Raw genomic sequence first — 72,089 nt, forward strand, 5'->3', positions numbered from 1 at the left:
GCAAATGGAAAAGATGAGCAGATGTTTTTATCCAAAGCAACCTAGGTCATTTTCATTTTACACTTTTAATCTGCTTTCATGGCTGTACATTTCCTTTGAAACAGTTCGTTTCTGAGGGCATCTGGAAGCTGAACTACATCATGAGCCACGATGCTCTCTGGTTCCGTGGCTACCTGGTATCTGTTTACTTGAGGATATATCTGCTTGCCGGGCAAGATTAGAAATAGGTTTTATGCCCTTGATTTTGAACCCACATTTTACTGGTAAATATTGCAAAGTAAGCCATTTCTAGATACATATTCAGATTTTTCATGCATGGCCATGGCTGGAAGAAGAATGACATTTCCAGAGTCTGTGTGTGAGTAATCAGCTTTCACCAATCCCATTAAAACCAGTGGTGTATAGCGATGACTCAAAACCAGGGCAAGGCAGAGCAGGAAAGAGAGCGTGTAGGACTGCACATTGACGTCTTTGTTTTAACTGACTTCACATGTGTTGGGCTGCAGGAACGCTCACATCCCCAAAGAGCTCATCATTCCCAGAGAAAGTTGGGCTTTGGACCAGACGTTACAAAACACCACTTCTCCCGCAGTATGCAATGCTGTCCTCACGCTCAGTTATACTCTCAGATTATCAGAATGTTTTTTTTTTTTTTTTCCTCTTTAACACCTCCTTGAAACACGTCACCTTCTCTGACAACCCCCAGTCCTGCAGTATTTCCACTCCATTACGTTCAAGGACTTTCTTATACTTGACGGTGAAGTGGGATTCATGGAGTAATGGAAACGACTGTTATAAATTTCGGTGCAAAATCCCCTTGTGCTTTGCCTTGGGAAGAACAATAGGTTAAAGTGCATCCTCATTTCATAGCCTCTCAAGTATAAGGCTGGTCTGCTGCATTCATTAGACAGCATCGAATTGGCCATGAATCGGATTCAATTAAGCTTAAAGAAATGCTTGGAGTCATGCAAAGAAATGGAAAACATGCTCATGTTTGACTTTCTACTCTTGCAACAAAGAATTTAGGGGAATTACATTTTAGTTTTCCCACATGACTGATGCCCTCGAGTGAAACAAGAGATATTAATGTGCTTGTATTCTACTAAAAGCTGAGTAGCACTTAATACAATTGTCGTTGTTCAACCAGTTTTGGGTAGACATCTGTTTCCTTATGGTGAGTTTGTAAATATTGGATGAGACAATAAAGATGCTTGTTGATATGATTTTTCCACACCATGTACGAAAAAATGGAGTAACAGCAGGTAAAATTGTAACTGAAGTTGAAGACTTCAAATTTTCCTGGAATCTCAAGTTTGCCAGTTCAAGTTGCAACAATGCCACTGCTGTAGGACATATGAGAAACCTGAACTGCCAGGGTAAAGTATTCAGCCTTGTAAATAATTAAAACTGTAAGTCTCTGGACAAACTGCAAAATAAAAGTAATAATAATTTCCAAAGGACAGCACACGCACTCTCTGAAACCACTTGTCCCAAGCGGGTTTGTGGAAAACTGGAGTCTAACCCGGCAACACAGGGTGCAAGACTGGAGGGGACACACCTAGGACAGGACGCCAGTCCGTTACAAGGCACCCTAAGCAGGGCTCGAACCCCAGACCCGACAGAGAGCAGGACCTGACCAAGCCCACTGCGCCACCGCACCCCCCTCAAAGGACAGCAGTTAATTCAAAATATACCTTTTCCGGGCCATCATCCAGGCCTGAATTTGCTGGGTTTATGGATTTTAACTCATTTCATTGCAATGTGTATAATGTCCTATTCTCTGTTCACCGAATGGATTGTGTCAATTAATAGTGATACCATTTAGCCTGAATGAAGCATCACAAGCTTTTTGATGACTAACAGATAAACATGCTTCAGTGCTAGGGTAAAAAGAATGTTCTTTCACTCTACAGTCCCACCTGGAAAGGGTCAAGTTGGTCACATTTGCCAGGATGTAAGGAAGGTGAGTATTCAATACTGGCAACTGATAAAATAGAGAAATGGATTAATCTGTGTACTCAATACTCAATAACTAGTCTTATAACTGTAACCATGTGCATTTAATAAACAACTGAATTAGCAAGGTATTCTAACCTTCCACATATTCTACCTTTTCTCTGAGCTCCTGTGTTTTGGCACAATAAGATACATTAAACATAAAATACTATTTAAACATTGATTGTTTTTTCCTCTAGATATAATCACTTTTAATTACTGGAGTTCATGTGACCCTTAGGCTGCTAAAATGATCTGGTGCCATTCCAAGAGTCATAAAATAAAAATAAGCACTTACAATTACAAATATCATATGTCTTAGGGGTCCTTATAAAAGTACAAATTATATATGTGGCTTGTGAACAGTATAAATAAAAAATTTTGCACAGATGATTGAGCTTTAACTTTTGTCTGATATTGCTTCACCTCTGGTCTCTTGGTTAGCAAACAAGCCAGTTTCAGTATTATTTGAGAATGAAATAAAAAGATCAGAATACAGCCGAACGGTTAACTTCCTTCCAGCAAGTAATTGAACTTGTGTAACAATAACGTATTTACTGCTTTGGCGGGTTAACTGTGTATAACTGAATACAATACCAATAAATCAAAGTCATTGTAAATGTCAAACTAAGCAAAACTAATAATATTCCACATAAAAATGATCTCATAAAAATGTGTGTACTGCATAGTTGTCACGAAAAAATATTAAGTGAAACTGTGGTCAATTTCACCACTGTCATCAGTTTCTTACATGCATCAAAAGCTATTATTGTCACACTTATCATAGATACTGTATTGCCTATGACCCCAAGACGTATGATTTGAAGTTAAACATTTTATGTAGTGTTTGTTATACCCTGAAGCTATGGACAGCTGGATCTGAAATTATTATGATTTTTTTTTTTTTCTCAAGCTTCACCCCTCGATATCCCTGCCCTCCGCCCCCCCCCTCCCTTGTCTTGCAGATGTTGGTTTGACTTTGTGGTTTGTCATCTCAGCACAAAGAACGCTGTGTTGATCAGCGAACATTGGGAGAGGCCTGGCACTGCCTTGGATGCTGGCCAGCATAATCTGTCCCAGACCACCACCCGGGAGCCCCGGGGGGGGGGGCGAAGGGGTAGGAGATGCTTAGCTTGGACTGCACCCCTCCTTATTGTCTGCCTCCTCTCTGAGCTTCGTGGGGAAACAGAACTTTGGTTGCTTTGCAAATTAATTACCGTCTTTGCAGATCCTTTTATCGGAGCTGACTCCAGCTTCTTTATAAAACAGACGCAATTCAGTCATTTAACAGCAGGGTCTCTTTTTCTGTTTTTACTGGCATCTTTTGGGTCACGAGGTCACGTCCTTGACCCTCATTGCCACCTGCTCTGCAGAGTCAATGCAAGAGCTCCACCATTTGCAGTGTGACACCACTGATGCTCGGGGTCATTGTTATTATAATCATTTCCCTGTATGTACATTGTGTGCTGCCTTGCACAGATTAATGATTTACCCCACTATTGTGCAGACATTCCTCCTCACCTGAAGCATCCTGCAATGATGTGACCTGTAATGTTTTTAGTTGCATTTTTTCCTGTATTTTTCCACCTGGCGACTGACTTCAGCCGAACTTTCTGAAGTTTTATGTCACAGGTTATTTGGGTACATAAGTAATATAAATATGAGTAGTTTACACAGCTACAGCGGAGGCCGCTCTCGCCAAGAAAGTTTTAATTGAAAAAATGTGCTTTAAAAATATTTCCCTCCGAGAGCTGTATCATTCAAGTCCAAGTTAGGTTAACATCACCAGGTGGCATTTTCAGGCCTCTTCCCTGATGGACTTGGGACTGAGCGCAGATGCAGTTTACAGGTTCGTCATGGAAACCGAACATTTGCTAACAGTGAAAACACGCAGAGCTGGAAGCAGAACTTAATAAGAGTGGAGCCTCAAAGAGCAGCATGGCGCACAATTTCTGAAGCAGTTAACATTTCCAGATTCTGTAAATATATTCGCATTTAGGTTGTGCTGCTCTTTCCCTACTAAATGTCAAATTATAATTTAGTGCTGACTGATACCTGGAAGCGTCACTCCACTGCTATGGTGTACACTTCTTTTTCCCTCTGAACGAGTCAAACCTGGCAGTAGGAGTTCAGCAGCTGGGATTGGGCTTTGCACGTTAGACAATAGCGTATTCTGAGATGTGCCTGTGCAAATCCAGAACCGTGAAAGATTTATGGATCCTTGAGACAGCAGCAATGAGATGTTGTCACCTCCCAGCCCCAAGCTGCCCACACTTTGATCCCAAAAGACAGACTTGAGCCCAAGGTGCAGCTGAGTCGTTGGCTCCGCCTTCCATTTCTCAGCTCCTCCCACTTTGTCTAAGCCACTCCCTTTTCAGTGCAAAGCAGAGGTGTTGTTTCTGGCTGACTGCAATGCTTTGTCAATATCTGTACGACAACAGGGCCCTATTAGACAGGCTTCAAAATGTAATTTTTGAACTTCCTGAACTGCGTACTTCGAGCCGAAAAATCATCAGGCTTTTCTTTACTGACCCTTATAATTGTTTGACCCGATGACCCTAAAAATCCCATGTCTGAATGTTCCTGTATTTTTGTGCTATTTTTTTGCATTACCTGGTAAAGTTAAAATGCAGCCAAGTAAACCTGACCATAATAACATGGAAATTGTGAGTGCTGAAAATTCAAATACCCTGGATATACTTCAGACAAGATGTACGGTACCACACAGTTCTCTTTTATCAGGTCTGTTGAGTCTTTTCTTTGCGCGCCAGTTGTGTTGACAGACCATGCAGTGACCTTCCGCCAATGAGTCCCAGGTGGCAGCCAGCAACGGACACGGATTGTGGTGTCCATAACCACGGAAACCATGTGCGAAGCCTGATTGGCGGCACCAAGCTACTGGCTCGCATTTCGTCTAGACACCCGTCCAGAGTGTCTGCGGCAGGGGGGAGTCGGGGGCCGTGCAGGTGTGTAGCGGCAATGGAACAGCACCTGAATTTGACCAGGTGGGTTCCTGTTACCAACCTCGAGTTGCTTCTGTGGAAAAAAAAGGCGGCACACTTGAAAATGTCTGCCGTGCAGTGGGTAATGAATAAGAGATGTGATCAGGGTCAGGTCATTGACGGTCTCCTAGGGAGAGCTAAGCTTTCCCCGGTGGTGTCTTGGTGAGATGTACTGTATGTCAAGGGAAAGTTACGGCCGATTGCTAATACATTAATTTATGGCTAAATAAATGATGATATTGTGTATTAGTGGATTCTGCACAGTGACTGCTAGGAAAAAATGAGCTCCAACTGTTTTCTGTGCAACCCTGCATGTCTTCAGTCCTCGCGGTGTCAACGTTCTGAAAGGCTGCTGACATTCCACCTACTGTGCCAGAGCAGAATAGGATCAGAGGGGGATGATTAATTATGTGACCAACTGAAGTTCCGTGAAAGAATATGCACCGCGGTGAGATGTGACACCTCAGTCATTCGGTAACAATAATCGTGTTATTATGGACCGAAGGAAGCCCTGCAAGCACTCCAAAAACCCTCGCGACATCCATCTGTCAACTCGACAAAGGCCGATACAAATAACAGTCGAGATGGATCGATGGAGACTCTGCAGACAGGCACCGCGGTGGACTTGTCATCAGCCATCGATTAGAGCTCAGGCTCTCACGATCGCCCGCAAGCAAGCGTAGACTTCACCTCTACCGCGAGGGCCCTTGTCTTGAAATGCAGGAGAAGGAAAGATCTGAGAGCAGCTTGTTGGGTTACGCCAGGCCGCCCTCGCGGATCGGAATCAATCGAACGCTCGGGAAGTTCGCCGATCCGACTCGCGAAACGCAGAAGCGTGACAGATGTCCTATTGATTGTCCTATTGGCCCGCCAGTTTCGTGGGCTTATCTCTGGGGCTGAAGCGAAGCCCCAGGGGGAATGGAGCCATAGTTCAAAGAGACTGCAGCACGGAGTTCAGCGGTTCAGCGCTAATCCAGATTCCCGTCACGCTTCGCCATTCTGAGGAATTTACAATTGCACGAGGCAGTGATGAGAGGTTGGAGACAATCCGGGGGTGTGGCGATGCGAGGCTTTGGCTGCCTTCCCAACGTTTCCGTCCAAGAAAACGTCGGCGTGTCTGTTGACATGTGGCTCGAGAGAGGCGATGCCGATTCCCCCGTATTTCTATTCGACTGACAGACCGTTCATTCACTGGTTGCCGAGATTACACATCGGTCCTGTCTAAGTTTCGGAGCTGCAAACTTCACGCTAGCGAGTTATTTATCATATCTGAGGACAACAGATGACAATAATGGAGACTCAACCAAAACTTGCTGTAATGTAAGTAGTGATTACAGTTATGATTGATAGTCGGAGTTTCTGGCTGGCACAGGATGTTTGGATTGCTTGTAACAACAGATTTTCAACATCGAAAAGTTTTAAAATCTATCAAACTTGTCAGCCAACTCAACAGACCTACAGTGAACACCTACATAAGGTTTACAAGTGAGTAAACATAAAGTAAACATAAAGCACAGGCATAAAACAAGTTTTTTTTGGGGGGGGGGCACACTGTAGAATACATTACTATCACAATTAGAGCTTCCTCCTATAGCAGTTCACTGTAGCCTTTTAATAATTTCTCGTTGTAATTCGCATTTTTGAAAATTTCAAGAAACATTTTGAAATTAATGAATTAATGACCTCGTTCAGTGCCATATTTAGAGCTCTCGTCGAGGTATTGCTGTGATTTACGGTAAGGAACCGGTACAGCTGGTAATGTAGCGGTAAGAGCTGCCAGTATTTTCTATATGAAAGGCCTGAGTTCAAATACCACATTCTGCTATAGTGCCCCTGAGAAAGGTACTTACCCTGAATTGCTGCAGGGAAAAAAATCTGCAGAAATGGATAAATCAGTATAAGTTCCTTTGAAGAAAAGCTAAACAAATGTGAATATTCTTATTAATGACATCTATTTTGATTTAAGAAAAATCAGTCAGTCTGACAAACAGCAAATTTGCACAATAACTATTTTTTTGTACTGCAAGTGAATAATGTGTTGAAAAGTGAGGCATACATTAAATTGGATGGGGGGAAAGTGCGCATTTAGCGTACTTATAATGCATAATCATGTACAACAGCAAACTCTGATGTCGGTTATTGTCATCTGTCTGAACGGCTGATGTAGTTGTTTCTCTGTAATTGAAAACCGTACACTATCTGGCCTCTATGCACAGAGTCTGTCGTTCTGCTTCCGTTAGATGGAAATTCTCTGCGTTACGGCGAGAAGCAGGGATGTGCGCGGAGAGGCCTGTCGCCGTCGGCACCGCTTCCTGTTCTGCGGTGCAGGGGCAGCTAATCTGCAGATGTCACGGCACTTGTGCCAGGGCGACCCCTCGCTGACCCTCCAGCTGGCCACTGGGTAGGGGTTGCCATAGCGCCAGGTGGGGGACACACCCCCGCCAAAGGTTCGTGCCCCGGTTGCGTTGACGACGATGCCAATCCATCACGCCCTTTTGGCCGGCCAACCGCAGACCCCGACCGTCTTTGGTCCTGAAGTTGTGGCTCACCCCGTGGTTCCCCGCTCCACGGGGGGCGCGGAGGAGGCACAGTGAATAATAAATAAATAATAAAGATACTACACAAAGCATCACTCGCATTTGCATAATGGCATTAATAAGCGGCCCCTCTGCTTTCGAGGGCTGTGAATGAAGTAACAGAATGCGGCGCTCCGGCACGGATCGCTGCCAGGACACCCCGGGGCCCCTTGGGGGTTCGCAACGCTGCAGGACGTGTGTCCTTCTCCATTTGTGGCCACATGGTTTCGGTCCCAGGTGCGCTGCTGCACTGACACCGCTTCGTAGAGTAGATCATCTGAGTTACCTCTTTAATGTGATGGACCGATGTCCATCTACGGTGCACCTTGGCTACCTTGGCACCCTGTGCTTCCAGGATGGGCTCCGAACCGCTGCAACCACACGTTAGAATAAGCTGCTAACAGTAGGTAAAAGAAGGTAAATGGGGAAAAATACTGTAAAGTGATCAGGTTTTTTTCGGACGAATTGGCCAGCCAGGTCAGTGACAGATGTAGTCTGGTGTATACCTGTCTCCTGGGTCGGCCGTATACAGGTACACATCAGAGTACATGTATGGATGAGTGACCCAGTGTAAGTAGTGTATCTAGCAGTGTAAGTCACCGCAGTGAGTAATGCGTGTGGGTTGATAACGCTACATAGAGTTTGTTGGAAGCAGCTTTGGAGAAAACCGTCTCCTAAATAAATAAGTGTAAATGTAAATGTAAGTGGGACGTTATACCGGCAGGCGGGGCAGCGTGGCGGTAAAAATCCGGTGCGAGCCGTGTTTCTTTTCCCGTCGAGGTGGAAACTGCAGCTTCGGCTGCCCGGCAAACGGGCGCGGGGGTATCGGGCGGAAACGCGTCGCCATTTTTGTGATTTGCGGCTTTCGTGTTTGTCAGTCACGTCCATCAGGATCCGTGACAGAAACAGCAGCTGCCAGGGAAAGGCACTATTTTTAGAAATCGGGAGTGCCCCGCTTTTGGCTGACATGCACAATATGACGGACAGAGCAGAACAAGCACATGTAACCGCCGGAGAAGGTCTTAGCCACGCGGTGAATAGTTGCGTCCACATTTTCGAAGGAGAGCTGTTGTTCTGAAATGAAGCCATGATATTTGTACTTTCCATTTCCCCATTAAACAGCCAACATCAGATATGTGTTATTCCACGCTGGCCTCTCGTGCTCTTTTCCCGATCTGAAGTAGAACGAACTCATCACACTTTTCTTTCAGCCTTTTAATTGCTTTTTGCTTTACTTTGACAGCTACATGGTGACATTCCACCGCAGACTGTCGACCCGCTCTCCGTCCATTCTCTGGCGATCTTCCTCCTTATGTCCTGCGGGCAACAGCTCTTAATTCCTTCGTCCATACCCACTTCTCTTCCATTTCCAAAAAAATCAATGGCTCTTAAAGGACGCTTTCCGTCGAAACACGTGCGCACAGCCAGCGTTACCTACAGCCGATGGCCCCACTGAAAAATCTCAGTGAATAGCCTCTTTTTTTTAAAATTACCAAACTTTTGTTCAGTCCACTTTATTAACAGTTTTAACACAGCAGAAATAAATATCTGGTTTACTGCAGCGGGATAAGGAATGCGGCACCCAGATGTGGCCACAATGCAGGCAGTCGCAGCCCTCCGTCGTTCCACGTTTGGCCACACGGGGGCGCATGCACGCCCAGCAGAGCACGTGGCGGCCTGATTAATAACTGCAATTTAACTGATGTTGTTAAACATATTTAATTTGGAACGTTGCGACTCCATCGGAGCACTTGACTCTCTTCACCGGTGGCCCTGCATAATTTCCCGTGCCGTGCGGCGGCCGCGTAAAACGCGCGATTTGCAACACAAAGAGCCCTGTGCGCTTTTTGTTTTCTCTGATCGTGAAAGATGTGACCCCCTGGCTGCGAGATCCGCGGCCCACGGCGCTCGCGAAAGACATCCTCCTTCAAATGCAGTTCAAAAAAAGACTGCTCTTAACTGCCTGCTGTTAAAGGGAGGATGGGGTGGGATCGGCCTGTCCTTTCTTTCTCTCTCCCCCCCCCATTCCTGTCTGGTTCTAGAATCGGCCGGGTTGAGATCCTGAACAGGACCCCTGATCCGAGTCGGTCGGCGCCGCTGTACGTTACAGAACATCGCCATGCCCCACGGCGAAACCCCCCCCCCCCCCGTTGGCCGTGACGCCAAAGGCCGCTGGATGCCAGAGCCACGCTGCAGCTGTCCGTCTCCCACAGATCTTAACCCTTTCCCTCCGTGGCCCATTGCCTAATTTGCATATATTTACATATATCCATTTATACTTTTCGCCAAAGTGACTAACAATGTTCGGCTTTAACTCCAAACTACATGTAGCTATTTATCCTTTCAAACAGCTGGGTAATTTTTACTGTATCAATTCAGGATAAGTACCCTGATCGAGGGTAGCGCAGAAGGGGTGGGATTTGAACCCAGATCCTTGACGCCAGTTGTTACTGGAAAATTTGTAAGCTGGGGGACCAAGTAGCTAACATAGTTAGAGAATTCACTTGTTTTTATGAGGAAATGCACTGACAAGCCGTGGTTAAAAGCGCTCAGTAAATGAGACACATGCGGGTTGTTGCACAGTTGGGGTTCGAGGCCCTGTCCTCAGTCCTGCTCATGTGGCTGACACCTTTCTTCAAAGTGACTTAAAATGTGAAAGTATTTGCAGCAGGTAGTAAAGTGGTATGTTGACCCAGTAAAAACTACCCTACTGTGTAAATGGGTAAATCACTGTAAGTACCTTAACACTATACATCATTTTCGAATAAATTGCCTGCAATATGTGTCAAATCTGAGTTTGAACACAAAGCTATTTACATATATACGGCTAGATAATTTTTACTGTATCAGTTCACTAAAGAACCTTGATCAAGGGCTCTACAGCAGGTGGTGGGGTTCGAACCTGGGACCTAAGTGACTTAATTAAGCTGCATGCACTGATTTGCCCATTTATACTGCAGGGTAATTTTTACTGTATCATTTCGGGGTTAGTACCTCAACCAAAAGCTCTGCTGGGGGTCCAAATCCACATTCTGTGCAGTGACTCCAACCACTGTGCCCCCTGCTGATTTATTTTATGGGTTTATTAACTGATTAGTTTTAAGAAACCCTATTTATTAATTAAGTTATTTGATTTTTTTAATATTCATTAGATATTCGTCTTCAGGGTAGCACAGTGAGGGATCCTTCTGGAAGCTGCACTAAGGCCGATTCTTTAACTGCTGCACCACCTGCTGCCCAAATGCAGGTATCGCCATGCAGCCGAAGCAGAGGTTGTGGGTCTGGCAGTTGCTGCCCCACATCTCTCCGTCGGTGGGCAGTTGACGCCCCACGTTGCAGATCGCGATCGGCCTCCCCCGATATTATCCCTGACGAAGGCGTGATGGGAACATCCCAGGCAGAAAAGGGAGCGCGACACACCAATTGCAAGTGGTCACTGCTCTAGAGAGGCTGAGTGTGTGTGAGTGTACCGTGTATCAATTATTAAATCACTCCAAAAATTGAACTACATAAAGGATTATCACGGAAGCGTCCATCGCATCCTACAGGGCTGCTGTACACCTGCCCTGGGCTGCACCTACAGTAAAAAATGCCTTCATTATTATTAGCTGTCATTTAATCATTCATCCTGCACTTTCCACCCAAGCTACTTAGTATGAGCTATTTATTATGGTCTACCTGTTTGTACCGCAGGAGAATCTTTGCCGTTTCTGACAGTTCAGGGAAAGCACCTTGATCAAGTGTTTGGCAGCAGGATGGATGTGGGATTCGAACCCTGGTCCTCCGAGTAGCTCGATCCAAAGCACCACTGGAACTTTGGATCTGATTTATCCAAAGCAATTTGCTTAACCTGCCTACTGCATTTATTCATTTTGCTGATGCTTTTCTCCAAAGCAACTTGGAGAAAATGTGAAGCTACTTACACTGTTTTATCTATTTATACAGCTGGGTAGTTTTCCTGGAGTAATTCAGGGCAAATACCTTGTTCAAGGGTACTACAGCTGGAGATGGGAATGAAATCTGCAACCTTTGGGTCCTAGGGTAGTATGTCTTACCACTCTGCTACCAGCTGTCCCTAACTAACTCTTTTACCCCGTTAATACAAAGGAGTACCTTTCTTACTGCAGCAGAGTGTTTGGTCACATAATCAGTTCCTTTGCCACCATGACACCTACTGGCCAGGGTTGGTATTGTTTGCTGTGTGCAGTTAGCATTGTAGTGTACATCCAAGCCCCCTCTATGCTGTTCCAGGGGTCTGGATGCAAGATGGTTGACCTGCGGTCCCCTCTTTTGACGACCCCCTCCCTCGCTGACGTTGAACATCCGCAGCCCTCCCCAGTCTCCTGTTCCCTAAAGTTACGTCATGCTGCTGTGTGTATTAGCTCATCCCCTGTTCGGCGCAGTCCAAACACAGCGAGTGCGTCGTTGCCACAACAGTGCGTCGCGAAGGCCGCCAGCCCCGGCGAGAAGCGCGCATTCCTCGATCCGCAGCGCGGTCGGTTACCCGAGTCACCCCCGAGGGACGGAGTTTCCGAACGCTCCCCTCACACGACCGAGCGCCTTTCTTTATTTGGAGGGAAAGTGTTACGGGCCGCGTGTGCCCGAATGGCGCATGAGGGGGGTGTGGGAAGGCCGTGTAAAACTGCCAGAAGGGACACGACCGCCACTAGTCTCCGCTTCCATGCGCTGGTGTGGGGCAGGATGGCAAATTTAAGAGCCTGTTTTTATTGCCAGTGTTGGATTTCCATAAACACGGCGACGAAAGGCCCCAATTATGAATTCTGCCACATCTATAACCATCCTAATTATGAAAAATGAAGACTTTGAAATTTTTTTCTGCATCAAAATCACATGAACTGCACTGAACATTGAATAAAATTTGCAAAAAAAAACACATTCTATATGAGGATGAAGGAGGCCTTGAATAAAATTGCGGTCCGAGGAGATACGAACAATCCCTCTTTTGAGGTCATTTTATACAGAAATATTGTGCGCTTTTATTTAAGTCACTGGTAATAAAATGAGGATGTCTCACATGTCAGAAGTCCTATTTCCCATTAACTGGATGTCATGTAATGAAATTTTTCAGTTTTCAGACCGTGTTTTCCTTGAAACCCAGGCTTCTATTGTTACAAATAGTCAAGTTGCAAACTTTCAAGGATTCAAACATCTTCCTGATGTTTAACTGCTTTCTTCCCCACTTGTCTGTTTTTCAAACTTTCTGCTTGTGAAAGTGACCTGCATTTCCACATCTGACCATTAGTTGGCAGTAAAGAGCAAATAAGCAGAATAGCCCTGTGGGGCCCTCTTAATTCAACTCACCCTACAGTGTTTACAGCTCGTGTCTGGTGTTCTTCAGTGTTGTTGATAAATAGCAATATGAGAAAAGTTGCACAGGTCTAGGGGATGACGATGACAAAGATGAAGCAGGAGTTTGTAGAGTAACATTTTTATTTTTCATCACAGATACTAAAAAAACTATAATAAAATAGACAAAATTACCACAAATAAAATAGTCCTACTTTATAGTTCACATGTTTACTAAAAAATAGCCTGCAGATAAATCAAGAGACATTTATATTATTAATTTTTCTACTGATGGTGACACAGAAGTAAAAGTGACTTTGGAGATATGAACAAAATGAGTTATGAACATACCTTTGTTCTCAACTGTGCTCATAAATTGAGGAGCCATAACAATTGACTTTGCAAATAAATCAAGTTTATTTCTTTCTTTTGAAAACAGGCACCGTTGTTATTGTTTTATAAAATGCTTTTCTTTATAGCAGCGTCCTGTACCGTCTCGCGTACACAAAATTAATTCTACGTGGCGCAGATGGCTTCCAATCATTGCTGCAATCTGATACGTGCGCTTGTAACTTGTTGCCTGGATTATTTGCTTAAACGGTCATCACCATCCTGCCAAATAAGGTTTATTCCCTGACCTGAACATTAGGCTTGCTGAGTGCTGACCCCATTCAACCCTAACTGCTGCTGACACAAACCCAGCACATTGCATTGTGGGTAAGTGTTTGCTCCCTTTCCAGTTTTCTCTTGTTTTATACAGCTTTTTGGTTTACTAACCACACATTTGTCAGTTCCAGCAGCCTGATACAGAAAACGTGACTCAAGTGCTATTTTTATGTCATTTCCGTGGTGTGGAAGATAATAAAATGTACAGACATTAGCCGGTTGCACCACGTTTAGCTGCAAAGACTGCAACTTAACCCTTCCTGTAACCATTGACCAGGGTCTCTCATCACTGGGGAGGAATTTTGAAAATGTTTGCAGGTGTTTGGGCATGAAAGGCTCCTTTCAGATTTTTCCACAACGTCTCAGTTGGATTCACCTCAGGACTTTGACTAGGCCATTCCATAACACTGATTTTCTTTCTTCTCAGCCACTCTGATGTTGACTTGCTTGTATGTTTGGCATCATTGTCTTGTTGTGACCCAGCTGCACTTCAGCTCCAGGTCATGGACTGATGAACTGACATTCTCTTTTCAGATTTTCTCATACAAACAGGAGATCTAGGTTCCTTCAGTGAATGCAAGGCACCCGGGTTTCACGGCAGGAAAACATCCCCAGACCATTACACTGTCATCACCATGCTTGACTGTCGGTTGAAGGTTCTTGCTCTGAACCGCCTTATTTGTTTTTATCAACCATAACTGAGAACATACAGAAGACAATTCGTGCAGAAAGTTCTACTTTTGATTGCTCGGAGAACATACAGAACATTCTTACCGAAGCCTCGAGGGAAATCCAGGTGCTCTTTGGCAAACTGTACAGGAGCTTTCATGTTATTTCCTTTACTGAGCGTTAGTTTCCGCCTTCCCACCCTCCTGTGTATCCCATTTTTGCACAGTCTTTTTTATTGTAGGGTAATGAACACAAAATTGAGCTAAGGAAGACAATCAGTGCCATACCGATCATACGGAGAAGATTTATAACAATGGTGAATATACAGTACCTATATGTATTAATCCCGCCCTGATCTCTCCGTTGGTGTAAAATCATTAAGAACCCAGAACAGTATTGAAGGAACTGCAGGTCTGAGGTTTGGAGCCCTGCAAATATTGGTGTGACCCTATCCAGACTGATGGGTTTCAGTAACTTTTGTCCAGAGGTCTTCAAAAATTTCCTTTGAGAGTAAGGGTTAAAGTAATTGAAAACGATATTGGACAGGGCTGGTTCACATCAGGTCTCACTCCATATACTCCAAATACTGTATTCAAGGGGTATTCAAATTCGCCTTTAAATAGGTTCATTCAAGTTAGGGGTTAGTTACTTTTTCCACACTTGTTATTGCTCATATCATTATCTTCCACATCATGGAAATGGCATAAAAATGGCAGCGGTGTCACTTTGTCCTCCTCAGGCTCCATTCGTACACCTTGAATGGACAAAAAGATCTGAGCAAATTTAATGTGAAAAAGTAGCAAAAATAAACAGGACTGGAAAGGTGCAAATAGTGTTTCACAACAACGTTTGTGCGTCATGCTGCGGAAAGAAGCCAAAGCTTCGGAAGACCTGAAACCCACACGTGTTCCAGAGGTGGTTCCTTCTGTGCCGCGGCTGGCGGCGACTCTAGGGACCTGACACGATCGCTCCGCTGGGGGTTCACGAGGGGGGTGCAAAATTATAGCTTGGAGGTGAAACTGCCTCAATCCTCATTTCACATGCGGCATGGGGGGCGGGGGGGTGTACCCTCACCTCTGCCTCTCCTTTGGGAGCCACAAATGAGTATTTTACCGCACCGCCTGCATTTCAGAGCCATATTTAGGCAGAGATCACTGGAGGGAGTTAATCAGGATGTGCTGCGTAGATTTTTTATTTCCTCAAAGTAAATATTTCCTCGTGGGTGAGGCACTGTGCGCGTGTTTGTATGTGTATGCGGGGTGGGGCGGCGAGGGGGTGGGGCGTGCTCCTGCACTTGACTCTGAGACAGAGGGCAAGTGCGTGGTCTTTTGACAGCTGGGCCCCGCAGCCGCGGGCATGTCATCGATAGCTCAGCACCCCGGCTGTCCCGCCCCCTCCTTGCCGACAGAGCCCCAGAGGTGTGTCTGGGGGAGGTGGGGGGGGGGGGGGCGCACTGATGTGATTGGAAGGGACAGAGGAGACTCCCTCGGAGGGTCCTGTCCTCCTGACGTGCTCTGACAGCTCAGCCCCACAGAAAGCCGTACCACTTCTGACACCCATCATATGTGCAAACGTCTTGGTTTCCTGGGGTGAGGGAACACACACACACACACACACACACACACACACACACACACACCGGTCTTGTTTGTTTGAGCCGTGATTTATTTGCTTACATTGAATCCATTCATTTTAATATGGCAAAACTGTAACAGGATCATTTTATGGGGTCACGGTTTGTTTTACTCGCAGGCGTACACACATCACACACACGACACCAAACACGGGGGGGGGGGGGGGGGGGTTTAAACAAAGGCTGTTGCAGATGTGCGGCGTTTCATAAACAGCGTTTAATACAAGGCGCCCTGTGTGGTTGTTGAACGTATTGCACAAACAGGCCGCGCACACACACTCTTTGCAGCGTGACTGATACGCGCCGTTGCGTACACAGTCTTAATTTTTCCTTTTTTTTTTTATTCAAGTTTCCACATAAAATTTCTCAGGACTCCGTACACACTGGGGGCCAAACGGAGCTGGGGGGGCCGCAGTGGGGTGGGGGTACTGGGAGCCCTCAGGATGCAGCCCGCTCTACTTCCCGTGTGAACTGCGTGGCCGCCAACGACCCCCCAACACACACCACACACACCTCCCTCCCTCAGCCAAGGTAACGATAAAAAGGGGGGTTAATCCTAGGCTGAAAACCACCCCCCCCCCGGCACCAACAGCCCTCCCTGTTTGCTCCCCTCAAGCCCCTAATTGCTTTTCTTTCTTTATCCTCATGCTGTGAGAAGTCTGACAATGTACACAAACGACATTCCAGAATAGCAGCGGGATATGGAAAAAAACACATGTGGAAGTGGTTTGCTGCCCCGTATTGGCTTGGGGTGGGGGGGTTCCCAGGCTCCCTCTCAGGTTCGCTTTCGCACCGGTCTCCTCTGGCGACTGCGGGGATCTTTCCGATGCCCAGCCAGTAGGTAGAGCACTGAGCAACCAGTTCAGACCGAAATCTCCGCCGCTCCACTTTCACGTCCTGCACATTTCGGGCGAATAACAAATGCTCCCACGGGTGGGTGGGGCCATGGGCAAGGGGGTGTGGCCTGAATCTGGGTTGACGCTATCTGTAGGCATCCTGCTGTTTTGGGGTTGTGCTGTATTTCAGATATCCACCTTTTCTTATGTACGTCAGTTTTTTTTTTTTTTTTAAATGCCCCTGTGAAAGACAGCAGTGCTTGTGAAGGTTGCAGGTTCAAATCCCAGGTGAGTGAATTGTTTGCAGGCCCTATTACGTTACCGTGTCTGGATGTTTACTGCCTCGGGAAATACTATGCAGAGAATATAAGGGCTGAAAAGGTAAGGTGTGTGATTCTGCTGGTGTAAAGATCTCATCCAGGGGTTAAGTGTCAAAGAGCGTAGACGGAGAAGACGGGAAGTCCTACAGTTTCCTTCACCTGCATGCAGGGTTTTGTCACTTCTTTAGGCTGTGACCCTTTCTCTTCATCACAGTTATATAAGCATTGCCTGTTTGAGACCCACTGGTGATGGCTTGTGCGACTGATTCATTTCCACCCATCCATTATCAATAAGTGGTTGTCCAGTTCAGGGTCATGGTGGTACAGAGCCTATCCCAGACAGGACACCAGTCCATCACAGGGCGATCACATACACAAAGAGGAATTTGGGGCCACAAATTCACCTGAATTACACCCAGGAACCACCCACTGTAGTTTAGTTTCTATGACTGGGCTCTAGAGATGGAGACGTGAGACTTTTTTTAATTTTTGTTAAAACAAAGCAGAAAAAACTTCTTACATCAGTGTCTCCCATGACTGAGGCCCCAGCCCCTTTCCATGAGACCATTTTTACCTGATGGTTTACCTTTATAACATAACTTCCTTCATTCCATCATGGCTCTTCATTCAGTTAGCAAGAGGTGACCGTGGTTTTGCCATCATTGTGCAATCGGGAGGTCACTGGTTCAAATCCCACTTCCTGCCATAGCTGAAGGCACTTAATCTGAATTGATACAGTAGGAATTACCGAGCTGTGTAAATGGGCAAATAGTTCTAAAACTGACTCTTTGGCATTACGTGTTGCCTTGAGAAACGTTGAAAGAGGCTAAATAACAGATAATATCCATTTATTCATATAGCTGATTCTTTTCTCCAAAGCAACTTACAATGTTAATGTACCTGCAGCTGTTTACACATTTATACCATACAGGTGAGTCATTTTTACCGGAGCAGTTTAGGGGAAGTACCTTGTTGTACTGCAGGTGTAGGTGGGATTTTAACCTGCAACCTGTTGAACCAAAGGCAACAGCTCTAACCATAATAATAGGGATAACTTTCATTTTTAATTACTTGCTTGCGTTATAATTATAGCAGTTTTTTAATTATCTCTTTCTTGCTCAGGTTTTTGTGATTTATTTTCTACTTATTTTGTTGGGCTGTTTTTCCAAAGGTGAATATGAGGACGTTGAGTTTATTACCCGCAGTACCTGGGTTTCAATGGCAGTTCCACTCTCATTTACAGTACGTTTCAACATGAGCTCGAATGCAAAGTGGACTCCTTACGAATTCAGACGGGGACATTTTCGGCATTCTTTGTACGTTTCTCGGCCTTGTCCCCACTGCGAGCTCTTCCTGCGCGGCTTTCTCCGAGGAGCCAAATCCAAAGCAGACCTCCGCGGCTTCACAACCCCCCCCCCCCCCCCCCCCCCCCCCGCCCCCAACCCCAAGGCTCCTTCTCAGAACGAGCAGAAGAGGAGCTCTGTTGGTCCGTGTTTTACAAGTGAGGAAAAACGGAGAGTGCACAGAATCCAGAAAACCGTGGGAGACCTGGAAGGCAAACCCAGTCCAGATGCGTCTCGGAAATCAGATGGCGGGGAATTGGACTTATCGCTAACATGTGTAAACCTTTATTGTGTACTGCGGTAAAGTGGCGCGGTGCGTTCACACGGCACCATTGCTGTCTTTAACCCTTACACGTGTCTGCCCGCTATTAAAGCGCATCCCAGTGCTGGATGCATTGCATAGTTGACCCCTGACTCCCCCCTCCCAACACCATACCCGGTTGCAAACTGGTTGCGATCACATTGCCCCCGTGTTGTCTTTTACCAAACCGCTGAAAAAAGGCCTCAACCAGGTGACTGAAACTTATAATTTAGCTTAATGAACCAGCCCAGAACCTTCAGTGTTGTTACTGGATCCGTTTCCAGTCCAAAGGGGTCGAGCCCTCGGTCAGTCATTAAATAAGCGATCGAGTTACTGGCAGTGATTATCTAGCCGGACATCGATACGACTCGCACGAGTCGCGTCCCTCTGAGGCCTGCCGGTTGTACGGTACCTGTCGTATCTAACCTTGAATCTTATCAATTTATCGTGAAATATTTATTGAGTATTTAGACACCAAACAGCCATCGTGGCGAGATACATATAAATTTTGCATGATTTTCACCTGATACTTGGATACATCCAAAAGGTTTTCAGGGATGTATGTGGGAAGGTTCCTAAAAGGGTGATGATCCATTCATTATCAGTCCAACATGTACTGTTCTGCATGTGCTAATACACTGTTTAATCAAGCTGTGTGTTAAAAAGTACAGAGCGGCACAGCGAGTAGTGCTCCTGTCTCCCAGCGCCTGGGTGGTGCGAGAGGATGTGAGCTCAACCCCCGCTCAGTCTGTGTGGAGTTTGTATGTTCTCCCCGTGTCTGCGTGGGATTCCTCCGGGTGCTCTGGTTTCCTCCCACACTCCAAAGTCGTGCAGTTCAGGTTCCCCCAGAGAGTGTGTGTGTTCCACTGATGTATGGATGAGTGACCCAGTGTAAGCAGTGTATCTAGCAGTGTAAGTCACCTTGGTGACTAAAGTGTGTGGACTGATAACACTACATAGAGTTCATTGCAAGTCGCTTTGGAGGAAAGTGTCTGCGAAATAATGTACTGGAGCTACCAGCATGATTGTCATGACTGAAATATTCCTTATATATGTGGAAAACATTCAAATGCTGTTACTGTTTATCCTGGTCAGGGTAACAGTGGTCCAGAGCCTGTGCCAGAGGGGATGCCAGTCTAACATGGAAAAAAAAAACACCCAGAATACAACATTTCACCAGAGTAAAAGGAAATATCCAAAGAGGTAAATGTTTAACTTTTTGTTTGTATTATACAGTTTTGGCATTGGTGTCTACAATGTGATGTGATCTTCACTTATATCATAATAACAGAGAAAGACTAAACAATCAGCGCAGAAGATGTTAAAATATTGTTTAATATTTAAGTTCAAGTATGGAAAAAGTATATTAATCTCTGGGAAAGATAATAACTGGAGTCAGAGGTGCCCGCTGAGGTGACATTCACTAACTTTTTCTCATAACTGTGAATTTCATGGCAAACTTGTGTCTGTCGTGATGAGTAACTTCCGAGGAGCACAGAGCACGTGGAGGCTCAGCTTTTCCCACTCTCTGGCCGGTCATTATATACTGTGTTACACCGCATTTCACCTGATGGATGTTCAGATGCATTTGACATTTCGTGCATACGGTAATTTAGTGCAAAAATCGGTCCTTCACTGACCATTGGCGCAACATTTGCGAGCCGCCCTGCTGAAGTAGTCGAACCGTGCTGAAGTGCTCGTGATGTAACGTTGAGTCACACCTTGTTAGAGTGTATAGGACTCTGTGTGTGTGTGTGTGTGTGTGTGTGTGTCTGTGTGTGTGTGTCTTTTTTCAATCTGGAGAAGAAGTGAAATGGCAGAGTTCTGAAACCCTTCCACATAAGTGGGAGGCACCAGCATCCGGCCAGTGTGTTGTGAGTGAGATGATAAAATTTAATTATTGTTTCCCAGAATGGGCTGGCTGATGCTAAAAAGGGTGTTTCTGAAAGGATGTTACATTTGCTATATTGAACTGTTACAATTACACCGGTGAAACGTCTCATTCCGGTGCTGTTTACACCCTTCCGTTATATAATCGTTAATGTGAACCCTTTCTCATACGATGGGCTTAATGTTCAGTACAACAGCAGTGTGGTAATTTTAGCAGGTGTTTTAGTCACTCTGCAAAGCAGGCATATGCTACGCTTATAAAACCAAAATTACTGCATATATTTCCCACTTCCTGCTTCCTACTTCCTGTCACATTGACAGTCTCAACCAATCGCAGCATTTCACAGTGATCATGGTAAACCTAATTCACAACCAAAACAGCAGATTCAATACAGGGTTTAAAATCATATAAGCAGCTTCTATAGCAAAGAATCAGTAAATAAAGAGCCGGACTCTTGACAGTAACACTGACGTTCAAAAAAATCATTTATTCTCCTGCTCAGTTCATGATACCAGTTTCAATATTTTGGACAATTAATGATAGAAATCAGTAATTTTTGCTATAAATATTAAAAATATGCTGGTATAACTGTCGTAAGACATAAAAAATAGTTTTTTTTTTATTAAAATTTAATTTTAGATGATGTGTATTTTGCGCTGGAATTTTTTTTTAAGAAATAATGGTAATTCAACACCCTATGGGATGATTTCATGGAATTAAATAACCCTGTTAGGGTTGGCGGGTGGTTATACATATTCCCACACTTCAGGGCAGTTTGACTTATAAAGCACAAACATCGGTCTCTTAACATCGGTCAATCAAAGTGTAATGCATTACGATGGAAGTGCTTTGGACAGGGCCAGAACGCAAAGAGCGCTTTGGATTAGTGATATCTACCATCTGGCTCGTAACCGCCGCCAGGTCAGCTCTGTGAAACGGCGACCCTAAGCAGGGATGAAGAGGGTCGGCGAGCGAATGCAGAAAGCCGGGGAGAGCATGTATCCCAGTGACTGCAGGGCACCCTGGGGGGACACGTGAGCCTGGCTGCGCACGCCCTCTCTCGCAGCAGGACCGTGTGTGTTAGCGGAGTGACAGGTGTCTCCCCTCTCCTGCCGCACTCCGTGGCCTCGGACATGTTGACCGAGGGAGGCGATGACGAACGATGCTGCGCGTTAGTGATGGGGGAATGCTCTCGGGCGCCTGCCAAAGGCCGACTCGTGCCAGAGAGTGCAGGGAACGGGGCTGCGCGGGGGGTAGGGATGCGGACCGGGTGGGGGTAAGGGGGCGGATTGTCTGGGGGGGGGCCAGCACTCCACACCCCTGGTTTTCATTTGATCGCAGACAGAACATAACAACGGTTGCCAAAAAAAATGTGGTTTCAATCTGCAGTTTGTTCATGCGGGACATTATAATCACTTTGGTTTTGGTTTGTTTTCCTTCGAATGGAATTGGTATTTGAGCTCCGCGGGGAGGGGTTTTTTTTGGGGGGGGGGGCAGGGTAAATGCTGGTAATTGCAACGTGCCACCTAGAGATCCAACATCACCAAGTGTGGAGAAAACCTTTAGCGCATTCAGTAATCACAAAGGGGGAAATTACATAATTCAGAATGAGCAGCGAAACCTATTTCATAATAGAACCAACAATCCCACATTTTATAATAATGTAAAATTTATGCAGGATGGCTTGGTCATACAATGTTAACTGCACCAATACTTAACTGTAAGTCACTTTGTAGAAAAATATCTTGGAAATTAATACACACACACACACATTTTCAGAACCGCTTGTCCCAAACGGGGTCACGGGGAACCGGAGCCTAACCCGGTAACACAGGGCGTAAGGCCTGAGGGGGAGGGGACACACCCAGGACGGGACGCCAGTCCATCACAAGGCACCCTAAGCGGGACTCGAACCCCAGACCCACTGGAGAGCAGGACTGTGGTCCAACCCACTGTGCCACTGTGCCACCATGCCCCCCCTGAAATTAATACACACACACACACACACACATTTTCAAAACCGCTTGTCCCATACGGGGTCACGGGGAACCGGAGCCTACCCGGGAACACAGGGGCGTAAGGCCGGAGGGGGAGGGGACACACCCAGGACGGGACGCCAGTCCGTCGCAAGGCACCCCAAGCGGGACTTGAACCCCAGACCCACTGGAGAGCAGGACTGTGGTCCAACCCACTGTGCCACTGTGCCACCATGCCCCCCCTGAAATTAATACATTAAAGTGTAATTTAGAGGTCGCTTAGGCCGCTGTGTTTATTCCTACTTCACCGAAGTCTTGTTCTGTCAATTGCTTTTTACCGAGAGATGAATGCAGACGTATACCATGTAATTATCCAATTAAATAAACTGTTTGTAAATTAAATATTGTAATTACAACATCTGTTGTTGTTTAATCACTTCAGGAATAAAAAGCAGGTAATTATTTATTACTTAGCCAATGGGAATAATGTTTGACAGTGTAAAGGGTATGTTTTTTTAATAGTAACAGTGCATGGCGACACTTGGATAGTGTGCTTCCTAATTTTTTTTTTTGAAGAATACTGCTTGCATTTTCGCTGATGTTTTCTCATGTGGTTATGGCAGTTGCACCACCCCACATGCTTTAATGTCTGTATCTGAACTTCTCTAGTCAAAGTGAGATGGGGGGTTCGGTATCTCAAGTGACCGCACCTCTTTACTGAGAAACGCACAGCTAAACTGTTGTTTTGAAATGCATTTTGTGAATTGGTTAAATATTAAGAAAAAAAAAGGTGACATGCCATTGTTCAAATATCAAGCTGTTATGTAACAATTTGAATATTTCTTTCAACAGCTGGGCATGGTGGCACTGTGGGTTCAGTTGGCACCCACTGTGTGGTGGGTCTGGGGTTCGAGTCCTGCTTGTGGTGGACTGGTGTCCCATGCTAGGTGTGTCCTCTCAACCTTAGGACTTGTGTTGCTGGGTTAGGCTCTGGCTCACAGCGACCCCCTTCTCTCAGTGCAAGCAGTTGTTGATGACAGATATCAACACCTGTCCACCAGGTGTAACTATTTGCTTCGAGCAAGACAGTGCCACGTAATAATAAATTAATATGAATTACAACATTTCCGGGTTGTGTCATGTGAGTGCTGAATGGTGCCAACGCAGTCGTGGATGTGGATGCGAGGCCTTCCAAAAATCTTGTTTCGAAACTGCGATGCTGGATTCCAGTGAGGTGGAACTGAGCCACCCCCTCGAACCTTGCCAAGCTCCTCATGGAGAGGTACCTATTGAGGTGGGCAGAGCTTCTCCACCATGCTTGGCCCAAGGGCTGGGTCCATATGGGGTTCAGCTTCCCAGCACCAGGTTTGTTTAACCAGCTAGTTATTTAGTAAAGCAGATCAATGAGTCATTGTGGTCTTCAAAGGTAGAAGAGCAAGGCCTCTGTCTGGAATATTATAGACAATGGAAATATTGCACTGTGATTGTGCATTTTGGGTGAATTCTTGGTGTATTGTCCATGTTGGCTTTGAGTCCCCTGGAGGGGTCGCACCTGCTGCTGTGTGAGGTTGTCGAGCCCCCACCATTAGGACACCATTAGGCAATACCCCACACCCCTGGAGATAAAGGAAGTGCTCAGTGTAAGTTCCAGGGTCAAGGGTACTACAGCAGGAGATAGGATTCAAACTCAGGTGCTTTGACTAGGTTTCCTTTGAAGGGTTCTAACCACTGCACTACCTGTTGGCCTCTGGATGCTATCAACAATAGCAGATACAGTTTCGGCAGTGTCCCATCGAACACAAATGGTCACAATATGCGTTTCTTGCCATACTCCTCTATCTGTGAGATAATGAGCAGCACAAAACCCCATGACCACCCGGGCCCACATCTGCTCTGTGGTGTGAATTCAAAGAAATCATAAATTAGTTCACAATCTGTTGGTCTATGCTCATGCATCTGTGTCGATTTTGCTCATCGCGATGCCGCCGTGACAGGGGCCGGCCTCTGGCGCATGTGCGGGTTCTGACCCGGCGCCAGCGCGCCACCGTGGCTGCGGGCGTCTAGCCCGCCATTGCCGGAGGGGGGGCAGGCAGGCAGCGTGAGTGGCCGCTGGGCTGACCATCTGTTAGCTGTACCTCCGCGGCGGTCAAACGTCTGCTGTGGCGGTGGGCAGTCAGTGACGTGACCCAACTGTGACCACACTGAAACCAATAAGTGACCCAGTTGTGACCAAACCAGAAATGAGTTATAAACAAATTCCTTTTTTCCTATACATTTCATCCCAGAGCTCTAAAGCACTGGTCGCTAGTCTAGAGATTAACTCAGCAGGCCTGGTTTGGTTTAATCTAGTTAATGAACCTTCCAGTAGGGGACGCAGTCATAACCATCAGGAAGGTATGTAAAAGAGACTTCTTGAGTGAAATAAAAGCTGGATGGCATAAGTGGACAACAAAAGGCAGTAGGTCGGGCACTAGCATTTTTTTTTTAAAAGCAATCTGGGAACCAGATCCCCTTGAAGGCTAAACTGTGTGGGTTAGATGTGGAATCACGCATTTATATTTACATTTTTTCATTTAGCAGACGCTGTTCTCCCAAGCGACGTACGTCTTATAGAAAATACAATGTGTTCATAACATTAACAGAAAGAGACACTTAGATACAGACGTGTGATTCTAAAGTACAGTTTGTTTCTTTCCACCATATGAACCAACGTTCATCACACGAGTAGCTGCACAAAACTTTTTCAGAATATCAACGATTCCTGATCACCTTCCTAGTAATATTTTTTTGAGATACATATAAACATTTACGTCACATTACAGAAGTAGCTGCATGAAGGTTTATCCGGGCATCATCTTAAAGGAGAATGAGTGAAAAAAATGTTAAAAAAAAAAAAAAAAAAAAGACCCAATCAATGCTCACTGAATGGATAATATTAAGGGAATATTAACGGGACTTCAAGGTGGCCGAAGAACACGCCGATGTGGATCCACAACCGCCATATTGACGTCCAAACATCTCGGCATGTTGTCATTCCAGGGAACGTAGCTAAAAAAAAAAAAAAAAAGGGCTATTTCTCACTCCGGGACGTAAGCTTATCTGCTGCTCAAACAGTTTACATTACAACATCCTCCAGTCTAGACTAAACTAGCGGAGCGCTTGCTCCCTGCTGTGGCGTGTCGGCCGTTTTTGTGTGTCTTTCTGCTTCATTTCAGCTGCCCGCCTAAATTTGCCACCATCTTACGAGACAGCAGAAAAGGGAGAGCGGGTTCCACACGGTTTCCACGGCTCTGATCCGATAGATAGATAGATAGATAGATAGATAGATAGATAGATAGATAGATAGATAGAACTTTAAGTCGATAAATATCCACAATAATATGCTTCTGATCATTATAACTGATACTTTTTAACTTACCCTGTTAATAATTGTTCACCATTATTATATCTATTATATATTAGAAATCGGTATTATTTTAACATGAATAATATGTGAAATCTCACACACACTCTGAACCACTTGTCCCATTCAGGGTTATGGGGAGCCGGAGCCTAACCCGACAACAGAGGGCATAAGGCTGGAGGGGGAGGGGACACACCCAGGACGGGACACCAGTCCATTGCAAGGCACCCCCAGCGAGACTCAAACCCCAAACCCAGCGGAGACCAGGACCCGGTCCAACCCACTGTACCACTGAGCCCCCCATGTGAAATCAGTGAAAAACTAATACATTTACATTCATTCATTTAGCTGACACTTTGTACTGATATTTTTTTTTTTTATTTATTGAACTAAAGAGACCTTACAAAGTAACACCACACGGTGTTTCCATTTCCATACCTGTGAATAATACAGCACTTAGATTGCCAGCGTGGCGTCCGGAAGCTCACGGAGCCTGAAGAACCTTGAGAAACTATGTACGAATATGAGAGAAACACATTCTTGGTCATACTTGTTTAAATGCTTGGTTTTTGTTTGGTAGCGAAGGTTTTAATTCGATTCGGAACGCCGCTTTCGTCTGCAGTGCGTGTGTGTTTTTTTTTGCGACTTTGCGCAGTGCAGAGTGGAGAGTCTGGGCCGTAATTTAGCATTTGTTTGGTCTCTGCTGACAGGGGCAATGATAGGTCGGTCTCACCTTCTGCTGCACCCAGAACGTTCTGCACAGATTTGCTTGGCCGAAGCCCCACGGGGCGAAACCCACAGTCTCGACCTCCAAGGAGGTGGGCGGGGCCGCCGGGGCCGTCGTGCCGCAGGTCATTGTTGTGGGCGCGTACCAGCCCGTCTGATCCCGCCCGACCTTCCACTTTCATCTGCAGCTGTGAACTTGAACTCCCATGTGCGAGGGGCCCGCGGTGCCGGGACGGACGCGCCCTCCCCCCTCGGCGGGCCGCTACACGCTTCCTTAAATCTTCCCCGAAAATGGTGCAAAACCATTAGGGCCCATTCATTCGAACCCTCCTGCCGCCTGCGCAGATTTAATAACGTTTGTCTCAAACATTTCGAGCGCCCTCGTAATTCGTCCTCGCTTGCTCCCCGTCAGTAAATGCCGGTCCCAGGCAGAGCCGCGGTGGTCTAGAGTCTATCCCGTAAGCGGGGGACATGAGCCCACGTCCAACTCTCCTTCATTTTGAAAATTCGCCTTTTGTGCAATGTGCAGCTTCGCACGGAAATGACGGCTTTCGCGATTCGAACTGTAACGTCGATGAGGTCGCTCTGTTCTGCGGCACCGAGGACTTCTCGAAAAGCCGGAGCCGGGCCGGGAAAACAAGCAGCAAAAAGGCCGTCCGACGGAACCTGTACTTTTCACTTGTGGGCACATATGGAACTGCACAAGTCGCTTGGGAGGGAGGGGGAAACAAAAGAAATACCTGCTGATGCGCTGTGTGTGTATTTAGGTGCATTTCAGTGGCTAACCATGTCGGTAATCCAAACGCGAGCACACACTTCCATTGCCGCCGCGGGAAAACCCAATGGCATGTGGCTCTGGCGTCTAGACCTGCCGTCTGTTTGCCGTTATCGTCGTGCCGTCCGCGGAGATCCAGCCGTATCCCCACCAACGCGTGCGTGGTACCGCCGATCCTCCGCCCGCGGGCCCCCTCCGCCCTCCCCGGGCGGGCCCCGTTGGGCCCCTCGCTCCGAGGCCGCCGGGAAGGGGTTAATCGGGCGGCTGGTGGCGTTCCCAACAGGAAGGCCCCGTCGTGCTCGTCTCCAAACAGATGTTCGATTGTTTCAGAGCTGCGGTTAAATTGTTGGACGCCGTTCCAGCACACAAGGGAGGGGGCGGGATTAAAACTCGGAGGATCGCAGCTGCAGACGCGGAAAGGAGAAGGAGAACTAGAAAGATGGGGGGTTGGGGGGTGGGAGATGGAGGTTTTTTTTTTTTCCTGTAACAAAAAAGGAGTGTTCCAAAAAAACATCGCCTCTGGGGAGGCGAGGAGGACAGGAAAATTCAACCAGTTTCTGCATAAATAGCACTTTGAAGTCGCGGCGAGAAGAAATGAAGGCGCGCATATGAAAGCAGCTCAGTGTCAAACTTTTGTTGGAGCTAAAGCTAAAATATGTTCTCCCCCCCGGGGGCAAAACTGAACCCTGAGCTTCATTTTTCACCCCGCTTTTCATCCCGTTTACCTTCCTGTTTTACTTGCGAGAGCCCAGCCCCCGTCCCACATGTCGCAAAGCGAACCTTTCTTGGGCTCCGCCCTTCGCTCTCGTGTACGTCTCACGTTATTCAGTCACACTGCAGATGCTTTTTCCCCAAGTAACTTGTGTGTACGCTGGTTATATAACCGAAACGGAACTGCATCAACTCAGGTTAAATACGTAAACTGAGCAGCACTCCTGATGTCTGAATAGAGAGCTTTTCAAATACAAGTTCACTCTGTAAAATGCTGGATCCATGATAGATACATACATAGCATTACCACTTTGATAGTCAATCGGTCCTCGACTTACAACGTATCCGACTCATGAACATCCGGACTTACAGCAGCAATCCTGTGAACCTGTTTATAATATTTTTAATTCCATCAAAGTCCGTCCATCCATCATCAATAACCGCTTGTCCCGAGCGGGGTCTCGGCGAGCCGGAGCCCTATACGGCAGCACAGGTGGTCTCGGCGGTCCGACGCACAAAAGGTAAAGCACGGAGGTTCTCGGTTCTGGCTCCGTTGTGGTGGAACGACCTCCCCTTCTCGCTCGGAACTGCTGAATCTTTGTCCACATTTAAAAACGGTCTTAAAACTCATCTCTTCTGAGCTCACCTCGCCCATCTTCTCTTAAAAGTTCAGATCAGTCCTTTGCAGAGCCGCTCCTGCGACATATCGTAAATGTTTATGTGTATCTCCAGAAAAAAAAAAACTACAGGGAAGGTGATTAGGAATTGGCGATATTCTGGTAAAGTTTTACGCAGCTACTGGTGTGATGAACGCTGGAGCATATGGGGAAGGAAACAAACTAACTGTACTTAAGAATCACTTGTCTGCATCCTTGTCTCTTTCTCCTAATGTAACGAACACATTGTTTTTTCTATGAGATGTACGTCGCTTTGGAGAAAAGCTTATGCTAAATGAATAAATGTAAATGTGAACACACGGTGCAAGGCCGAAGGCGGAGGGGACATACCCAGGGTGGGACACCAGCCTGTTGCAAGGCACCCCAAGTAGGGCTCGAACCCCAGACCCCCAACCCCACCCATCGAAGTCATGCTTTTTTTTTTTTTTTTTTTTTAAATGTCTTACAAGTGAAAAAGGGACTGCTCTGGTGGTGCAGAAAAGAAGAAGTGAAAGAAAACAGATTTCAAGATGAAAGTGAGAATAATAGTGCAGCATGGAAAAAATAATTAATGCTGCACATAAGAATTATTATTCTGACCACCGTTATTTTGACATGAGCAATGTTTGAAATTAGTGGAAAAAAATATAGCGGAACACTATTACACAGCAGAGCATTCTTTCGGCTGCTGTTGTTCTCAGGGCTTCCACACAAAATTTCACTGTATTGCATACGATGATAGTAAAGTATCTCATCTCAAATGTTAATTGTTTATATACTGTATCCTATAATTGCTTACATATCCTTATGGTTCATACAGTACAGTATAAAACAGAGGATTTGCAATATGCAATGACATTGACTTATGATGAGGTAGAACAGAACCCAAGGACTCAAGGACTTCCTGCAGATAGATAGATAGATAGATAGATAGATAGAACTCTATTGTTTCATTCTTTTACTTTGTCAGCATGGGGTCAGGAAGCTCAGAGAACCCAAACGAGTGTGATAAACTATGTAAAAAAGGGACTATGCTAATTATAACAACATTATTTGTTTAAATCCTTGTTTGGTATCAGAGGTTTCAACGTGACTCTGAACATGGCAACAGTTCCAAAAGCCCAGGGAAGACTAAACAGACCCCAAACCAGCAGTGAAGTTCTTCGAAATGATAAACAACACTTAAGGGGGAGTGTGTTCTGTGCTGATTGTGACAAGGAGCCCCAGGAAGGAGGGCAAACTGGAGCGAGTTTGCAGAAGGAGGAGCAACTCATGAGTCGGGGTGTTTATGGAGCTGCGGGGGCTTAGGAGGTGCTGGTCGAATGGCTCACCCCAGTAAGACGTAATGTTGGGTCCAGCACTGGTCCTCAGGAAAGAAAAACAACAATGCCTGAATATTACATATTTACAAAAAACTAAAAATAAAAATAAAGGGGGTGCGGTGGCGCAGTAGGTTGGACCACAGTCCTGCTCTCCGCTGGGTCTGGGTTTCGAGTCCCGCTTGGGGTGTCTTCTGACGAACTGGCGTCCCGTCCTGGGTGTGTCCCCTCCCCTCCAGCCTTACGCCCTGCGTTGCTGGGTTAGGCTCCGGTTCCCCGGGACCCTGTATGGGACAAGCGGTTCTGACAATGTGTGTGTGTAAAAATAAAAATATAAACAAATTAAAAATATGAAAAGGACTAACGCTGTTATTAAAAAAGAGAAATATATAAAAGAACAACAGTTTTTTATTATCTATAAAAAAATACAATATAAGAATATAAAAAGGAGTAACACTATCACAGGTGGTCCCCGACTTACGATGGGGTCGCGTTCCGCGAAACCCAACGTAAGTCGAAAATATCGTAAGTCGAAAATGCATTTAATACACACACACACACATTTTCAGAACCGCTTGTCCCATACGGGGTCGCGGGGAACCAGAGCCTAACCCGGCAACACAGGGCGTAAGGCCGGAGGGGGAGGGGACACACCCAGGACGGGACGCCAGTCCGTCGCAAGGCACCCCAAGCGGGACTCAAACCCCAGACCTACCCGAGAGCAGGACTGTGGCCCAACCCACTGCGCCACCGCACCCCCTACGCATTTAATACACCTAACCTACCAAACATCGTAGCCTAGAATACGTGCGGTGGCCATTACGGGCTTGTCGCCTTCATGCTGGGCAATTATCTTGAGTTTCTCCTCAAGAGTAATCGCCCTCCTCTTCTTCTTCCCATCAGTAGCAAGAAACACAGATGGGCGTTTCTGTGACATTATGGATGCACAAAACACAACCGCGTGACAGACTGGGAGATGCGGACCGCTGCCGCTGCCCAGCATCAGGAGAGAGTATCGCACCGCATGTCGCTTGCCCAGGAAAAAAATCAAAATTCGAAGTACGGTTTCTATTGAATGTCTATCGCCAGCTCACCATCGTACAGTCGAAAAATTGTAAGTCGAATCATCGTAAGTCGAGGAGCATCTCTATTTTTAAGTAAAATATATATTTAAACTAAATTATGAAAACAATGGCACTTACTTAAATACATGTATAATATACACACATTTTCAGAACCGCTTGTCCCATACGGGGTCACGGGGAACCGGAGCCTAACCCGGTAACACAGGGCATAAGGCCGGAGGGGGAGGGGACACACCCAGGACGGGACGCCAGTCCGTCGCAAGGCACCCCAAGCGGGACTCGAACCCCAGACCCACCGGAAAGCAGGACCGTGATCCAACCCACTGCGCCACCGCACCCCCCCCCATGTATAATATATATATATATATATACTGTATATATAAAGACAAAAACAAAGAACATTTTATTATCTATAAAAAATGTAAATGTGAATGAGCAGGGTCAATAAAACCCGTGTGCTGCATTGCCACACTACTTTGGATCCAAAGGTCACGGGTTCGATCCCCACCTCTGACTGCAGTGCCGTTGAGCAACGTACTCACTCTAAATTGCTCGAATAAAAATGACCCAGCTGCACAAATGGGTAAATAAGTGTAAGTCGCTTTGGAAAAAAGCATCTGTTAAATGAGTAAAATAATATGTCAAAGTGTTAGTACAAGTTCTCCGGCTTGTTTTTCGGAAAGCGCCTAGGAAGGTTATCGAAATGTTCTCTGCTGGAAGGCGGACCGCGATTGGTCCATGGAGCTCAGCATCCCCACGAGACAAACCCGTACCATAAATCTCCCTGAATGTAATCCGGAGGCATGCTGGGAGCTGGCAGGGGTCAGCAGAGAGGCGGTGGGGGTCCTGAGTGTGCAGGTCTTTGCGGAGGACGGAGAGGGGGCTCACTGGGGACCCATTCGTGAGGAAAGGTGGAAAGTGAGGCTGAGAAGGTGTGAAGAGCAGCTCTGGGGTGGGGGGGGGGGGTGTGAGGATCGCGGGGGCCTGACAGCCTGCAGACGGTGCCCGGCTCGCGGCTCAAAGCATCGATTCACACACATTTCCTCCGCTTGAGTACGAAGCCCAATGTACACCAGCGCTTAGTGCCCGCGTGTGTGTGTGTGAGGCTAAAATAAATAAGCCAGGCCCGTCTTTGTGAATGACACGCTTTCAGCGCAGAACGTGTTTGTGCAAGGTGGGTCATGTCAGCACCTCTCCGCTGCAGGGATAGGGGTTCAAATACCCCCCCTTGTTGGCAGCGGTGTCCTCCTGGTACTTCACGGTCCTTCAACAATCCAGCAACGTGACACCCTGCTCTACTGGCAACTTAGAATGTGAATATACATCATGTATTTGTGTGTGTGTGTGTGTGTGTGTGTGTGTGTGTGTGTGTGTGTGTGTTCGTATGTAGTACTGTATGTATTGGCATCATGTCCCTTCTGAGAAAATTGTCTGCTAAATGAATATGGTAATAATACGATTCTTTACCAGTTTGTAGAAGCACGTAATTCTTATTTTCATTTTACTGAACAACATAACTAGGAAAAATATTAGTATGGTGAGCGGTGCACAATATAATTTAATTTCTTTCGTTGTTGTGAAGGGTCTGGGGGTTTCAGTGTTTCAGAGGGGTGGAGAAATGCACAGCAAAACTGCATAATAGTTCGGCATTTAAATTCAAACATAATCCGCACAAGGTATCTTTTCATTCTTTCACTGAATGGATTAATATTTACATTTATGTATTTTGTCTCCAAGGCCACTTGTTTAGGTTCACACACTTGGGTACTTACAGTGATTTACCAATTTGTACAGCTGGGTCATTTTTATCGCACCAGTTCAGGGTAAGTACCGTGATCAAGGGCACTACTGCAAGGGGTGAAGTGGTTAGAGTCAATCCACTTGGACGCGGGTTCAGATCCCACCTCCTTTTTTAGTACTCTTGGTCAAGGTACTTTACGGTGAATTGCATAAATGGGTAAATCATTGGAAGTAGCTTAACACTACACATTGATTTGGAAGAAAGAGTCCATAAAATGAAGAAATGTAAATTTCCTGTATGAGCAGGGGGTCGAACCTTGGCATTTATCTTGCAAGACAAAGGCTCAAATGACTGCGCTTCCCGGCATCCCAATATTTATTAATTTTCAAAGGCTGTCATCAAGGTCTACCGAGAAACTGAGCGCCGTGACGCCCGTCAGCAAAGCGGCCAGTTGAGGTGCACTGACCAAACAATAAGGTACGAGAGCAATTCCTGAGCGCGGCCACACAGGATGTTTTCTGAGCGCGCTGCTAAGCAGATGAGTCAGGATGCAGAGATTCCAGGAAGGGCCCGATTGCGTGAGCCTCCAGCTTTCACCGGAACCCGCTGCCGGCTACCGGCTGCCGCATCTGCCCCATGGCTCCCTGAGGCTTTCTCAGAAAGGTTGTATTTTAAACGCAAATTTAGCGCCGCTCCACTCTCGAGGAATATAAATGCCCTCGTTTCCAAAGTAGTGAATGGGGAATGGGGAAAAAAGAGTCAGTGCTTCGAACCAGGGACCAGGTGAGCGACAGGTACAGCACAACGTTGCTCATGTAATTATATATACATATATATTAGCAACGCTGTGCTGTGCCTGGGGGGGTGCGGTGGCGCAGTGAGTTGGCCCGTGTCCTGCTCTCCGGTGGGTCTGGGATTCGAGTCCCGCTTGGGGTGCCTTGTGATGGACTGGCGTCCCGTCCTGGGTGTGTCCCCTCTCCCACTACCTTTTGCCCTGTGTTACCGGGTTAGGCTCCGGCTCCCCGCAACCCCAGATGAGATAAGCGGTTTCAGATGATGTGTGTGTATATATATATATATTTTAAGAGCGTACATATATATACGTATATATATATATACACACATATATAAATGTACGCTCTTAAAATCAGTAGAAGGACACAAATTAGGGCAGGTCTTCTGAGCTGATGCTCCAAAACATTAAACAAATTTTTTTCAGTTATCACATCCTCATATATTATTAATTAGTTTTTAGCTGATGGGCAAGGCAAATTAAAATGTTTGGTTTACAGACTAAGCTGTTTTTTTTTTTTTACCCATTTATGCAGCTCAGTCATTTTTACTGGAGTAGTTTAGGGTAAGTACCTTACTCAAGGGTACTACTGCAGGAGCAGGAATTCAAACCTTGGTTTGTTTGTTTTTTGTTTGTTTGTCTGTCTGTTTATTTATTCGTATGCATGTCTGTTTTGTTTGTTTGTTCGAGGCAACTCACGGAGATCATCAGGGAAGGGCTATGTTTCCGTTCACGCTCATATTGGTTGTCCGTTCTGATACCTGCTTTCTGAGGATTAATAACATTAGGGACAGCGAAGGAGGCCTGCGCTCCGAAACACACCCGTGGAAACCTCTTAACAAGGCTTTATTAAGTCTTTATCTATTTATTAAAGGCTTTATTAACAATCATGGTGTTTTCTACATGCGTATAGAAAGCATTTCATGTCTATAAAGGCTCTTTCTGCCGCAAAAATAATCATGTGTTTTTCTTTAGGGCAAATCTCAGCAACGGAGATAAATATCTGCACAATTAGGTCAAAGGATGACACAGAAAACACGGTAATTATGCAGCGTGTCGCCTTTACAGGTGTCCATTTTAAAAGCATGAGCCAGTGTGCTTCAAGTGCCCTGTTTTCGTCCACCTGTTACACTCAGAGTTCTGCTCTTCCGCAGCACTGACACCATAGGTGGGTGTAGCAACACGTATGATGGGCAATTCAGTTCAGTTCCTCTCTGTATAGCATGGCTTCCAACACATGGTGCCAGCATGATTAACAAAGAATGCAAAATGGTATGCAAAATAGGTGGGGTCTTAAGGCTAAATCAGAATTTGTGTTTGCAGAAGGAGCATCTGGGAGATGCAAACATTGACCCGTGAAGGAGGCGTGAAAGAAGGGTTCCAATGAGAATGAATGAAAGCATGAATGACTCGATCAATCAATCAATCAGAAGTTTATTAACCTCAGAGGGACACTGCATTATTGAACTGGAACCAAAAAGCATTAAACCTAATAACAATTGTGAAAACACTGGTTGTGTTTTTATTATTATTATTATTATTATAACACAGACACACATTGAGTTAAGCCGCTTGTCCCGAGTGGGGTCGCGGTGAGCAGGAGCCCAAACCAGCAACACAAGGTGCAAGGATGGAGGGGGAGGGAACACGCCCAGGATGCGACGCCATTCCGTCATGAGGCACCCCAAGCGGGACTCGAACCCCAGCCTCACCAGAGAGCAGGCACAGGCCAAACCCACTTCGCCACCGCACCCCCATAATAATAATAATCGTAGTAATAATTTATAATTAATGTGTTATTATTGTATTGTTTCAAATGGTTTAGACCACATTGGTGTGACCACTAGGAACACATCTTTGCTTGGGCATCCAGAGAAAGGGTCCCCCAGTAGGACATCCTGGACGGGATTACAGGTGGACGTGAGTCAGTGGTGATGGTGCGGACAGCTCACATGGGAGCAGTTTGTCTCTGAAACACAACAGTTTCGCTTCCGCTGCAGACTGAAGCCATGCCAAGTAACCTGTCGAGCACTTGCTACGGAAGAGTGCTCTCAGCGTGGTGGAACGTTCTGGAATCTGTGTCCTCCTCATAATAAAACGGGCCTACTAAGAGCATCGCCGAGCTCCTTCGCCGGTCTTTTACTCCAGGAAAAACTGCCGTGCGCGGCACCTTGTAGGTGTTGTACTTTGTGAACCGCAGGCATCCGGAGCAGGAAACGGCGTCCTGGCGGGTGATTAGTCAGAAAAGGTGCCGCCTGGTTGCGGAATAAAAATGGAAGAGTCGCATCTCCAGTCAGTTACTCACCGTCAGTGAGGCGTTCGAACGGTTCCTACGAGCGGCGTCGTCATGAATGCGGTTCTTCACGTGTTATCAGGGTGAGGTAGGAATGTTAATGAAGTGCCCTAACCCTCCGCTCTTCATTGGAAATGTTGGTGGTTCACTCTACCTGTAAATGTCTTTTTTGGGGTGGGGTGGGGTGGGGGGGTGAGGAGGAGGAGTCACCCCCCAGGGACAGAGCAGTCACAACCACCTGGTCATGTGAGGTTATACCGTGTTGCTGGGAAGTATGTGAACCCTACTGGGATGGTTAATAAACATTTAAAATCTGAAACCTTAAACTTATAAGATGAATGAATGGTTATGATTTACAGACCTGATTCTACTTACCTACCTTGCTTAACCAACGCAACATCACTTATTTTTGGACTAAGGTACATGGGGGGAGGGGTCCCCTTTTTTTTGCCTCTTTCCGAAAACCATTCTCCCGCAAACGCGATGGCGGGATCCACTCTGGTTTTTAGGGCATTTGCCATACCCGACATGCATAAAATATGTTGTCATGACTGCACACTAGATATTACTGCATATTAATTCCCGACCTCAGCACTTTTCATCCAGCTGAATTCCTCGGCTGAAGAACTTGCAGACAATATGTCATCCTTTGACCTAATAGCGTAGATATTTAATTCCATTGCTGAGATTTACCCTGAAGACATATTTAAATTTTGTCTGGTCAAGTAGTCGCCCCCCACCCCACCCCACCCCACCCCGCACCAAGCCTCCCACCCCCCGAATGCATTTGCCTGCATAATAATCACTTAGCAGAACTAAGGAGGGTGGTGCTGGGATGAATCATGTCTGCGGTCTTTCGCTTTGGGGTTGTGCGTGGAAAGGAGCGCCGTTTGAGCGCGTCTCGTCCGCCGGGGCTCTGGTTACACAAAAGGAGCATTTCGAAAGAGCCGAAACCCCCTCGCACACCAGCACGGGGCCAAAACAATACTTGGAACGAAGGGGGATAATTAACCACACGGGCAGGCCTGAACCGCTGGGACGACCGCTTCCCCCCAGCTGTGCTGCTGCTCATTTGCCACAGGCCTGGGGGTGGCGTGGGAGGGTTGCGGGGGTGGGAGGATAGGTGGGGGAGAACCGGTACGAGCATAGCCGTGCACCACAGCCCCAGCTGATGAACCTCCCTCCAGCTCAAGGCTGGAACTGGCAGAGATTTCTTAGAAATACAGATCTGGAAGTTTCCTGCTGTGGATCTAAATCGAACTGAATAAAGTTTATTTCTGTTACAGCTGTTAGCCCTTAATAGAAATAAACGTCGGTTCTATGGGCGCTCTGCAGTTAAAGCTTTCCTGGCTGGATGCTTTACCTCACTAAAGCACATCATCTTCTTCCATAAAAGCCTGTGATCCAGCAAGAAAAAAAAATGTTTTTTGGATTTTTCTCTATGAATTATATGAAGTTATCAAAGCCCCACCCCAGCCTCAAACATGTGGAATCATTTAGAAGCTCTGAATGTCCTCTGTAAGGTACATTAGAACTCACCATTGCAGCATTCAGTCAAGAAACGTATGTCCTATACAGAGGATATAAGTGAACGGCTCACTCTCAGAAGTTTATAGACGAAAATCAACAGTTCCTCTGTTTTTACCGCAGTAACTTGACTGGGATAAACAGTGGCCATTCCCAGAATCTACCCAAAGGTTCAGAGGGGTTTTGCTGAAATGTTTCCCGCACAGTCAGACAATAGCGCTGTCAAAGTACACCGCTGGATTCACCATGTCAGCACCATGGTAAAGACTCCACTGTGATGTCATTTCCTAACATGTCACCCAGCCACAAAATATATAAAGTCTTCCATGATAGATCCCAACTGTGAAATATGTCACATCTTTAATTATATAGACCTTCATTCTTAACGGCGTAATTTTTATGCTCTGCGGAGAAGTTGAGCAAACGCAGAGCCTCGCTTATTAAACATAATTACAGTCAGGTGATGCAGTTCATCTGCCGTTGATGGGCTGCAGGTTTCCCGGACTTGGAAATGAGCCGTCTGCTGATTAAAATCCAGAGGTGGGTTTGCGGAAGCGCAGCATGGCTGTGAAACATAAAGGCACACTCTAAATAAGCTGCTTTGGGTATTAAAAAAAATTGTAAAAAAAAATTCTATCTAGAAAAATAATTGAAAATAAGAAGAAATTTACTACTATTATTATTATTATTATTATTATTATTATTGCAACATCTGCTGAATTAACTTTCCTACCTAGAAGTGTGGTGTAAAGGTGGATGCGTGTCTCCGACAGGTGATGCCCGTGTTAAACAGGTGTTGCACGCAGCAGCGTTGAGCAGCAGACAGAACCTCACGGTGAGTCACTGCCGAGGACTTTGAGGTGCAGGAAGTGAGCCCGCATCGACGGAGCACAATGGAGGCTGTAACTCTGGAAAGTGCTGCCAGTGAAGTGCTCGTGAGTCATCAAAAGAAAGCCAAATTAATTTACTGCAGAACCTGCACACGCACAATCCACCGAGCACTTGTTCATGAGGCAGGGAGGTGCTCGGCGAAAAACTCTGAAAATAAAAATGCCTAAAAGGCTCTAATTATTGTCTCCCTTTGGTAATCCAAACAAGTATGAGAAAAGCATGACGCTGTATGCTTTACTTTGTCGGGGGTGCAGTCATTACTGGGGGCAGTTCTTTAAAGTCACAGGCACTGTTCGAGTGCACAGGCATCTTACATTTATTTATTTAGCAGATGCATTTATCCAAAGCGACTTTCAGTGAGCTCTGTGTAGTGTTATCAGCCGACACACCTTATTCACCATGGTGACTTACACTGCTAGATACACTACTTACACCGGGTCACTCATCCATACATCAGTGGAACACACACACACACTCTCTCTTTGTCACTCACACACTATGAGGGAACCTGCACAGCATGTCTTTGGACTGTGGGAGGAAACCAGAGCACCCGGAGGAAGCCCACACAGACATGGGGAGAACATGCACACTCCACGCAGACTGAGCAGGGATCAAACCCATATCCTTTTGTACCACATAGGGGCTAAGACAGCACCACTACTCCCTGTGCCACCCCAACAGTTAGACTTACAAGCTTACAATTATTTATCCATTTTTACATCTGTCTAATTTTACTGGAGAAATCTAAGGTAATTTGCTCAAGGGTACTATAGCTTGAGGGGGACACAGCCAGCTGCTGCTATGTGGTGTGTCTGAGGTTCAAGTCCAGCGTGGGGTGCCTTAAAGCAGACTGACATCCCCTCTGGGATGTGCCCCCCCCACCTTGGCTTTGCACACTGTGTTAGATTCCAGTTCAACATAACCCTGCTTGGGACAAGTGGTTTCAGACAGTGTGTGTGTGTGTGTGTGTGTGTGTGTGTGTGTGTGTCTGTACTACAGCCAAAGGTGGGATTCAAACCCACAACCTGTGGGTCCAAAGGCAGCAGCTCTAACCAGTATGCTAGCATTGTCTGGTGTTTATTAAAAGGCAACAACTTGTAAAATTAAAAATTTTATGCTGATCTCAGCCATTATGGTTCCCCTGTTTATCTCTTTCCATGGGCTTCCTGTAGACAAAAGACACTACAAGACATCAACGGCTCAACGCTTTGATACCTACAGGACCTGATCACTCTTGGAGGCCCAAAAACAAAATTCCATTGGTTCTCTGTTTTGGCAGAATGAGATTCCTCTGTCACTCAGAACTGCTGAATCCCTCCCAGCATTCCAGAAGTGTCTCAAATCGCAATTCTTTCACACCCATTTCTTTCCCTATCTGATGTACTCTTTACATACTCTGTATGTGACAATTTTAAAATGCCTAATCTGCATGGATTAACAAGAAGTCTTTACATCGGGGGATTTTATTTGCTGTAACGTCTTCTCTAAATTCTCAAAAGTGTATTTCTGGAGTTTCAGCAAAACCTGCCGCAATCTCACCTTCCTCAAATCCGCCTTTGACTTAATAACCATTGTGAGCATTTGAAGAGTTTATTTTTTTTTTTTTGTTTTTAGTTTAAAATAAAAGTTTAGCAGAAAGGAACAGCTTCGTTGTCTGATTTATGAAGTCTGCTGTGGACAAGCTGTTGACAACGAACAACTGGAACACACACTTACACCTTAAAAGCTTGCCTTCGGACTATAATTAGTTAATAATTCATAAAGGAATTAATGCATCAGTTGAGGTATTAAAAGTACTGTTTACTGTCTGTGCACTTATTTGTAGCGAATTCATATCCTGTTTATACACTTCTAATAAATGTTTAGTTTAGCCTTAGTCATAGCTGCAGTAATTTACTGTGATTTATTAAAAAAAGCATCCACTTGGTGTCTTCTTGAGAATAAGAATTTTTCAGAAAGATCACAAATGTATGAACTGTTACTCTTGCCTAGCATGAATTGCTTAAAGTGCTGTAAAGTGTTACAAATAATTCTTTGACATGCTGGGCATATTCCAAACATTTATTTATTAATACTGAACATGAAGCACGTTGAGGTATAAAATTAATCTACATAGACAGAGTAGCTATTAAGGTCCCTGGGATTTTTTTTTTTTCTTTTTTCTCTCGCAAGAATGTTTTTTTAAGCACATTTATTTGGAGGAAAGGAAATTCAACTTGAGCTTTGGAATAGATGCCTTATACATACGTTCAAGGTTGAGTTATGGCAACAAGATGTTGAAGATGACCTTTAAACCCAAAGTACAGCATAAGAATCAAGGAGACCAGGATTAAACTCTTCCAAATGTTGGCCCAAAAGAATGATCCATCCCACAGTTTAGCCTTAGAGGTTAGCGCTGTAGATCACACATGTGTTTCAGGGCAACGGTTTTGCTCGGTGATGTCGTCGTCCGTGGCGGCGAGAAGGAGCCCGGCCCTGTGATATCAGCACTGGGGCACGGCGTTCACTGGAAGCTCAGATGGATGGAATTCATGCAGGCCGATGACAAGTTTTATGTCACCTATGAGCCTGTCGGCCTGGAATGCCTCTGCTGTGGGGTTCTGAAGAATGCCGAAGACACTCCCAGTCTGCACATCCAGCGAGATCTTCACGGAGAGAAACCGAACCACCATCATCACCTTCCTGGTAACATTTTTATGTTTCACCCTCGCTTTCTTATCGAGCTCACGTGGTCTTCAGGAAGCTGCAGACGGGCTGGAAAGTGGACGCTGGTGGACCGGGTGACCTCCTTGCTCAATACACCAGAGCAAGGAAATGCCTACAAATCCTGCTCCTGGCACATGGCTTTTTCCGCAGTCTCCGTCTGGCACGAAGGAGACTGAGAAAGAGAGAGGGAGAGAGAACGAGAGCCTTCTCTTGGTGGGCGAACCTGGCAGCATCTTGGTACCCACGCCACTGACGTTGAACCCTGGCTTGGCAGGGTCCCCGAGAGCGCAGTCCATTGCTATCATGACAGCCAGGGCGAACCTCAGCAAAGTGTGATCGTGCTGTTTGACACACTGCTTGTTTTCTTTTCTCTTGCCCGGACTAGAGGCCTGTTTTAGCCCGGACGTCGCTAAAGCACTAGCTAGCAACGCCCACCAGCCAACGGGAGAGCGAACCTTCACGTCGGACGCTGCAACGAAAGGGCGAGATGAGCCGTGTCCGCTCGCTAGACAGTATCGGTGTCTCTAAACCCCGGGTGCAATTTCTTTCCCCAGGAATCTGCATTTTATTGGTGGAGTTCATTCGTATTTATGCATCTCATCTGGACGCGCTGCCCCCGCATGTGGTTAAACCAAAACGTCTATAAGGGGCAAAAACTCGGGATTTATCGCCCGTCTCGTAACTCGGCACAAAACATGTTGTAGTCACAGCACGACGTAAAGATGCGCGCCGCGGAAGGAGAATCGCGGATCGGTGTTTGGTTTAAGACGGGCGGCCGCCGTGCTCTGGGTCCTTCCGCAGTCGCGCTCATTCACAGCACAGTCCGAAAAGCACTAAAAATATGCAGGGAAAGGCAGGATTGCAGAGGGTAGGGAGAGCAGCGTGTTGCGTGGAGAGAACAGCGTGCCGAGCCGGTGGCTCAAGGCGTGATGTGATGCATTCAGTGTGAGGTGGGTGGGTGTGCTCGGGGGCGAAGCATTCCCGCCGCGCAGGGCCCCTGCCGCCCCCCCCGTCCACCCAAGGCTGACTCAGACAATCCCACACAAGCGCGGCCCGGTCCTGGGGCTGTGACTCATCCATCCACACGGCCAGGAACAGATGACCAGGCCCGGCTGTCCACCGTGCAGAGGAAGCGCCACGGGGAGCAGAGCAGAGCGCCAGACCCATGGGGTTCTGTCCTCTGTCCCCACCATGTCAACGGACTGAAGGTGATGCATCGTTCTCCAACCTTCTGCGGCCTGCTCCTTCTCGACATGCAAACCTCTTCTCCTGCCTCAATTCAACAACCAAACGGTGTTACGAAATATTCATTTACATACTGGACATCGTCCAAACGCTCGTGTTAATATTGCCGTTATCTCAGAAACGTGGAGCACGTGGAGGCATTAAATAAATCTGCATAGGTGCAGTGACCATTAACATGGTCGCGGGATAGATTGGTTTCGAAGAGAGGAGGTGTTTTTTAAGAGTACAATTTTTTTTCAGTTCCTTTTTTCTATGATCTGTTTTCGGAAATTTTTGCTTCTTGCAGAGGAAAAGCGACCTGTGTTTACGTGGGCAGCCTGTAGGTGTCACTAAAATGCATGTCAAACAAAACAGCAGAGTGGCCTTGCCTGGTTCAGCTCACCTTACATCTCGTGTCTGGTGTTCCCAAATGTCTACGATCAATAACATGACGACAGTCACTGGGTACACTTACGGGATTAATTTTATTTTTATTTTCAGGCATTTTAAAGCCTGGGGGGCACAGTGGGTTGGACCGGGTCCTGATCTCCGGTGGGTCTGGGGTTAGAGTCCCGCTTGGGGTGCCTTGCGACGGACTGGTGTCCCGTTCTGGGTGTGTCCCCTCACCCTCCGGCCTTTCGCCCTGTGTTGCCGGGTTAGGCTCCGGCTCCCTGTATGGGACAAGTGGTGTCAGATGATGATGATCATGATGATGTGCGTGTATTTTAAAGTCTTAATTTTTAGTCTTAATATTAATGTGGATCTACGTTAAAGAAAAAAATTAAGTAGCTAATGGTGTTTCATTCAGTTTGGCTGCAGCCGTGATGTTTGCAGAATCTAAAGCGTAAATCGAGAGACAGCTGTGCTATTAAGACTTTATTGATTGTGACTTGGTAGTAAAAGTTTGAGTTTGGAAGCTGAGGAGGAGGTGTATTATTTGCTCTCGCAACAATTTTTCTCAGCACAGTTGTTTGACGGAAAGGAAATTCAAGTGGAGTTTGGGAGCAGATGCATTATGCATACGTTCAAGGTTGGGCTATGGTAATGAGACCTTAGGGATGACCTTTGAACCTGAACTGCAGCAAGAGTTTAGCTGCAGCTGAGTCTTCTTACAGAGGTTCGCCGCTCTACCCAGCATCCACTGCAGGAAGGAAATGACGGCGCCCGGCAAAGAGGTTGAGTAATGGTTTGTAAATGGACCCTAAGTGACAGACGCGTTTCTTACGCCACAAAAAATCTTTGAGTTGTTTTTCTTTTTTTCCCGCTACGTATTAGCAACAGGCCGGGTTATGAAAGCAAGCCTGGACGGGCAGACATAACACGGTTATCACCGAGGGGAGGACGGGGAGTGTTTACATTCCTGCTGCGCAGCCGGACGCGGTCTGGAGTCTTGAGCCCAATCTCTGGCATCTGCGCAGGGGAGGAGACTCCAGAGGAAGGCTGGGCAGGTCCCAACAGGCCTCGCTGGACCGCTAGCAGATTCCAGCCTCCAATTCCAGTCGGACGAGCCCCGCGGCCCTTGGTGAATCATAAATCAACAAATTTCCATAATTTCCATGGGAGTTTTTTTTTTCTCCTTGTAGATCATGGCTCTAGCTTTGTTTTCTTTTAACCCTATGACTGTGACAGACATTAGAGGCTTACAAGATGTACGGTCATTAAAAAATATTGAATTCGGTCGTGTGCAGCTGGAAAACATGGCATGTTTCCTACATACGTTCTGCAATGCAGTGCCGCTTTTCGAGACACCGAAGCGTTGCATTCATCCTGAAAAATAAGAGAATTATTCAGCTTGTACATAGGACTTTCTTACCAATCTCTTTAAGTAGTTACGGCAAAGAGCAGTAGTGAGTTACAAATGTAAGGTGGTGTAGGGAAACAGGAAAGAATTATTTAATTCAGTCCCAAAAGGCACAAAACATGGTACGGTCAGTACCACTTCAGTCCCAAGCAGGTGAAACACATGGCAAGTATCCTGTATATAGGTATTTTGCCAAAAAGCAGTGCTGTAAATCAGGTGCCATATACGTATATATATATATATATATATATATATATATATAAAAATCAGGTTTTTGTGCGAGTGTATGTGTCTGCATATATACATACAGTACGTGCATGGAAACATACATATATATGTAAAACCTGATGTACAGAAATCTATATAGGAAAGTCATATATAAATATACATACACAGAAGGACAGGTGAAAACGTATCCCCGAATGATGTTTTAACTTTTTTAGACATGCTATTGCGGATACTTTTTGATTTACCATTGTATATATTTGCAATCCTTTGCGTTTCCTGCATTGCGACCCGAGAAGCTAACCCCACCCCCCAGCCCAGTGTTCCAGAGCAGCCCGGCGGCACGCTAAATTGATCCATGGTGACAGCCCCCCATCAGCAGGCCTCCAGATGCCTTCAAACTTGCTGCTCTGAGTCCGCATCCCGGCCCCCACGGACCCTCCCATGCAAATCGTTTCCCTCTGTGGGTCGGCGCGTATCCGGCCGCAGGACTCAAATAACTCGATGCAGCTCCTTCTAATGACATGCAGGGGACAAATGAGCAGGAATCATGGGTGGGGGGTATCGCTGCTTCCATGGGCTGACGCGCTTGAGGGAGACCCATTCGGAACATGTGAAGTACTCCAGTGGAACAGTTTGAGCAAGTACCCAGAATGCTTTGAGAGCTCGCTGGGAGGTGTTCTCGTAAAACCACAGTTGGGGATATGTTGGCGTGGCCCTTTCTTCATGTCAACAATTCGGAGAAACCAGAGAGCCAAAAACATGATTGAGAACGTACCCATGCGGTATTTACACATGACATCATTGCTTTTGTTTTCAGGCTACATGCATTGATTATAGGACCTGGAAAAATAGATAGTACAGTGTTCTGTGATTGCAACCGTAGGTTAAGCAAGAATGTTGCTTTGACAGATGGCTTAAATGTGTATAAACAGCAAATACTTCATCAACTGCACTGTAGACAAATAGTCCTAATTTGCAAAGGATTTTTTTTAAAATGATCTTTTGAATGATTTTTTTTTTTTTTTTGTCTCAAATTAGGCTAACAGCAGGGAGGAAAAAGAATCATCAAAGAATAAACTGTAATTAAACGTATCTGAAATTACATGGTTTTACAAATAAAGGCATAATTAGTTACCTACACGGTAGCGTTTCCGTTCAGTTGGTAATTTGGAGCCGCACATTCTCACGGCCGCGTTGCATAAATAATATTATTTGATGCTGTCTTCAGATGTTTTTGACAGGAAAATATTGTGTTAATGTGAAAATAAAAGAAATAATGCACACATTTAAATCACACGCTTCCCCTCTTGACTCCTTTAACGAAGGCAACTTATACATGTTATGAATGTTTACACTTTAAGTTCAATGGCAAATTTTAGTAGATGTATTGATGCAAAGGACCCAGGTCAAGGGCTTCTACTGAGATTGTTCTTCTTCTTATTATTATTATTATTATTATTATTATTATTATTTACATGAATTATGCTGGATTCCAACAGAAAGATACATACAGTGATTTATCCATTTATACAGCAGGGTAGTTCTTACTGTATCAGGTCAGGCTAAGAGCTTTGGCCAAGGTTACTGCAGAAAGATGTGGGATTCAAATCGAGTTCCCAAGTCAACTCGGCTTGCCTTCAGTTTACAACAGAGACCATGACAGATTGTAGCTAGAAAGCCAGATAACATGCTATTTTTACAATATTATACATGCCATAAATGTATGTATACAGTATACATTCCAGGGGGAACGTGGCACATCAACGAATGGATGGAGACGAGCCGATGTCTCGGCAGGGATCTCTCGACGTTGGGCTCATTCCTCATTTTCACATAACATCACGGAACAAACAGCGAGTGAGACATGCGCCCTGACCCACACACTACCACACTTCTTGCAAGTGACAGCAACAGTCAAAATAACACTTCTGATTCATCCTGAGCAGTACCACACCAGAGCACTAGTTGCAGCCCCCGAAAACAATAAGAAGTGCAGCAAAACTGTCACAGAAGAGTGGCAAAAATCCAAGTGAGTACCTTCAGTCTACCTTTATGCACCCTTTTTAATAAATTATATTTATTTACTTATAGTGTAAAGTTGTCCAGTTCCTGCAACTGTAACTAAGCTGTTTTTGTAACTGACTCATGCAATTTTCCTTGAAGTTGATCATTTCCATTCATTCATTCATTCATTCATTCATTCAAAGGCAGTAATGCATTGAGTAAAGAGTACTAGTGGCAACAGCTACAAGTCAGTTGGGCAGCAGGTGTTAGGGATGTAGTACTGTGATCAAAGGTGCTGGGTTTGAGTCCCGCTTCCTGCTGTAGTGTCCTTGATTAAGGTATTTACCCTGAACTGATGCAGTAAAAACTGCCAACTGTGTAAATGAGTACATCGTTTTAAGTAGCTTGGCGTACAAACATAACATTGTAGGTCACCCTGGAGAAAGGTGTCAGATAAATAGCGGTTAATAATGTTGCTTAGTCGTGGGGAAAGGTGCTCCTTGCAGCCTCATGGGATCCTGACCCTTGGGGGTCTAAAGCGCCGCGAACGATGGTTCCAAAATTGCGCTCCGTTCCACACGCTAACTTATGCAACGTGCAAAGTGAGGCACTTTGCCCCCAGGCCGCACCCCATCCGAGGTTTCTCCTCTTCAGACGAGGATGTCTGGGCAGCGTTCGCAGTCCACCCACACTGGGACCTGGGAGCGATTATGGGTCTCAGGTGTGGTTTTTGCACGGTCGTGTCATGTGCAGGAAGCCTGCCGCTGCGGGTTTCGGGCGGGCCTCCTCTGAGCAGAAAGGACGGCTCTGTCTTGGCCGTGTCTGGAGAAAATCAAATGAGGGCCAGGCGGACAGGCGCTGGGGGAGGGGGCCTCTGTCTTCAGGCAGTCGGCACTCTTCACACTGCCAGGTAAAGGAGAGTTCAACAGGAAATCAAATTAAAGGCCAGAAATGGATCTCCAGCGTCTGGCTGTTCAGCTATATTTTGTCTGATGGAATAATTGCACATAAGAGGGTCACTGTTTATGGGATTTGGGGTTAAAGTACAGTAGTTTCGACTGTCGTCGGGGTGCCTTTTCCTCCTCTGGCTCCAAACACGGTTCTCTTGTAGCTTCCGAGTGATGACCTCAAAAGGAAAACAAACAAATAAAAAAAGGACATCTTTGCCTGTCTCACCAGCAGTAGAATAAACCCAAGTATAATTTTAATGGATATCAATGACATTCCTGTCAAGTCTGCATTTCCTTTCCCGAAGCTGGATATTACTTTTTCTCAGGAAAACCAGGAAAATTAATATGAAAGCAGGTTATTATTTCCTCTCTGTTTGCGATTATCTATTTTAATTATGAAACTTATTAAGAAATATTGGCAGGAAACTATCCTCTTGCTGTAACTAAGTGAGGGACAAGGATTTTTCACAGAGATAAATAAAATATGTAGCGCAATACACCGGGAAAAGGCCCAACATTGTATATTGTAACAAAATACAGGAGAGGAAAGAACTTCGTAAGCAGGAGACCAAAGGAAAAACAACGCGTCCTCCATTACCTTCCCCGCCGCTTGACCAGTTGCTATGGAAACGCTCGCTCACAATGGGCTTCATTCATGAAAGGCTGCGTTCGGAGACAGTCTCCTCCTGCCGTGAAGTCTGTTTCCTGTAAACTATTAATGAACACACGTTTGTGTTTGTGTTAAACAATGCGCCGCTAGCACTCTGCCCGTCACCCTTGGAGACGTTTTGCAGAGTTCCCATAGACCAGGTGTGTCCGCGAGCAGAGCCGGCTCCGAGAACAGACCTTACCGGGGCGTTTGAACATTGAGCCGTGCGTAGTGCCGCACGAAAAGTTCAACAAAACAGTCAACATTTTTGACTCAAAAGCGGAAAGGTGTTGTTGGGACCGGTAGCTAGACGTGCGCTACGTCCCCACCCTGCGCATTCTCATTTCCACACGTTATTTTTGCTTTTCTCAGGTATGGGCACAGCACACATAGTTTATACTTCCGCTCTTTTGCCGTTAATGAAAGGAACGAGATACGGGAGAGAAAGATTTTGCCGTAGTTGTTTTATCGCAGCCGGCTGAGGAGCGCAACACGGCGCGTGTCGATAGGCTCGTGAGCATGGAAATGCGTCAGCGCTGTGCAAAAGTCCTTGGGCGACGAGGTGCAAACGTCTCTTTGCCAGAGGACACCATTGTTTAAATAAATAAATAAATGGAAGCCACTCGGTAGGTTTGTTTGCTTCGCCTCGCTGTGCGGCACATGGAGGGAATGTTAAAATCCAGAAGGCCTGCGCTCACACTGGTTAGCCGCTACCGCTAAAAAGGCCCGTCTGGCGTCGCGAAGGGCTGAGGCGCGGTTCCGATGGGTCCCTGAGCGTTTGAGCACGGGGAAAGGAAGAGGGCCAAACCTGGGCCAAAACTGGTGAACACACACACACACACACACACACACACACACACACACACACACACACACACACACACACACACATATAGAGACAGCGTCTGGGCCCAGGGCTGTGATCAACAACCACATGAGGCACAGGAAGGACTGGCTTTCAGAACCCAGCACACAGCCGCCACATGGCCTGGATTGCGCCGCTTCTGCAACAGCCCGTGTGTTTTGTGCTATTATTTATTTATTATTGGATTATAAATTAATCTGGACCTGAGAAGAGGGGAGAGCAAAATGCATCTGAGTCCTGCTCGAAAAGACACATCCTTCAGAGCCGGCGTAATGCTGCACTTATCTCTCCGGTAAATGGTTATGCACCTTAAAAGCACCGTCTCCTGCAGTAATGGCTGTGTGTTCATTCTGTGATCGGCAGCCAGGCATTTCATCCATGTGTGTGTCACCGCAACCCCTGTACAACTGGCATCTCCACAACGTGCTCCTCAAACCGGCGTGTTTCCTCTCTGTTCTGCACCAGGACTCACAAAGTCACAAATATATACATGCACACTGGCTCCACTCTTTAACTGAATTCTACCACAAAATCGCATTTCATGAAAGTATAATAATGCCAGCGTCTCTTGATTTATTCACTGGTCAGGTTCCACACACACTCTGAACTGCTTGTCCCGTAGAGGGTCACGGGGAGCCGGAGCCTAACCCAGCAACTCAGGGTATAAGGCTGGAGGGGGAGGGGGCACACCCAGGATGGGACGCCAGTCCATCGCAAGGCACCCCAAGCAGGGCTTGAACCCCAGACCCACCCGAGAACAGGATCTAGACCAACCCACTGCACCACCATGACCCTCCCATTGGTTAGGTTCCTTAAAAGTCTGAAAAAAAAAAAAAAAGATAAAGCTGCATTAAATAAAAATGCTTTATAAAAATTAAAATACCACATCTCTTCAAACTCCTGTTCAATATAAATGGTTGAGAAATTATCCCATAAATATGTTATTAAACACTGATGCTCAGGAACACCAGACACAAGCTGTAAACACTGTGGAAGTGAGTTGAATTAATTAATTTACTGCCATCTGTGCGCTGGGCAGCTAAACATACGTTGCGTTCCCTCTACAGCAAACAGAAAAGTTAGAAAAAGATCAGAATATGGTGTGAAACATATATACAGGTAGTCCCTGATTTACGATGGTTCGACTTACAATTTTTTCGACATTACCATGGTGAGCCTACAATAGGCATTCAGGTACTTCGAATTTTGAATTTTGATTTTTTTTCCCGGGCAAGCGATATGTGGTGCGAAGCATCTCCCGCTTTATCTCGCAGAGGTGTGTATTAGGTGTATTAAAGGCATTTTCGACTTACGATGGCTTTCGCAGAACGCAACTCCGTCGTAAACCGGGGACCAGCTGTAAATAATCTGTTGCAAAAATTTGTAACATGACTGTTTGCAGCAATTAAAAATGCGGATTACTGCTCAATCTCCATCACATTTTAGTGACATCTGTCAACCGGCTGAGGAAAAAAAATGTTGCAACTGCTCGGCAATGAGCATTTTCGAAAATAGGTAAGTGGAAAAGCCTTCTATCTCTGAAAACTCATTAAAACAGTCTGAACCAGTGTGTGTATATATATATATATATATATATGTACAGATTGCTCAGTCCAGTCACACTGTGTACCTTTACATGACAACATTAAGGGTAGAATACCGTTATATAACAGAGTATAGCTATATATGCAGAGTTTAACGGAAAAAAACGAAATTGTATGTAATCTTTTAGGTTGCACTGCAGCAGATCCACTGTGCACTACTTTGGTATAAAGACAGTATTCGACTGTCCTTCGTGTTTGATTCCCCCGTTTAATTAAAGCCTTTCTAATGCCAATGATCTCTTAGACCTCCTTCCACCGCTCGGCGTTCCGGGGATTTTCGCCTTTTCCTTTTCCGCCTTATTCCCATTTTATGCCTTACATCATATCATTTGACAACTCAGGGCCATACTCCGATGTAAGACGCGTTAATTCCCTCAGCACCTTGGGATTTGAAGTCATCTGTGCCGTGTCTTTAACCAAGCAACACATCTCCCAGGGCTACCTCTCTAACTTGATATGGATACCAAGGAGCAGATGATGTGAAGACTCCCTGGACTCATTAGCCTCCCACGTAACACATACCAATGGTCAATATTGCGTTAGTTACCTGACCCTGAGCCTCCTGAACTGTTCACCATGAGACTCTCACCAACTGCTCAGCTGCTTATCATGGACTGCAGATAAATACATTTAAATATAACAGCATACAGTAAATTCATGCTGTTCTCCTTAGTAATTGTGCCTCTTCAATGTTCGTTACATGCACAATTAAATTTTAGAATATTTCGCTTGCTTTTCAAATATTTTTATTGCTTCCAATGTTTTTTGTCTGGTCAGCCATAACCGTAGAATGTGCTGTTGGGTACATGACACATTATATTATGGCTCTTTTATAAACAGGTGATGTTATGTGTTTGGTGTAAATTACACATTATGACTCTACTGTAACTCGCTGATATGTTGTGTGGGTGTGGTGTGTATTATACAATATGACTGTACTGTAAACTGGTACTATGAAGTATATTTAGTGTATATTATGCATTACAGCTCTACTGTAAACTGCTACTATGCTGTGTATTTGGAGTATATCATGCATTACAGTTCTACTGTAAACTAGTAATATCTTGTATATTTACTGTTTATTATGCATTACTGCTCTACTGTAAACTGCTCTCTAGTGGAAAACAATGTGTATTTGGGGCTTTATGGCTTTATAAACATACAGTGCATGCCTCTATTGCAACTTCCTTCTCTTTTTGGTGCTTTTTGTACTTTCTGTTCTATAAACGGATTTATCTGTGTCCATTTGTGTCATCACATCGCCTAGGCAATAATCATAAGGAGTTGAGATGAGAACCTGTGGTCTAATTTCCATAATCAGTCAGCTGCAGTACAGCACCGTGACTGATTCTCTGTTAGTATTCTGACTTATGTTAAAACATAAATATGGTTTTCCAATTTTTTTTTTTAAGATAATTAGAACCGCAAGTCCACAGGGGCCTTACGTGCAAATAGATTTGTGGTTCCAGGAAGAGCACAAGCTCTGCGTCGCCTGGTGGCCATTACATGGCAAGAGACAGGGAAGTGTTGGGGTCCCCCAGGGTCTTATTATCCAAACCCCAACTTAGGGGCATGGGGGGGGGGGTGTTGTAGTAATGGTGCTGGTGGAGTGGGAGGGACGGCAAGTGGAGGAAACAGCAGGCAAATTAATTACACATTGGCTGGTGGGAATACTCTACCTAAATGGCAGGCAGGTCCCCGTGAGGAGATGCAGTTAACAGCTTGTCCGCGATGCGCAAGAAAACAACGGGCTGAAATCCCTGCTCTCCACGCAAACCGAAAAGGGTGAGATGTCCAGAATGCGAGCGCTTCAGGGGGATTCTCCTTTCCTTTCATCTCAGACATGTTTTTCTTTCTGTGTTAAGGAAATGTGGCCTCACTGGCTTACCGGATGTCTTGCTCACTCAGCAACCCCCCCCCACCCGACGCGGCTGAACTTGACCTTCCCGTGGTTGGAGCCCCGCGGTGGCAGTGACGTGTGTGTCCAGCACTGAGTGGGACCAAAGTGAGCCATCCCGTCCCTTCCTCGGGGAACAACTGGTGAGTGTTTGTTCTGAGGCTGGCTGATGTCATTTATTTTGCAGACCAACCCCACCCCCACCCTGCTCATGGCGATGGGCCACTAGCTCTGACTGTCTGAGTACGGGTCTTCTGTCTGGTCTGCTGCCATGCTCCTCGCGGGCTGTTCTCCATGGGTCACACACAGGGCCTGGGCCCTTTGTTTGGCCCTTCCACACCGATGGGCATCTAGCCTAACTTTAATTTGTACCTGCAAAGACGAGGGGTTGCGTGACTTTTGGACAGCACATACTTAAGGGCGATACCCTATGTTGGAATTCTTTGGCCCTCCAGTCAGCATATTATCCATTCAATCTTTAATAAGTTGTTGTTGTTGTGGGACAGTTGGTAGCATAGTGGGTAGTGCTGCTTCCTTTAGACCCAAAGGTTGCAGGTTTGATCCCCATCTCTGGCTGTAGTACTCTTGAGCAAGGTGCTTACCCTAAATTGCTCCAGTGAAATTACCCTGCTGTATAAATGGGTGAATGATTGTAAGTATGTAGTAATTGTGACCTTAACATTCTAAGTTGCTCTGGAGAAAAAGTGTCAGCTAAATTAATAAATGTAAATATTAAAATCACTCTTTATTCATGTTCTCTGAAAGCGCTTGAATTGAGAAGTTAAGCGCTGGAAAAGCCCGGACTGAAAGTTTTGATCATTTGCACGATGTGAGCATTGAGTGGCTGGAAAAATATATTTTTTAATGTTATCAGATCATAGATGTTCCTCAAGACAAGTTGGTTGCTGCTCTGCGTAGCCACCCAACTTATGTCAGCCAGTTTATATCAAAATATTCTTACTTTATTTACACCTCTTTATTTACGGGGTGTGTATGTATGTACATAGTAGGCACATTTACATATACCCCCCAGTCATAATGCTGGATATTCTTACTGTAGCAGTGCAGGTCAAGCACGGTGCTGAAAGGTACAACAGCTTCTGTTTTTCTTTAGGATCAGGACTTGAATCAGCAGCCTTTACATATTAATTTGGCTTCATTAGGCCAGCCACTGAATTAATTTCTTCGGTTGGAATATAGGTGGGCGGGCTGTGCCCTGCATAAGCCGTAGGGTCAGCAGAGTTTTGCCGTTTGCCAGCGCTAAACTCGTTAATTAAAGTCATTGTTTGGATAGAAAATAACGTCACCTGGTTTTCGCAGGTGCGAATAATTTACTTACTGGGCCAACTTCCAGGGAGCAGGAAATGTTTTTCGTCGGGTGACGCCATTCTCTTTCCGAACCATCACTTCTCTAACGTCTTTAATGCAGAGCTGAGTGCTGAGACACAACAGAAAACCTGCAGACTCTCAAGGGTGAGATGAGCCACAGCAGAATTTGACTGTATTTTGTTGTGCGTACAGTGCTGCTGTTGAGAAGTGGGGGAATGAATGAATGAATGAATGAATGAATGAATGAATGAAATAAAATTTAAAAAAAAAAAGAAAATAAGCTAATTTTCTGCATATTATTCAACACTCTGCTTTGGCGAACTGGCACTGAAATCACTGGATGTTCTGCCTCATTAATTGTGAAAATAGGGCTTTCCCATTTTCTGGGAAGGCAGCGCTCGTGCAGCTGGGACTTGCGCTTCCCTTCGCTCGCTTTGGCTCTGCTTTGCAGCAGTCGTGCGCTGCGGCGCTAGATAGTGCTGCTCTTCATCCTCTGGGACGCTTTGAAGTGCGCTGCCGCTTCCCCGAGCCAGACGATAACAAGACTCAGCGCTAACCACCTACAGGAAGTCCTCTTTACGATGTTTAGAGTCCTTCCATAATTACCGCCGATCCGTCACGAAGGCCGGGCGTTCGCGACTCGTCAACACCACCCGATCGTCATGGCATGAGGATGGTGCCGTGGCGGCTCGCTGTCGAAACGGGGGACTCCTTGGATGAGGACCAAATTAAGAGTAAGCAGGCAAATGTGGCGGGAGCGAATTACTGCAGCTTTTCCTTTTTTCCCTTTCGGCCCTTTAGAGCCGTGTTCGAGGTGCACTTTGACGAGCGCCAGATCAGAAAGATTTGTTCCCGCTTTGATCAGATGCGGGTTCAAATGCAGCTCCCATGTGTGAGCAGACGGGGCGGAGAGCCGGCGGATTCGTCCTCCAAGCTGACCGACGGGGCCCCAGGAACGTCTGGCTGGGCCCCTTTCCCACATCAAGTGACCTCCAGCTCCCGCTTTGGTCCAGACCTCCGCAGCACCTTCCAGACTTCATCTTTTATAGACAGGGCTGTCCTTTCCCTCTCTGTCAGGGGATGGGGAGGAGTCGGTGGCCCACTCTTTCTAGCAGCGTCAACGGAAGGAATTATTCTCTTTGAAGAGCGCGGACTCCAATGCGGGGCTGCCAAAAGGGTGGCCGGGTCTCATTAGACAGCTTGTAAATATTTCACTAACAAGCCTGGGGCTTTGACTGGCCGGCCAAAGCAGCCCTTGTAAACCAACATCCATCTCTCTGAAATTTAAATCAAGGGTCTCAGGTCCTCGTTTCTCCTGTTTCTTCGCTCCCTTCCGCAATCCAGGCGTTTGCCGTTGCCAGAACGGCTGACCTCCAGCCCGTCCCGCATGACAGCGAGTTGACAGGAGGAGCCGCCGACTCTGAAAGTACCTTCCTGTCCTTTAATCACTTCATCTTGAGCAGCAGATTTCACATGTGACACATTTGGAGCTGCTTAGCGGAAAGGCGTGCCAGTGCTAATGACGTTCAATTCGGATTCAATCTGCTGGAGGGTGAGGAGACAGGGGGCTGTTGCGAAGCCACGCCAGTGGCGACCCTTGATCGATACCGCCATCTGTCACACTGATCCGTAAATGCTACTTTCGGCACGGTGCGAGACGCCGACGAGCAGTCAGACCCACAAACCCACACAGAGCGCCCCGGAGACAAATACCCCAGAGTGCCCCCACAGTGTGGGCTAATCAGTCGTTGCTATGATGCCATGACCTAGTAAAATATATTGACGTGAGCCCCCGCTGTGTTCGCCGCCGCTCATCGGCATCATCAATCCAGAGGCGATGAGAGGCGTCCTTTTGAGCTGCGAAAATTCTCACCCCTCATACCGTGCAGCGGCAAAGGAGCAGCGTTTTCCTTTGTGTATGGATGTCGTTTGCTGTCGGCTAGCTGCCCTGATCGTTTCCCCTACACGCAGCGCTCACGTCTGCCGCCATCGTGAGCAATTTGCCTGATGTTTTGTTGATTAGCACGTGGGCAAAACCCTGCAGCAGTGATCCTTTCAGCACCGTGCGTAGATTGACACGTGGCTTTCATTTGCCTTTTCATTCCCGAGTAGAAAAACACGGCTTTCATAGACAGGGAAGAAAGAAAGGAACTAGCGGCGGTGTTCACACCACCATTCCCCTCCTGATCTATTCTCACTCGAAAGGCTCAGGTTGGTTTTGTGAGCCAAACCAATGGATAGGACCATTTCCTATTGTCCTTCACAGCAACCATCCACTGTGTTCCAACATGTTCTCTTCCTCTCGATGGTTTACCGATGATCATAACGCACGGAACTGCGGACGGGAGAGTGGAAAGAGCAAAGTAAAGCAAGAAATATGAGGGAACTAAGACACTTGGAATGGGGCGTGTTGCTCCAAGTCATGGATTACAATGTGTTGGTGCGTACAACTGGTCCGGCGCCAGGCCCAAGCTAACGCCTTTAAGGATTTGTTTTCTTTTGGAATCCTCTGAAACAGAAAAACGTGCCTCTGAAGGAGACAGTGGAACTAATATGCAGTTTGTGGCGAGGAAGTCTCTCGCAGCACGACGGCCACAGAATGGCACAAGACCCAGCCTGCAGCGGGAAGAAATGCAGCCCGTCCGTGAAAATTGCTGGAGGGGGAGGCGGCTGAAGGTAGAGGTACCGCTCTTGTGCAGCCAAGAGTTGGCAGGATGCCATCAGACCAAGCCTCATCAGCATCCCTCCATCCTCAAGCCATCATTACGGGAGTTTGGGTCGAGACCTGGGGGCACCAAAGGCCTAAGCTGGCTAGAGATCTGCCTGGATCCCAACGATGAATCTAGACGCAGATGCTTACCAGGACCTGGGGTGCCCCTAGTGGCGAGTAGGGGTGGGGTGGGATTTGGGAAGAGCACCCGGCACCTCCATCTGTCCCTGGGAAGCCCTTACTGGGATTCTTGGTTGTATGGAGAGTTGGCAGAGTAAAGAAGGTGTTTCCAAGAAGACTTAAGCTTCAAACAATGAGGCAGAGCAGGGTTGATCTCACCATGACCCAGACCCAGGTGGGGCAAAATTCTGGAGGACTTCACGGAGCTGCATATTCACTCTGTGTGTTTTCATTGAGGTTGGAAATGTTTAGCTCAGTTATGTGTATCTCGCATGGTCTTGGGTCATCAGGTAACGAGGGTAAAATGGAGTCTGTTGGGAGGAAAAACAAGGTAACTGACACATTAGTGCCTGGGGGCAAAACTCACTTCAAATGGCTCTGTGTCGAGACAAAGTCATTTTAATCCTTAATCATGGACTCGTGCTCCAGTCCTCAGGGACCTTGGAGATGCAGTTAATAAGATGATGTCCTTGTTACAGAAAAAAAAAAAAAGAAACTGCAGTTTGTAATATTTTCTCCTCGGTTCTGGTGCCCCTTGGCCCAGCTTTTCAATCATTCACAAAAGCGCCACTTTCAATAATCGTAAAATATTTAAATTCAGCTGGTTAGCCACACACACGCGCAGTGGAAACGGTAATTACCTCAAAACTTCAAATCGCTAGTAAAAACAAGGTAAACAAACGCACGAAGTGGCAAGTTTGCAGCCTTCCTGTGTGTTTTGAAGCGGAGTCAGCCAGTGAGTAAACCTGATTATTTTTGGTCTGTTTTTCAATGTCGTGCATCCTTTCTCTCTGCAGACTGTAATAAATGTGGGGATGAGAGCTCGTTTTTGTGTGTGCGCGTCTGCATGTGTATTCCAGAAACACACTCCACCCTTCAGAAGGAAGACTTCCCCAGGTGGAAACCCGAGGAGGCTCATTGCTCGAGACGACCGGATTTATTAGACGGCATCAGTGGTCTCGTCCTGACCGAATTAAAATATTGATGTCTGCAGACATATAAGATCTGCATCAAGAGGAGCGCGGCAGACTGCAAATTAGCCGAAAGGCTACGACCAGGAGATAACAAGGAGCTCTGCTCCACGACGCCAGTAAATATTTAAGACGTGCCTCCGACTCTCCGCAGCTGTTAATCTACTCCCCACCTTAATCTACTGCCTCTGCGTGACACGAAATCCAATACGGCGCACGGACAAGATAAGACAGGTCTCCCTGACGAGCGGCGGAGGCTTCTCGGGTTCGTTTTCGGGGACGAGAGCAGTGGGAACGCGATGCAGGCACCTGCCTCTTAAGAACTGCAATTATGGAGTTGTCTGCCACGCACACACACGCGCCGTTCGCAGGCCTGCCCGAGTGTGCGCGTGTGTTGGTGTGTGTGTTATTTAGCACCCACACGCTTCTTCTCAGGATCCTCAACAGCCGACTTCGTCATCGTTCCTTTACATGGGGGAACGGCCCACCTCCGCCGCCGTTGTTGAACTGGAACCATTTACTTTTTCCACTTTAGACATGAAACCCTTGGGTTTGTTATTCATTTGGTGGGTGTTTAGGGCACCAATTGTTCCGGCATCACAAACAGGTCCAGGATAATTATTTTTTATTGCTGCTCAATGCCTGTGTTTTCACCAGTAAAGGTCAAACGAGTTTTTCTACCGCCAGCGAAAGCAAGCATTTAAGTACAGTGATGATTCTGCTGATAATGCACCTCGTCCTGTGAGTTTTTAAATAATGTGCGTTTAGGATCAACCTTTGATGAACCACTCAAAAGTTTGCGTCCACTTGCGGGACACTAGTTTTCCCAGCCGACAACGTCTTGCGCAGTTTTGTTTCCGCTTACAAACATCTATGGCAAGACTGTGAACTTATTTTGCATATCAGACAAAGGCTCCGCCCCTTCCTTTTGCTAAATATACCATGGACAACGTTTCTTTTAGAATGTATTTGCCAAAGCGTACCCACGTATCTCCTCTACTCGTGTCTCTGCACTGGCTTCCAATAGCTGCCCGGATCAAATTAAGAGCCTGGTTACTACCTACAAATGCATCAATAGAACTGCCCCTAGCTATTTTCAAGACTTGATCATTATCTATACCTCAATCAGAGCACTTCGCTCATCATCTTCTGCCCGCTTGGTGGTCCCACGCACGAAGGGTAAAGCACGGAGGATCTCAGTTCTGGCTCCGTTGTGGTGGAACGACCTCCTCTCTCACTCAAAACTGCTGAATCTCTGTCCACATTTAAAAAAACGTCTGAATACCCATCTCTTCCAGACATACTTTGCCCATCATCTCTTAAGTTCATGTAAGGTATAAATGTTCATGCACTATAACTTTATGATCGTGCCCGGATAAGCCTTTACGCAGCCGCTACTCCTGTATTCTACGTAAACATCTGAGGATCTCAAAAAAAAAAAATTGTAGGAAGGTGATCAAGATTTGTCTATTCTGAGTTTTATGCGGCTTCTTGTGTGATGAGCACTGGCGCACATAGTGGATAGAAACAAATTAACTTTACTTAAGAATCGCACGTCTGCAACTGTCTCTTTCTCCTAATGCAATGCACAAATCGTATTCTCTGGGATGTACGTCACTTTGGAGAAAAGCATCTGCTAAATGAATAAATGTACTTTTTTTTTTGGTTTAACTTTAAAATGTAAAACTGGGTTTGAGCAGGTGTCCTCAAACGTTTGATTCGCACCGTATACACCGGTGTCTTTCCAGTCTGTGCGTTCTGACTTTACAGAGGGCTTCAGGGCCAGGAGAACACACTCCAGTGCACTGTAAGACGGCCTTTGGATCGGACCAGAGGACGGAGCTGGTAGACATGAGCTGACTCAACCCTTCCTCGAGCTTTCCCTCTGCTCCCCGTCCATCTCCGCACTGCCGGATGGTTTACCACCATTTCTGTTTTTCACTCCCACGGGGATGTTTTCTTCTCGCAGCGCTGAAGCTTTCAGTATCTGGGTCAGCCAGGCTTCTCCTGCTCTTCCCCCGCTTTTATTTTATAATTCTTGTTTTTTCCTTGTCATACATTCCACCAATGATCACCGCGAGGGCATCCCACCAGAAGGGTTGAAGAAAGCACCTTGTGCCGCTGAGCCCCCTTTCAACAGCCTTCGGTCACTCTCAGCACCCAGCTGAAAAAACCCAGAGGTGGTCTGCTTTTCTAACCCTACTTTAGCGGTACTGTCCGGTAAATCACTTTTTTAAACTGCCTAGCTGCATAAATCGACAAAGGTGAGAGGCAAATAAATATGCGACAGAGTAAATCATAACACCGTGAGCCACTCATTGATCTCCACTTGGAAAACAGGAACGTAAATAGTGGAGCCGCCTGCGTTGGGGTTGGGGGGCCGAGTTACAGCTTCCATCCTAGACAGGAAGACGGGTCATCTGCCTCCCAGATGTGGCAAACAGGTCGCACGGGTCACACACCGAGATGGCAGCGTATAGTCACAGTCCGAAATACAAGCCATCTATCTGCGACACACACACACACACACACACACACTGCTGGGAAATGTCATATTGTTGCTTTATTACTTCCATTTTCAGGCAGTGCTCACATACAGTAGGTTGTGCTGCGTAAAAGCATCTGCCAGGCCATTCAAATGTAAATGTTAATGTGCCATTGAGTGGCGTGCTATTGGTCAATGTAGCACTAATTAATTTTGCTCCCTCCGGAGCACGTTAAGGACGTTTTAATACTGTTGACGAATGTTATTTCATTTATAATATGTTAATGACCTGCTAATAGTGTCAGTTAATACAGCGTCTTTTTTGTTCATGGAATATCTTAATAATTTAATAAAGTAGTTAAGGTCTGGCCTGTTAAAAAGGCTAATGACTTGGATTAAAGGCGCAAAAAAACGGTGTCTCCGCTGAAATCCAGTTTTCATTCACGCCAATGTCATGACCGAGAAGCACTCGGTTCAGTGAAATAGAAAGCTGCGAAACGTATGGAAAGGGTATCACGTGTAAAAATGACAGACACATCAGAACGGTCAAAAAAATTACAAATCTAATGGCTGCAACAGAGTTTTAGCACAGAAGGAACTTTTTTTGAGCACAACTGTAGGACTGTATACAATTACTGGCATAGCCAATATTATCTGATTTATTTCCATTAACATTTACATGTATTCATTTAGCAGACGCTTTTCTCCAACGCGACGTACGTCTCATAGAAAACGCAATGTGTGCATTACATTAGGAGAAAGAGTAACATAGTTGCAGAGGTGTGATTCTTAAGTAAACTTTGATTCTTTCCGCTTTATGCACCGATATTCATCACACGAGTAGCTGCATAAAACTCAGAATAAACGAATCCTGATCAACTTCCTACATTTTTTTGTTTTTTTGAGATACACATTTGCGTACAAGTTGTTGAACCCCAAATGTAAATTTGGTTAAACTTATCAAGTGTAAATTTTTTTACTGGGCAGTCCACTCACAATAACCGTATAATGCATAAAAATAAGCCCATGCATTTGTCTTCCGATGCATAAATGAAGGACGGTGAAGCGAAGCATATGATTCACAGTGATGTGTCCTAGAAGGGGACCAGTTACAGATGACACTGCCGAATGATATAGAACATGAAGCTTATTGGGGGTGGATGTAGAGGTTACCCTATTAGTGACATCTCCATAATCAGAAATAGACGAGTCAAACCGTAACCATGGTATATTTTGCAGAAGGAGGGGGCGGAGCCTTGTGCCTGATATGCAAAAAAGTGAACAGTCTTGCCAAAGATTTTTAAGGGGAAACAAATTCTGTGTCTGTGTTTTATCAAACTGTTATGTTTCTATGTACCCAAAATCATGTGCCTTTTTGTATTCGGACATGGAATTGATCAGACAAAGGCTGTTCTGTAGACGAAAATGTTCGCTGCAAAATACACAGTTGTTTGGTAGGAGAATTACCAGTGGAAGACAGTAATGCGCTATTTGCATATGCGCACGGATATTTACTGGACTCACCAACTGCACGGAGGATGTTCTTCATTTAAATGAAACCTAAATTAAAAAATGCACCGTATGAGTGGTTAATTAGCGAGACTGCGAAGTAGTCGTTCATAAACTGTAGCGTTTGCGCACAGATTCGTGGGGCACGGAGCAGAACCCTGTCGCACAAGCAGAGTCCTGTCCCTCTCGGAGCGCAATATTTCTAGAGCTCCTCATTGCAGGGGTGTCCAGAGGTCCAGCCCGTGGTGAGACTTGCTCTGGAGGAGGGGTCAGCTCCACATACTCCACACGATCGGCGGGCGAGACGTAGTGCTTCGCATCCTTGCCCTCATCCTTCACACCACCGCCGTGACTAATGACCGCACAGAACTGCATTTGCCGCCCTTCCTCCTCTTTCACCCTTGTTCTCGAAATGCCCCCCTCCTCCAAAACCAGAGCGTCCACTCTGGACCTTCTCACTCCACCACCTGGCCATTTTATCACGTCTAAATGGACCATTTTTCTCCACAGAGCACAATAGCGTCCGTCTACCTCGAGGCTCTCGGCGAGCTTTGACCTCCCGCTCCGAATGGGGGTTGACGCATTTGCCCCCCGGCGGTTTGAGGGAATCACGCGGGCCCCCACGTCCTGACCGGTTTGTTGCCCCACAGGTAGGGGGAGCCGTTTCCCTCACGAGCAGGGCTCGCTGCAGTAGCCGCAGCTCATTTCCTTCCTCCCTCCCCCCCTCCCTGTTGGGTTCTTCTGAAACCACTTCTTTTTTTTTTCTGGATTTTACAGAAACTTTTCTGTAGGAATAAAAAAACATGCCTCAAGTATGTGGAATTGTTGGCGCCACTGGAACAGTCCCCTCACCGATCTCTAAAGCTCTACCCTTGAGAACGTACCTTCCCTCGTTTCTCTCAGTATGAATACCCAGCTGCGTAAATAGGCACAGTGTACAATTACATATGCAAGATGCTTTGGATAAAAGCATCTTCCGAGCAAATACGTAACGCAATAAGCGAATAATAATAAAAGAGCTTCTTTAGAGGGCCAGCGGAGTGTAAGCGCTGTTCATGGCTGCAGCCCCCAGCTCGGGGGATTGGATAGCAGTGGGAAGAATATATCATGTAATGTAATATAATGGGTGGGCCGGCGTGCTGGTTCTGAAGCGCACCATGTGGAATACACACCCATTCCAGAACTCGGCGCTGACCCGTGCGGAACACAATGTGCTTTGGAACAGCAGGACCCGACCTGGGTTTTTTCAGCCTTCCCACACCGCGTACAGAAAGAACTAAGGACCCCACTCGGGGTGTTTCTCTTCAAATCCGTCGCATATATATGGGTAAAAGTGTAGAAATCCTTGCCTGCGCAACTCACTGTGGATAAAAATGTGTCTGCTAAGCACTGAAATAATAATTAGCTCAGTCAGTTTCTTGCAAAAGTGTATACTTAAAATTGTTGCATATATCTGAATGCATTATGTGAAGCATATATATGTATAAAAACACACAAAAATATGCATTTGTTTGTTTGTTTAAAATTTATTGATTTATTTTTAAGACAAATAAGGATTTGTCTCACATCGCCCAAGATCTCTTAAGTTCATGTAAGGTGTAAATGTTCATGCACTATAACTTTAAGATGATGCCCGGATAAACCTTTACGCAGCTGCTCCTGTAATGTAATGTAAATGTTTGTGTATCTCCAAAAAAAGCAAAAATTACTAGGAGGGTGATCAGGAATTGTCGATGTTCTGATAGAATTTCATGCAGCTACTGATGCGATGAGGGGGACGTGGTGGTGCACTGGGTTGGATCGGGTCCTGCTCTCCAGTGGGTCTGGGGTTCGAGTCCCACTTGGGGTGCCTTGCGACGGACTGGCACACTGTCCTGGGTGTGTCCCCTCCCCCTCCAGCCTTATACCCTGAGTTGCTGGGTTAGGCTCCGGTTCCCCATGACCCTGTATGGGACAAGCGGTTCAGAAAGTGTGTGTGTGTGTGTGTGTGTGTGTGATGAACTTTGGTTCATATAGTGAAATAAACTGTATTAAGTATCACATGTCTGCATCTAAGTGTCTCTTCCTGCTCATGTAATGAACACATTATATTTTCTTTGAGATGTATGTCACTTTGGAGAAAAGCATCTGCTAAATGAATACATGTAAATGTAAATGTAAGGCGGTGCAGCGGGTAGGGCTGCTGGCTCACTGCTTCTGAGCTGTAGGTTTAGACAAGAGTTCAAATCCACCTCGGTCTGTGTGCAGTTTTCTCTTCGTGTCTGTGCGGGTTTCGTGCAGGTGCTCTTGTTTCCTCCCACAGTCCAAAGACATTTATTTCAGGTGAACTGGTGACTCTCACTTGCCTTAGTGAGTGTGTGTGAGTGAAAGAGTGTGCGATTGCCCTATGATGAATTGGTGGCCTTACCAGGGAATACCTCGTCTCGCACCACATGCTTCCAGGATAGGCTTCAGACCTCCTCAACCCTGCAATGGACAAGCAGGTAATGATGATGGATGTGTAGATACATGTAAGTCTGTAATTTGCATATTGTTCAATATCTCAGCCGTCAGAAACTCCTCCATCGAGATATTGCAACTTCCCAGCTTTTCAGTGCCTCTGCTTCCAGGGCTTTTCCTGGAAATACAATTTATTTTTATTTTGGTTCACCACAATATGCCTGCATTTCAGATGCCAGGCTAAGCGAATATCAATTGATTTGCAATCGGGAGCCACGTGGAAAATCTATTTACTGTTCAATTACCAGTCGTAGCATCACTCAGAGGGGGTGATGAACATTAGTGCATTCCGATGGTCTCCTGATCGCGCCGCCAGGCCTTCAATTACCAGCCCCAGTCTCTCTGTTCCTTCACTCCCGTGGAACGACGACCATCGGTTACTTTACAACGTAAGGCTGAAGAAAGCACACGGGACGCACCGCGGTAAAGTCTTACAACACACCTGTGCTTCTGAGAGCGCAATTCATTCCTCTGAAGTAGTACTTCTCCTACTTGGTGGCAGAATATTTATTGTTTTCAAATAACAAAATGTGTAAATAGCATATAACTGTGTCCCCGCAATGTTCAGTCAAGCCGAAATTGACACCCCCACCAATATTTGTGCGCATTAATTAATACTGTCAGCAATATTTTAGTCCCAACCTGGAAACGTGTTACACTTCTGAGTTATTATTATTATTATTGTTATTATTACATAATATGATTTGACTAAATTAGTCTGGTTTTGTGACATTTATGCTACTTATACTGTTATAATTGTAACGTCTATAAGAAACACAATGTTACGTTTTCTACCTTGTATTTATCACATTGTTTTGTTATATTTGTATTACATTTAATTCCTGCATTTGAAATCACTGAAAGTTCCAAATAACCATTTTCATTCTCACTTAGCATCTTTGACAATTTTCATCGCTCTTGTCCAATCTGTAGGGACATTTTTTGCTTTAACTTTTTGCTCTTTTTTCATCTGTTTTTCAGTGGAAATCAATTTTTCATATGGTGGATTTCGACAGATGAAAGAAGAAGACAAACTAGGGCCGGCCGTTAGCTCAACACTCCTTGTTATACCTTTCCAGGACATTATATGTAATGTACAATTATACATGCTCTCTAAAACTGCCCTACTACAGCGGTCGTTCGGTCGGCAGGGGCGGACAATCGTGATCGAGGTCGCTTTGACGCATTCGTTTCGGGTCTGGAATAGGAGCGCGCAGGCCCAAGAGATCTTGAACACTTCTGAATAGTGCCTAATGAACATTCTGAATAGTCCTAAACAGTATGGTCCATGGTACACACGAGAAACTGTGAATGAATAACCCACTAAGCCAATGACCAAGCGGCGAGTCACCAAGTGTGAAACACGGGGCGTTTCGCCTACGACAGATGGACAAGTCGATGGGAATAGCGGGGCGCTCGTTTCTGCTAACACTTGTGTAACTGGTGTTAAAGTTACGTTTGGATCAGCTATAAATGTAGCCAAAACTGAATGAAATCAGGTTCCTCGAGCATCCCGACTCCTCGGAAAGCAGCACCGCATTCATTTCTTCCGGTTAATACTGTTTTTTTAAGCGATTTCAATGGTTGAACACCCGGTGTTCGTCACGGTTTGAAAAATGCCGTAGTTGAAAGATGGAATTAATGGCTGAATCACTAATGTTGCACAGACCTCTTTGTTTGCCCCTGGACTCAAAGCAAAGCCCATGGTGATGTACTACCGCAGTGTGTTTCTCGCCTCATCTCAGTCTCCATGTTATTTTCCAAAATCCAAACATTCCTTGCAGTTGGTTTATTCGTCAGTTAAGCCTTAATCCTGGCTTTTTTTTTGTATTTTTTTAATGTGTATTTTAACAAACGCCCTCATGACAAAATAGCACCTTATATAAGTTTCTGCGGTGGAAAGAATAATGAACGTTTCAGTGCCATCGAAGTTCAAAGTTTCAGTCGTCTCAAAAACTTAAATAGTCAAGTAGAAGAATAAGAGGGAAAACCTCTTCGTTCCAATTTAATGTTTAACCCATTGGCTGCTCTCGATTGTCGACTGGAAAAGTCAGTAGTGCTGTGTGTGTTTGTGTGTGTGTGTGTGTGTTGCTTTGGTGATTTCATCTTTTTTTATGAGTCATTGCAAGTGGGCTGAGTGGGATAACTAATGTTTGCTTTCTATTGTCTTTCCTGCCTTACCCCGGTATGCCCTGGGTTCTTTTGTTCTTTCTTGGAGAGCATAGGCTACATACCGTATCGCAGAGAGGGCATCGCCCACACTCATTTTATTGTTTGCTTTTTTAGCACCTATTTAAACTCGAGCATTCGTAGCGCCGCAGACCACAGCACCTGTCTGAGAGCAGCCTGCTCTTCGTGCTGCGAATGATCGAGTTACGCATTTTTGAAGACGCAAACATTTTCCGATTGAAAGGAGACCAGTGAAGAAAATCAAATTAAAAATAAATATACGCGCCGGAAATTTTTCTTAAAAATTTTTCTGTAATTTGAATTTCTTTTAAATTTTTTTATTTTTAATATACTACAAAGTAAAAAAAAAAAAAAAAGTTTTAAAGTATTTTTATTCGTAATAGCTTAACCAGTTTTTGCAAAATAGAATTCATGAATAAACGGTATATTTCTTCATTTAGCTATCGCTTTTCTCCAAAGTGATTTACAGTGTTAAGCTATGTATAATTTGTTTATAGTATGTTTACTCATTTGTACAGCTGGGTAAATTTACTGGAGTAATTTAGGGTAAACACCATGATCAAGGGTACTATAGCTGGAGGTGGGATCCAAAGCTGCAACCTGCGAGTCCAAAGGAAGCAGCTCTGAGCACTACACCACCAATTGACCCCACTTTCGGTTCATCTTTAAACAAATCGAGCTGCGAGCTGAAATCGCTGATATGGTAGAAGTGTGAGGTTCCTAGGAAAACAAAGAAATGTTGCTCAATCTTTATTAAAATGACTCCTGGGAGACTTGAGCCGCGCAGCTCGCGTGCACCTCGGGAGCAGGCCTTTGGGTCATAAGGAGCTATTCCAACTCCGTCTCGGAAGCCGCGTGAACTTTGCACGTAGGGCTCGGGGCGTGAATCTCTCGGTGAAATGACAAGAAAAGGAGCGGTCTGTGTTTGCCGGGAACGATACTCTTCTTTCACCGTGGAAATCCCGCTGTTTGGTTTGCGTGAAGATTCAAACGGCACGATAACATTGTTGGGCGGGTCTTCACAGCGAATAGAATTAACGCTCAATTTATAGAAAGCGTCTAACCCTAAACACTCCCAACATTTGAAGATACACACACCCAGACACACACACACACACACACACACACGTAGAGACGCACACAGACGCACATACACACTCTATCAACCTATCCCTGAACTTCTTAACAACCGTTTACTGGTCACTGATACACTTCCAAAAGATTAAACCTAACAGATCAGCTCAGGAACTTCTGGGATTCACTGTTCACGAAGATTGCCTGCTTGAAAGAAGACCAGCGAAGAAAATAAAATGAAAAATAAATACACACACACACTTTCAGAACCGCTTGTCCCATACGGGGTCACAGGGAACCGGAGCCTACCCGGCAACACAGGGCGTAAGGCCGGAGGGGGAGGGGACACACCCAGGACGGGATGCCAGTCCATCACAAGGCACCCCAAGCGGGACTCGAACCCCAGACCCACCGGACAGCAGGACTGTGGTCCAACCCACTGCGCCACTGCACCCCCGGTTGAAAAATAAATATATGCACTGGAAATTATTCTTTAAAAATTTTCTGTAATTTGAATTTTTTTATTTTTTTATTTTTAAGATATTTCAGAGTAAAAAAAATTGAAATTGGGCAGGTCTTCACAGCGAATAGAATTAACTCTGAATTTATACAATACAATAATAATAATAATAATAATTTATTTTTATTTTTGTAAGTGACACCTTTGTCCAAGCTGACAGTATTAAGCTACCTGCAGTCACGTTCCCATTTATAGAGTGCTATGTAATTTGCTTTTTAAGGACAGGTAAAGGTACCTCGTTCAAGGGTAAAACAGCGGTAGGGGATCCATGCTTTATGAAGAGGCAGTTCTAACTGCTACGCCACCTACTGGGGAGAAGAGCCCGAGGTTTTCAAAGCAGACCGTGAACGTGTCAGCAGCAGTTGAGCCTTGGTCTCTCAAAATAAACCCCACTCCGGGTTCGCCAGCAGCCGGCAGACTTTTGGATGGGGGACATAACTCTTATTAAATAGCTTCCTGACAGCCCAGACGCACACACACCTGATCGCTTAAGTGTGACATGTCAATACTGCCCTGGGAGTCTATTTTGAGCCGGGGAAATATGCGGCGCGCATTAGCAGCATGATGCAGGAAATGTCAGCATGAGAGGAGCGTGACGGGGGCTGACAACTGCGAGCCGGCTGGGCGGAGGGGCGTGGAGGTGATCCGGGGGTTCGTCATTAAATGAACATTTCCGTACCGTTTCCACGGCCTCTGCGAGATGGAACAAAAAGCAGCCTTTCTGCATATATGTGCGTTTCCCTATAAATGGAAATTAAATAAATCACCAAGTCGTATTTAACCGAACGTATGAGGCCTGTGGATTGCACCTTTACTGGTACTTTACCGTTACAATCATTCATCAGCACCTTATTACCTTTATTTATTTAGCCGACGCTTTTCTCCGAAGCTACTTATAAATGTTGACCTATTTATACAGCTGCGTAATTTTGTTGGAGCAATTTAGGGTAAGTACATTGCTCAAAGGGCCTGCAGCCGGAGGTGAGGTTCGAACCTGTGACCTTTGCGACTAAAGGCACCACCACTAACCACTATGTTTCCACCTGCCCCATTGTTAATGCAACTTCTTTCCTTAAGCCCCGCCCCCTCCCCTCCTGCTCGCTGACCTTTCGCAGGTGAGTTCAAGACGCCGAGCGAAGGCCAGCCACACACATGTGCCCCCCAAGGATGAGCGCTTTCTCATTTGCACATGCAGCTAGCTATGTCTTAAAGGGCCGGCGCAAGCGAATCAGTCCTCCTTTTCTCCTTTTCGTGGGGGGACCGTGCACTGGCTGCGAATCAGACCTGCCTTCATAAATCAGCATAGCTGGAATATTTGCGGCCAGCTTGGGGAAGATTTATGCGGGAGCGCGATCGGGGAGCATCTATCACGGTCTGGGGTGGGGGAGATCGGGGTGTGGGGTGGCAAAAGGGCTGGGTGAGACACGCGTGATGGAGAGAGCGGCACGAGTGAGATGGAGGGAATAGGGCAGGTCTTCGGAGAAGAGGAAATTGCCACCGAAATGAGGCGGAGCAGTGATGGACCTGCAGTTAGATGGGAATCATAGTGCGAACTGAGTGTCAAGGGTACAACCGTATCATTATTCACCGAGCACAAGCGTTACCATAGTAGTTACAGCTGCAACTTTGCAACGGAAAGACCTGGGTTCGACTCCCACCTCCTGCTGCCAGCCCCTTGATCGAGGTACTTACCCTGGATTGCTCCGGTACAAATTACCCTGCTGTATAAACTTATAAGTATTGCAATTGCAAGTAACTCGATGTAAGTTGACTGAGCAAAAAGATTCATTATTTGTTGATAGAGGCTACATACATAAAAAAAAAAAATCTTGAGTAAATTAATAACTAATTGTTACTGATCCTTCAGCAGAAGCAGCTGTGTTAAAGCACCCAGCTAAAGGGTACAACAGCCGGACCCTAACCCTAACATCCACTGCATCTCATCTAATCCTTAACAGAATTTTTACCGTTAATTCATTTCTAAATATGATCAGAATGTTATTACTATTCTTTAATTATTCAATAATTATCCTGTATTCCGGTAAGTGACACTTCCAGGTAACATGCAGCGTCGGGTTTGTACACTAAGCTCTTTACACTGATTCACCCATTTAGACCGCTGGGTAATTTTTACTGTATCAGTGCCAGGGGAAGGAACTGGGTGAAGGAAGCTGCAGCAGGAGCTGGAGCAAGGGTTCGAACGCAGGCTCTAACCGCTACGCCTCCTGCTGCCGCATATCAATAAGCGATCATTCCAGCTGTAATGTTCCAGAACTCACCTTCACCTCCTCCCTCCTTGCGAAGGAACCGGTTTCTCCGTCTCCGTTCCCTTTGAGAGCTCGCCCGATCCCAACGATTGATGGTGTCGTTGATTGACGGGGACCGACCCGCTCCGTCAGTTCCGCATCGCGGTCCCATCTCCGCCGCCGGGGCGCGGAAACGCACGCACACGCACGCACGCACACGCGGGTTCTACGTGTTAAAGACTAATTAAAGCAGCTCCGCGGAGCCCAAAGGGAGGCCCAGAGGCCCGGTTTGGCACAGGCTGCCGTCCCTTTGTTTGCATTCGAACCCGTACGCTCACATAGTCCCTCTCTGACTGATGCTTGACAGCGGTTTTAATTTTTTTGTTTTTTATGTTTGCCGCTGTGTTTTCACAACCGTTCAAAGGTGCTTAACGCCGCAAACTGGAACTCTGGGTTTCCCACGCCTTCGCCCTGCCGGGCCGAGCCAGGCACGCCTCTCGTGCGGCGGGGGTTTCATTGTTGCCTTCTACACGCACACACACCTGCCCTGAATAAAAACACTCCCTTCTTTTATGTGTGCCATGTAACGTTGAATATAGATATTAAATATCTGTATCTCAAATAGCCCTGCGATGGACCCTGTGATTCCGGGATGGACTCTGGAGCACCGCGTCCCTGTCTCATTGACGGTGGACATGCGGACGTTAAATACAGCGTATTGTCCCGGAGTTGTATCATTTCACGTTTCCTATGCAGTCACTGCTGGACGGAACCTTCGTTTCGTTCTCACCCGGCCGTGTGAGCAAACCCCCCCACCCCCCACCCCGAGAGATTTCGAAAACGCGGCAGACAAAAGAGCGAACGAACGCGCGCTAAATAGGACACGGCTTCCGAGACGCACGTTCGCTGTCCACGCATCGTATCGCGTGTCGCACCTCTCTGGAGTGCGACACAGAGAAGAGTGACAAGAGTGCACCCCACCCCACCCCACCCCACCCCACCCCACATGTGAGGAGAACACAAGTCCATGTGTGTAGGGAGTCACAGGAACGGCGATGTGGGTCAAACCTCACGGAGAGCCGTGTCTCATCACACACACACACACACACACACACACACACACACACACACACACACACACCGCATGGTGACACACATACCGTACATTGTAGCACCACCTGTCATCTCTCACATGCACTGTGTGTGGTGACATACTGTACATACAGTGTAATACTGTTTTTCACTACTCTAACACACACACACACTGCAGCTATGTAATGACACACACATACTGTAATACTTACTCTTTCATGTCACACACACTATACAGTGACACACACACACACACACACACACACACACACCGTAATACCATATTTCATCTCACACACACACTCCCACTACATAGTGACACACATAGAGTGTGAGACGGTTTTTTTCGTTCTCCGACTGTAATTGTAGGTGCCTCCTGCGGGACACGGGAGCCTGCTAGGGAAGCGGAGAGGGGCTGGAAGCGTATTAGCGGGAATATTAAATTAGCGAGGCCCTTTTGAACAATTAGCCCACTCCACATTGCTGCACCTAATGCCTTCCCTCGCGGAAATGAAGGAAAATGGCCGTGGCTGCAGAGCTCGGCATCCATCAGGAGGAGAGGCCACCGAAGGAATGGCTCCACGTGTCCCGCCGCTCGCTCTAATCACATCCGCTCTCCCAGGCCTCTTTTAATCTGCGAGCAAATTAAGACCTGATCCACGGTAATAGTGGTGTGTCGCAGGAGAAAATGCCACGCTTTGCTTTGAAGTAGAAGGGGAATTTTTTTTAAATTCTTTTCGAACCGAAGCGGCTAACAGCGTGAGGTTCGTACCCGAAGGTATTTGCACTGATTTACCCGTTCATACAGGTGAGCGGGTTCTTCTCTATCTGGTCAGGGTAAGTAGCTCGACTAGGGGTGTTGCGGCAGGAGATGGGAACCGAACCTGCAACCTTCAGCCGCAAGGGTCCAACCGTGACTTG

The 72,089-nt window shown here is 46.1% G+C and overlaps 1 long non-coding RNA gene across 1 annotated transcript; it reads left to right on the forward strand.

The window, feature by feature from the left end:
- Positions 1-19,778: 19,778 nt before the first annotated feature.
- LOC108924901 (uncharacterized) lies at positions 19,779-39,961 on the forward strand. The gene is made up of 3 exons (XR_001965355.1): positions 19,779-19,851; positions 38,318-38,379; positions 39,608-39,961. It is a non-coding gene; the product is annotated as an uncharacterized LOC108924901 (long non-coding RNA).
- The last annotated feature ends 32,128 nt before the right edge of the window (positions 39,962-72,089 follow it).

Source organism: Scleropages formosus, chromosome 2 (genome assembly GCF_900964775.1).
Source record: "Scleropages formosus chromosome 2, fSclFor1.1, whole genome shotgun sequence".
Classification (NCBI taxonomy): domain Eukaryota; kingdom Metazoa; phylum Chordata; class Actinopteri; order Osteoglossiformes; family Osteoglossidae; genus Scleropages; species Scleropages formosus.